The following is a 72,089-nucleotide window of genomic DNA, read 5'->3' as shown; positions in this document are numbered from 1 at the left end:
TTGCTCACGCTGTAAAATAATACATTCTCGCGCGCGATCGCCTTACCTGAATCCCTGCGTTCGCCGACAAGTTTTCTTGATCCGGTCGCGTTCTCCATGAGATGTTGTATTGTTTTTAGCCATATGCGCTGTCTCGCGACAGTTCGCGCCCGCAGTGACGTCATGCGTCAAGCGATCACGTCTTTCTTCTCGCGATCATGCACCGCGAGACAACTGAAAACAAGATGGCCGCGCCCGCGAGCAACCACATGGGTAAGTTGGCGAGCCGCAACCATGCAGAAAATCTCGCGAACATGTGGGGAAAAAACTTCTGCATCTTCCCGATATTTCCGCGTGTTTGCGATAATTTTTAACATTTTCGCTATAATTTTCGAAAGTGGATTTCGCAAATTCCGCCCACCCCTAGTCTACTGCACAACAAGGTTACACCACAAAAACAACACAGCACACCAACTCACTCTCAAACACCGTCTCCACCTACGCACGCAAACCCATCAAAATGCCTTCTTAGCCTGCTGCATGAGGAACACATTCCAGAACAGCTACACGATTGCTATCCTAATACAGATAATACCAGCACTAAAAACACACTGCTACTAACCCTCACAATACTGAACACTCTTCTACAAAACTAAGTCTCACTGTCACCAAGGCACATTCTTTAAACTGTCTAATAATAAATGCTCGATCCCTCTCTAAAAACAAACATCACATCTACGACCTTCTCACCGATGAAAAACCAGACATACTATTCATAACTGAATCAATGTTGGGTGATGATATGGCTCCAGTCCTGCATGAAGCCATTACACTAGGCTATCAAACAATCACCCAAAATCGTATAGGGAAAAAGGGAGGTCGTCTAGCTGTTGTGTTCAGGCAAACATTACATATCACTAAAGTTGACGACATCTTCATAAAGAATTGTGAGGCGCTTCTCACAAGATGCAATCCTACACTGTCTTCCTACTGTAACTTCCTGCTCCTTTACAAACCTCCACCTAGCAAGGCGACATTCCCAGACACACTTCTCGACACAGTTTCAAACCTGATAATAATACACTCCAACCTATGCGTTCTGGGTGACCTCAACATTTGGTTTGACAAACCCAATATGACCCATCCAAAAACAATATTCAATGGCCTAGATGCATTGAACCTGCATCAGATTGTCCACAAACCCACACATCGCTGGACATATCCTGGATGTCATTTTTGCTAATACCAAACTAGTTACCTTTTAAACTACAACTCCAGTCACATGGTCAGACCACCATTTGCTCGCTTTGCAACATAAAACAATACTAAGCGACTCACCTAAAACCACCTTACGTTCATCCACCTATCGACCCTGGAACAAACTCAATTTGGAACACTTAGAAACACAACTAACATCTTGTACAGATCTGGAAATAATAAATTCTGTTCAAAAACTATATGAGTGGCTACTAGAAGCTTTTAATATCCTGATACCACTCACAACCACACAACAGAACAAAAGAAAACAAGCACCTTGGAGAAATACAGAGATAAAAGACATAAAACTACAAATTAGAAAGCTGCAACGTGCCTGGCTCAAAACAAAAAACAAACAAGACAATCTTCACCTACAGAAAATTAACAGATTATACAAGTCAGCTATCAAAAAAGCAAAGAAAAGGTACTATTCAGACAGATTTCAAAATGCTAAATGTCCAAATAAAGAATTCTATAAAATATTCAATGACTCGTAAACCAATTTGCCTAGAAGGAACTCATCCCATTACTCAAGATTTCACAGACAAACTAGCAATTCATTACACGGACAAAGCAGACACGGACTCGTACTTAAAACAGAGACAAAGCACCAGCACTCACCCTTTTACAAAACAACAATCCAAGAATACTCTAACTCAGCCTCTCTGTTCCTTCCAACACATTTCACACAATGAATTTATGGACCTGGTCAAAGCAAGCAGGCCTGCCGGCAGCCCTTCTGACCCGTGTCCACCACAAACTTTCAAGACAATTCTTCTAACAACCTCTGCTGCCAATCCAGTAAGAAGAATCATCAATGATTTCTTAACTACCGGAATATTTCCAGAAGAACTCAAAAATTCATACATACGTCCTTTACTGAAGAAAACAAACTTGGACCCGCTGAACCCTGACAACTACAGACCCATTACAAATGGACCTTTCCTGGGCAAACTGATAGAAAGAGCAGCGTTCGCCCAGATGTCACAATTCAATGAAGACAATACCATACTTTCAGACTTCCAAACGTGATTCCGTCCAGGAAGAGGCACAGAATCTGCCCTCTTTGCCATCTGGGATGACCTGAAGAACACAGTTAACCGCAACAGGGTTGCTGCGCTACTCCTCTTGGAACTCTCGGCTGCCTTTAACACGGTTGACCATGACACTATGGTACAAAGACTCTACAAAGCCGGCATAGAGGGGACTGCTTTAGACTGGATCCCGTCCTACATTTGAAACAGAACTAATGCCATCCATACCCCACCTTTCTCGTCCAAACCGTACTCCACAAAAGCTGGGATCCCTCAAGGCTCTATCATCTCGCCCATGCTTTTCAACATCTACATGAAGTTCTTACTGGTACTGATCAATCAATTTCACCTCACATGCTATAACTATGCAGATCAAACGCAAATACTCCTTTAACTGTAATGCCCCAAAGACATTGGAAACTCGCCAATTTTCAGTTGTCTCAGAGGCGTGGATCAATGGATGACGTGGAGCCATCTCAAATTGAGTGCTTCCAAAATGGAAATACTCACATGTGGCGATTGAAAACATTATGACCCACTTGCTGACTGGCCTTATGAACTGGGATCACCGTCTAAAGTATCAAAGGAAGTAAGAAACCTCGGAATGACCATTGACTCCAAGCTGTCGATGAATGCCCAAGTGGACAAACTTGCAAGATCAAGCTTTGTTATTATACAAAACTCTGCAACAAATCTTCCCCCATTTGGGATTTCCACACAAGGACCAAGCTACCATCTCCCTTGTTCTGTCCAAACTCGATTACACCAATAGCCTCTACCAGGGATCACCTTTAACGACTATGAAAAGACTACAACAGATTCTGAACTTGGCTGGCAGACTACTCTTACATATCAAACCACAAGACCACATCTTCCCTGCCTTGAAAGCCCTGAATTGGTTGCCGGTTACCAGAAGGTCCACGTTCAAGCTGCTTTGTATCACCCACAAAGCGATACATGGAATGGGACTGCTCTTTGCCAGGAATAAAATCACTGAACACATTCATAATAGGAACCTCTGCTCTAGAGTGGCACCTCGCCTCAAAATCCCAAGATACAAGGAAAAAAACATGGGTGGCACATCCTTCTCGGTTCCAGGAGCCAAAATATGGAACTCTTTACCCCCAACATAAGATCCACCGACAACCACCTTATCTCCAGAAAACTACTCAATAATTGTCTCTTCCCCACATAAGCACCATACGCAAACAGAAATACACAGCATATCCCTCTGTATATAAGTATTTATTTGTGCTATAGATATGTACCTATACATGTGTATTGCGTGGTATAAACATGTCGAATAATTATGTTTAAAAATACATTTTCAAGTACAACACTTGAAAACCAGAGGTTATTGAATGCATCTTTAATCTACTTATACTTCCTTTTTTTATGCATCTATATACCTTCCATGTACTTGGATCTATGTATTTATTACTTTCCTAAAAAAAAAAAGCACTACCCTATTTCTCACCCTATACCTTTATCAATATCTTTAATCTACATATACTTACTTCCTTCATGCATCTATAAACTTTCCATGTACTTATGGAACTATATATTTATTACTTTCTTCTAATTCAGCATATCCAATGCATTACCCTATATCTCACCCTATACCTAGGCTGTCCGAAATTAGGTTTAAACTGACTCTGACCGACAGTACCCTACCGGATGAAAATCAGCTGACCCGGTTTAAACCGAGTGTCACTGATTTTCATAGTTGACGGGGGAGAGGAGCTGTTGTGGTCTGCCGTCTGTCTGACTGCGGCCGCACCAGAGTACTTCACAGGCCACACAAAGACAGTAGAGCTGTTCATGTTGTGTTTTGTGATGTGCTTCGGTAAAGGCGGGAGCCGGCTCCGCTGCGCAGCGCTCTACGTTCACATCCATGTGTGGTCTCCTTTCAGAGCCGGCTGCTTGTGTGAGCTGCAGCTCGGCTGTTTATGCTGATTTGCGCGGTGGTGCTGCCGTGTTCCTTTGCTAAGCGGAATAATTAGTTATTTTGTGGCACACCTGTGACATTCTTCCACACTAGCTGACTGGTAAGACGCCCAGCTGGGACTCTATTTCCGGACGGCTAATGGCGCTCTGCTGCGGAGTCAACTCTCCTGAAATGAAGGGATGTGAAGCGCAGCGATGCTTACGTTTCAGTGTGGAGGGAAAGGCTAGTAATCAGGAAATGTTTGAAATCAAGCGGAATGTCTTTTTTTTTGTTTCACTCCATTGTGGGCATACAGTCACTCTCACGTAATATGCACAGCACACGGCAGGATAGTCAATTTAAAAATTGGTTATAAAAGAGGCTTTGTAATTCTAACCGCATAAACAGTGTGAGAAGGGTGCCATCGCAGTCAAGCACTAAGGGTGCGTAGGCCAGAGGCGCAACTAGAGTCAAATTTCGGGGGGGGGGGGGGGCTAAGAAGATAAGAAAACATTTTGGGGGGCTGATTCTTCAAGCAAAAGGCAGACTGGAGCTGCAGGGGCTCTAAGCAGGGGTGACAACCACCAAAGCCTCATTAACATGCAAATGGTCTTTTAAAGACCTGTGAAGTGCTCGGGTGTGGCTGTGTGTGTGATCGGGAAGCTGTCTCATCCCGGGCAGCCAAACACAACGGGGGGGGGGGCTGAAGCCCTTTGAGTCCAATGGGCATTGCGCGCCTGGCGTAGGCCACCTTGGTGGCTAGTAAAAGCCAGGCATACGTTGTATGCAGGACCCCTTCAGCTTGGCTCGGCCCTGGTGCCAGTGCACCCTATACACTAATGAAGCTAGGTCCCCTGTAGACATTGTTGGGTAATCTTGGCATATTAAGTTCACAAGGGTAATATGGTGAACAATCTTTGGCAACGCAAATTGGGTAATATCAAAAAGAATATATATATATATATTTTTTTTTTATGGCCCTCTGGGTAGAGAGCCATCCGCTCTCGTGGGCCTGCAACAATGCACATCCTGGGGCGAGGTGCCAAGCCTCCTCCCCCAGGATGGGCAGGGGAAGCTTCAAAGGCATGCCGCCTTTGTGAGCCTCCCCAGACCACTTGCTGTACTCAGCAACTGGTGCCCACCGGTTCTGACCCCCACTCTGGCGGGAAGACTGGCGGGAAAACCCAAGGGATGAAAGGGGGTATGCCAGCCTCTGCCAACCCCACCCCTCAGGTGGGGGAGGCGAGGTGAAGCACGACTCCGGGCTCTCGCCATCTTGAGGATGGGGAGCCCCACCCAATCAGGACTAGGCTCCTGCCCCCCTCCTACTGGAGAGTGGCAGGACAGGGCGTGTACTCACCCCAGGAAAGGGACCCATTGGCCCCTGACCTTTCACTACATGTAACACCCCTAAATTTAGTATTTTTGGGCACCCTGAACCTTCCTTCCTTAGATCCCGATTCCGAAAGAAGAACAAGAAGAAAAAAGACCTGCCATGCAGCTGCTACCAAGAGGACAACACCAACTGACTTGGCCCCAGCCCTACAGGCCTGTCGTCCCTCGAACCTGCTTCTGCTAAATCCCGGCATCTCCTGTGGTCAGCAACCTCGAAAACTCCAGAGGACCTGAGTGCCTTGCTCAGCTAAAGACTGGGACTCCCATGAGCAGTGGTTCTGCTCAAACAGCAACAACCCCTGGTGCCAGCCAGGAACCGCGAATCCAGCACACTCTGCACCCGCCGAGCCTGGCCTGTGCCTGGCCTGTGCCTGTGTGAACAAAGACCACAAGCACATCCCCCTGGCAAGTGTGACCCCGAATCCAGCACCCAAGGACCCTCCTCGAGGCTCCTGACGAAGCCTGCAGCCTCAACTCCAGGGACCCCCCCCAACCGCGACCAGCAGAGGGCAAGATTTCCCGACGCCAAAAGACACCCCTGCACCCGGCGCCCTGCGGCCCCCTGTGCCCAGCTCCTGGGTGCCTACCTAATCTACAGCTTCCCAACTTACCTCTCGGAGTGGTGGTCGCACCTGAAGAATCTCCATCCCCGAGCTTGCAGCCTTTGTTCGTCACACAGCTTTCCCATTGAAATCCATTGGACGCCCGACGGCACAAAAGCACCCTGCACCCAGCCACCTGAGGGCCCCTGGAAGTGCAGCATCTGTTCTATTCTACTTCCCCACCTGCCCTGTGTAAGTGACCAGGAGCTCCGCTCCCACAGCCGCGTGGTCTGCCTGCTAGCAGCCACCAACCAAAGGCCCCCTGCCGGCCATAGGCTAACATTGGGCCTACTCTCTCTGCACCCGGCTGCCCCTGTGCCGCTGAGGGTGTAACAACTGTACCTACCTGACCCTGGGAGACCCCTGAGTCTTACCCCAGAACCTTAACTCTGCCAGTCGAGTACTTACCTGAAAGCCGATAACCTACATTTTCTCCATAGGGTAACATTGACTGGTTTTCACCTGGAAATTCTTCTGTGTCGAGTTTTGAAACTTTAAAATATTCACTAAAACTCACCCGATCAACGAAAACGAAATTGCTCACCTGTTACCAGGAGAGATCCCAGTGCTGGATCTTTGTGCCCAGCACGGACCCTAAAATGCAATTACAACTGTGATTTTCCGATAACCAAACTTTCCTTCATAAGATAACATTGCCTGGCTCTTGCCAGAAATTGTTGATTGTTGAAACATACAAATATTCCTTAAAAATCGCCTGTGTAACAAAAACTATTTCTTTCAACTGTTTACAGGAGATGCACCAGGGCTGAATCCAGGATCCAGCCCTGAGTAAGAAAAACCTATGTAAAGTCATTGATATTGCATTTACTTAAAGATTCCCATTGAGCTCAATGTTATAATTGTGTTTAACTTGTGCTGGAAGCACGCCGAACTCAGCGCCCTCCTGAAGAAACCATCGGCAGACCCCACCGACCTCAAGAACTACCGCCCCCTCTCGCTGCTCCCGTTTCCTGCCGAAGTCATCGAGAAGACCGTCAACAGACAGCTGGCCGCCTTCCCCAAGACGAACGGATCCCTCGACCACTCACAGTCCGGCTTCAGAGCCAATCACAGCACCGAGACCGCCCTCATCGCAGCCACGGACGACATCCGAACCCTGCTAGACAACGGGGAAACAGCGGCCCTCATCTTCCTGGACCTCTCCGCAGCGTTCGATACTGTCTGCCACCGCACCCTGGTTCATCGCCTCAGCAAAGTCGGAATCCAAGAAAAGGCACTAGAGTGGATCATCTCGTCCTCGCCGGAAGAACCCAGAGAGTCCGCCTCCCCCCGTTCAGATCGGAGGCCACCGAAGTCATCTGCGGTGTATCACAAGGTTCATCACTCAGCCCCACCCTCTTCAACGTGTACATGAGCCCCCTCGCAGCCATCGCACGCCAACACAGCTTCAACATCATCTCCTACGCCGACGACATCCAGCTGATCCTCTCCCTCACCAACGACCCCGCCACCACCAGAACTAGCCTTCACGAAGGGATGAAAGAAGTAGCCGAGTGGATGAAGAACAGCCGCCTGAAACTGAACTCAGACAAGATGGAAGTCCTCATCCTTGGATTAACACCATCAGCCTGGGACGACTCCTGGTGGCGCCCGGCCCTAGGCAGCGCACCCAAACCAACGGACCACGCGCGCAACCTGGGCTTCATCCTGGACTCCTCCCTGTCGATGACCAGACAAGTCAACGCCGTCTCGTCTTCATGCTTCAACATCCTACGCATGCTCCGAAAGATCTTCAGATGGATCCCCACCGAAACCAGGAAGACGGTCACCCAGGCACTCGTCACCAGCCGACTAGACTACGGAAACACCCTCTACACCGGAACCACAGCCAAACTGCAGAAAAGACTCCAACGCATCCAGAACGCCTCCGCACGACTCATCCTGGACACCCCCCGCCACAGCCACATCTCCGGACACCTGAGAGACCTGCACTGGCTCCCCATCAGCAAAAGAATCACGTTCCGCCTCCTCACCACGCACACAAAGCCCTCCATGACCTAGGCCCCAGGTACCTCAACAACAGCCTGACCTTCTACACTCCCACCCGCCAACTACGATCGACCAACCACGCCCTCGCCGCCGTTCCACGCATCCCGAGAGCCACCATGGGAGGAAGATCCTTCTCCTACCTGGCAGCCAAGACCTGGAATTCCCTCCCCATCCACCTCCGACTCACCCAAGACCACCTCTCCTTCAGGAAGCAACTCAAGACCTGGCTGTTCGAGCAGTAGCGGACCCCCCTCCCCCCACCCCCCCAGCGCCTTGAGACCCTCCGGGTGAGTAGCGCGCTATACAAATTTCTTGATTGATTGATTGATTGATTGCAACAACTGTAACTATTGCCTTTAAAAGTCTATTGCTATTTGAAAGTATTCAACTAGAGCATCTCATTCTGAGAAAGTATTTTTTATACCTACTTGTGGTTCTAAAATAAAACAACAATATATTTTTTATATACAAAACAATTGGTCTAGAGTTCAGTTCTTGAGTGTGTGAGACCATTTGCTGACTGATTGTGTACAACAAATGCTTTACACTGTCCTCTGATGCTGCCTTACTGCTCGACCAAGCTACCACTTTAAAGAGTAAGGTTATATCTGACTTTAACCTCTGCCAAACCTCTGGGGACTGTGGACTCTGTGCACACTGTATCTTACTTTGGTGCAGTGTATACAGAGCCTCTTTCTTACACTTATGGGTTCTGGAGTAGCATGCTACTCACCAAGAAAGTGCTTCAACACCCCATTAGGAGTAACGAGTGCCATATAAATGCAACCTTTTTTTCCTCTTGTATCCCTCCGCTATCCTTCCCTTGACCACTTAGGGCAAATATTGCAAATACAACAAGATAATGGACAGAGAGCTGAAACTTTTCAAATACTCACCCCCACTCAAGAGATCTGGGTTACATCCATTGATCTTTTGCTCATCATACCATCCCAGTTTGGCAAGCTATATGCAAATCAGTCTTGACACTGCTCCCCATGGTAACAGTCCAGCCCGAACTGCCAGGCTAGGCCAGGTCCTCCCTGGACTGGAAACAAGTATCCTAGGACCGGCAGTTCCAGCTGGACTGTTCCCATGGGGAGCAGGGTCAAGACAGATTTGGGGTGAGTGTCCATCATCTTGTTGTGTTTGCTACTCACTCTGTAGCATCTGTGGGAGGGCAGGAGCTCAGCTAGTGTTACGCGCAAGAGAAACAAAGCCATGGACCCCACCTCCTCCACTGTGACACCCCAGGTCATGATTTTAAATCCCAGGGCTCTTGGTGCAAACGTGCTCCTTTAGAAGTGGAACTGCAGTATTTGTTATCAAGCAAAGTTGTTCCAAAAGCCGTGAAGTTTACTTGTTCCCTCGCTAAGCAGATCTAAATGTCCTTAGCTTCTCTGGTTGTCGGGCGCAAAGGAAGAAACACGAGTGGGAGACAGCAACATAAAATGTGGGGGGCAGAAGCAATATGGAGGGGGGGGAATTTTTGAGGATGAGGGTGTTAGATGCAACATGAGAGCAGGAAGAAGCAACATGGGGGGAGTGGGTTGGGGGAACTGTCACAGAGGGTGCGTGGAGGGGTGCAAACTAATGGAGAGAGAGAGCAATGGAGAGCATGGGGAAGAAAGGTAAACAGGTGAGAAAGCAGAGGAAGAGCTTGGGGAGAAGCCGACAGAGAAGAGAGATCACAACATGGAGCGTGGAGGGGGGAAGAGAAGCACACTATGCAGATGGATGAAAAACATGCATGCTGGTGTGTTGCTTAAAAAAAGAAAAAGGAGCGCCTGAAAAATGAGCAGTAGAAGGACACAAGTAATGCGTTTATGCTCCAGGGAAGGGAAAAACACAAGAAGAGGAAGGAAGGTCCACACATCATGAATAAAAAGCCGGAAATGAGAGTGACAATGAAGCAAACCAATGGTAAGCAATGGTCGGACTCTGAGCCCACTGTAAGCTGACAATATGTCTTGCAAAAGACAGTGCATGCACTATCTACTAGGCAAGACCTAACAAGGTTATGGATAGTAGGAAGCATAGCAATTTTGGTGAACTACTTCAGTTTCAAAACAAGAATCTATTATAATATGAAATATAGTAATAAATGTGCAGAAAGTGGCAGGTCACTCACAAGGACTGGGGCACCAACAGCTGGTCTAGGTGCCACCAGTACCCATAGACCACTAGTTCATTTTAAACAATGCTTCCATTGGTGATAGCTCTAAAATAATGGTTAAAATTGTTCCAAAATGAAGTTGATCTGCCCCAGCCCGTAGAACTGTCTTTCTTCAGGTCACTCTGGAACTGAAGCAAGGTGAATAGGGAACCCCATCCGAAAGTGGGTAGGCCAGTGATGATTCACACTCAACCGTCTCGAACTACGGAGGCAGTGGAGCAGCTTCTTAGCCCAGATGTCTTTCCTGCTTAACCTAGGCAGCTGGGCACTGGTGCCCTTATGCTACCTGAGCAGTCTCAACATGTCGAGCTGTTATTTAGCAGGTCCTTTCATTCAGCTGGGCCTTGAGCCAACCTTTCAGGAAATCAGGTCACTCCTTCTGGCAGGCACAGCCCAGCTACTTGAAAGGCTAAGTGCCCGTCTCTTTCCAGGTCACAGCAAGCAAGGCTGCTCTGCAGGCTTTCTCAGAATTAGACAGAGATTCTGCTCTACGTCCCTAAGTTTTCTCGCCTTAGTGGGTGTAGAGGCCTCCTCAGTGTTAAATTGACAATGGTGAACACATTACTTGCTGAGGCGTCCAGTACTTAATGCTCGTTTACTGTTTTTCCGTCCAGTCAGAACAACCAGAGGCAGACTTGTGAACCCTGAAAATATTTTTACTTTGTGAGAAGAAGGGGTCTTTGAAAGGTCATGATCTCAAGGGGTACGGGGCTTTGAGCCCAGTATCACCCAGCCAACCACAGAGAGGTAGGGCCATGGAGAAGGGATGGGGCTTAAAACCCGGCACTTACCAAGCAAGCCCCCACCGAAGAAAGATATTAAAAAAGGGTTCCAAGGCTGCTGCTGATGTTCTGTAAAACCCCGGATGACGTCAGTTGGTCAGAGAGCTTTATAAACAAGCTGTAAACCTACTTTCTGCAGGGATTTCCAGCTCAAATTGCGTACTTTGTGTGATATTGGCTCCTCACTGGGAGGCTGTTAAGAAGCCTGAAGCCTGCCACACAGACCGGATTTCAAAAGGGGCAGGGTATGGAGATCAACCTTCTGTGCATGTTGATCCTGATCAAGAATTCGACTAAAAGAGGGATGCGTCAGCTTTATAGCGCATTTATTGATTTATCAACAGCCTTCGACAAAGTAGATAGACTACGGTAGTGGGCTAAATTGGATGCATAGGGCATCTAACCACGTCTACTTGATGCAATTAGGAGCCTCCACACCAATACTTGGGTCAAAGTGCGAATGACAAGCAAATGGGCCGACTCAGCCAAGATTTTCACCAATCGAGCCTTGAGCAAGGCTACAATCTGACGACTTTACTTTTTAATATGTAGCTCTCAGATTTGAATGACCAGCTCAGTAGAGCTAACTGCGTCCCACCAAAACTCCAAGGGAAAAAGGTGCAGATGTTACAATATGCCGATGACACAATACTTATGGATTAAACTGCAATTGGTCCTCATAGGGTCTTATCATCTCTGGCCGAGTACTGTGAGAGAAATAAACTCAGCATTAACACACTGAAAACTAAGATTGTAGTCTTCGGGAATAAAAAAAAGGTCTTGGTTTATAAATGCCCGGAAGATTGAAAGAGCACCTAGCATCAAGCACCTAGGGGTCTGAATGAATGAAAGCAGCCTTCCTACCCAGCACATTGAGGCTCTAGCAACATCAGCCAAGACCATGAATTTCTTTTTTTACAGCGACTACTTGGAAACCTCCCTGGCCCGGAATTGACAGCAATCTGCAAAGTCATTGAAAGCAAATTAATCCCTAAATTGACTTATGGAGTGTTTGTTCATCAAAATCATCTTACAAGCTGGCTAGACCGGGCTCAGTGCCAATGTTTCGGGGGCTTATTCAAGCTACTGGCATGCTTTGCACAAGCTTAGGTCCGTATGAAGTTTAACCTGGTTCAACAAAACTATGCACTGTTTGCAAGCTTTTTATCTATATGCTACAAGCTTGCATTAGCTGCACAGGGGTCGTTAACAAATTTCTGTAGGACATTAAAACTACTCAAGAATTGGCTCTTCCCCACATATAACCACCATACGAAAACAGACAGAAATATACAGCATATCTCTCTGTATATATGCATTTATTTGTAATATAGATATGGACCTATATATGTGTATTGCTTTGTATAAACGTGTAGAGTACTTATGTTTACATTTTTTTATTATATATTCGTTAGTTCCGCTTAACAAATGTACATTTTACTTATAGTTACATTATTCTATGTTTTTAACATGTATATAAGTGACTGCATAAATAAGTAAATCTTTTTATCATAACTATCTACAATTGCTTCACTACTGATCTACAAAAATATATATATAGGGAAGAGGTGTGGTGCAGCGGCCAGGGCACCTGCCTCCGGACCATAGGGTTCACGGTTTAATCCTCGGTGCCGGCAGCAGGTTAGTCCAGCACCATGTGACTCTGGGAAATAGCTCGCTTAATCTTCCCAACGGCCAATACACATGAAAAGGGGGATGCTGAGATTCACCAGGCAGGTGAAACCTACATTTGGGACGGAAGAAATGGGCTGCAGATTCCGAAACATACAACAGGCATCCTTCATATATGCCTCAGACATTAGGATGACAAATAGCTTCAGTTATGGGGTTTGAAAATAACTTTTACCTGTGAGAGTTGGTACGCAGTCTCCCACTAGGTGTACAGCAGTAAAAACGACTAGAATCTTGATGTCATCCCCGTCAGTCTGGGTTGAGCTGTAGTAGCCATCATCACTCAGAAAGAGTGCCCTTAACATCCATGTCCAGCACAAATGCTGACAAAAACCTCAAACAAGTGGAGCACCATTGGCCTTTCATGACATTCACGATCACAAGGACAAAAAAACACAGGACTGCCCCATAAGCATACAAGAGCAGCGTGGCACAGCTTCTAACAGACATGCAGAGAACTTTCATTCCACTTGGTGCAAATGAACCGGAAAACGAGTGTGTCTGTGGATGAGAGGGAAGTAGGCCTGGGTGTGAAATTACCTTCTGCTGGCAGAGTTTGCAGCATTTCCCACTCTGCGCAGTGTGCAGGGTTCTGAAAAACTCAACTGCGCTGAGCGGAGTTTTTTTCCTTGCTTGACAACTTTATGTTGGTGAGCGAGGAAAATCTTACTCCAGACCACCTCCCGGCAAGATTTTTCAATGCGGGCAGTCGCGGATGGCCGCTACTGCTCGCGTTGAGAAACATTCTGTTCACGTTGAGGATCCTGCCACTCGAGTAGACCATCTGATTGAGTGGCAGAAAGAAACAACGCCCTATTGTGCTGCACATGGTGCCATTCGCCCTGATCTTTCAGCATGGGACAAACACCTGGTGATAAAATCAGCAAGAACGGCGCAACATAATGCACTCTGCCGCTTGCAAGACGCCGCATAGCACGGAGGAGTTTTTTGGTCACGCGGAACTCCATGACCTCCGGCTTGTCCTAGTGGGAAGTCTACGGGAATGTGCAGAAAGACTGTAAGCAGGCAGGGATCTGAATTAGCAAGTGGTCTGCAGGGAGTCTGTGAATACACACTGCAAGGAGTTTTTAGGTATCGCCTGGTGTTGCAGAGCAAAGCGGTGCTCACTGGGCGAGAGATTTTTGTAGGAGAGTAGATTTGAGAAGGGGACTTGAAGCCCCGCCACTCATTTTCATTGGCTGGCATCACCGTTTATGCTAAACGGTGGCCTACCATTGGAAATGAGGGTTTTTTGGTGACGCCCTTTCGTCCGGCCGATCCAGACTGGCTTGTCTGCTTTGCGGCTGTCGCAAAGCACTTTCTTATCTTTATGGGGCCATGTGTTTCTAATTAGCGTGGAGGAGCGCACTGCCCCGACCTCTCAAAGGAAAAAAATCTTGGTTTCGTCAAGATTTTTTTCCTTTGAGAGGTCGGGGGCAGTGCGCGCCTCCATGCTAATTAGAAACACATGGCCCCATAAAGATAAGAGATTGATGCTTTTTGACAGGGCTGCTGCTGTTTTTGGAGCTGCGCTGGAAGCACTGACATGGGCAGGGCGCAGACAGGCTCCTGCCTGGGAAAGGGCTGGCGTGCCAGGCGTCAGAAGGGCCCCGCTGAGGAGTGACTCTGTCCTTGCTGGACGCCTGGACCGCGTCCAGCACCAGACCCCCGTGACCGCCACGACGCCTGACGCCGCCACGGTGACAGCACCCTCCACGAACTCAACGCCGCCCGATCATCCACCTGCTTCCAGGTCACCCCGAAGCTCACCCACAGACCCTTCTCCTGCCGGAGCTGCAGCTTCACCAGCATCCAAGCCACCGCCCCGCCCACTGGGGCAGGACCCAACCATCTCAGATGCATACTACTCAACACCCACTCCATACACAAGCACGCCATCGAACTCTGCGACCTACTCGACTCATCCTCCCCGAACGTCGCTTTCCTGATGGAGACCTGGATGTACCCCTCCTCGGTGCCCGACCGCCTTAGTCATCACAGACGGCTACAAGATCACCCGCAGGGACCGCACCAACAGACCAGGAGGAGGAATCGACATCGTCCACAGGAATACCCTCAGAATCTCAACCAGCACCGAAGACACCCTCGGCGCTACCAAACACCTGCACTTCCAGATCCACATCGATCCCAACACCACCCTCAGGGGAACCCTCGTCTACAGACCCCCCCGGACCCCGGCCACAGTTCAGCAACTCCATCACCGACTTCGTCAGCACGCACGCCCTTGTGTCCACGGACTACATCCTCCTCTGAGACCTGAACATCCACCTCGAGAACGCCAACGACAGCAACTCCACCACCCTGCTCGACAACCTCGCCAACCTTGGACTCAAACAGCTCGTTGCGACTCCCACCCACTCCACCGGACACACGCTCAACCCCATCTTCTCCGTCAGCAGCCGCGTCACCTTCACCCATACCACCAAACTCCACTGGTCCGACCACCGCTGCATCCACTTCACCTTCGAGAAACCCACCACCACCCACAATGGATCCCCCGCAGCAGCTGGAACAATGTCACCGAAGACCAGCTAATCACCACCCTCGCCCGTGAACCACCACCCGACACCACCGACACTGCCGCCCGCAACCTCAGGCAATGGATGGACGACTGCGCCAACACCCTCGCCCCAATCAAGAAACCCTCAAACAGACGCACCAACAGAAAAGCCATCTGGTTCACCACCGACCTCCAGGCTTCCAAGCAGACTTGCCGAAGACACGAGAAAAAGTGGAGCCAAGAACAGACACCAGACAACCACGCAGCCCTCAAGAATGCCATCCACAGGCACCACCAACTCATCCGAACTGCCAAAAGGACCTCTTTCAAGGAACGCATCGACAACAACGCACACAACAGCAAACAGCTCTTCAACATCGTGAAGGAACTCTCCAACCCCAGGTCCAACTCTAACGATATTCTGCTGTCGCAAGACCTCTGCGACTCCCTAGCCACCTTCTTTCACCGCAAGATTGCAGACATCCACGACAGCTTCAACAACCAGACCCCCCTGACAGCCACCGACTCCTCAGACTCACCGCCCCCAGCCACACCGGTGTGGCTGGGCCTGCTCTCCTGGACCCATGTCAATGACGACGACATCATCAAAATCATGAACACCATCCACTCCGGCTCACCATCCGACCCCTGCCCCCACCACAACTTCAACAAAGCGAGCTCCATCATCGCACCCTATCTCCGGAAGATCTTCAACAACTCCTTTGAGACCGCCACCCTCCCGGAGAGCTGGAAGCATGCCGAGATGAATGAATGAATGAATGAATTCGGATTTCTAAAGCGCGGGTAGCTGCCCTGAGGCGTCCAAGCGCTAAGCATATCTCTGAAGTTTGAGTAAGGAGGAAGGCAGATTCAGTACCATGGTTATGTGGTGAACAGGAGCGTTTTCAGCTGTTTGCGAAAAGAGAGAATGTCGGGGTTTGATCTGAGATGCTGGGGTAGGGCGTTCCACTTTTTAGCCACATTGAAGGAGAAAGAGCGGCCTCCGGATCTTGATTTCTTTGTTTGCGGTACAATGGCTAGATTTGCAGAAGTGGAGCGCAACTGTCTGGTGGGTATATAGGGTGTGATGAGAGGGAGGTTGATGGTCGGGCCTTGCGACCAGAAAGTCTGGTGTGCGATGCAGAGTGATTTGAAGTCTACTCTTTCCTTTACAGGGAGCCAGTGCAGTTTCCTCAGTCCGAACTTAACTGAGGATCTGCGAGGGATTTGTAAGAGTGTTCTGGCTGCGCAGTTCTGTATTAATTGTAGTTTGCGCAAGGTGAAGTCGGGAGCTCCGAGATATAATGCGTTTCCATAGTCCAGCCGCGATTGGATCAGGCCCAGGACTACGGTTTTTCTTGCTTCAAAGGGGAGTAGAGGCAAAATCTTCCTAATGACTCTCAGGATACCAAAACAGGTGGCAGAAAGTTTTGTAGCCTGTTGGTCAAAGGACAGGGACCTGTCGAGCCAGACACCAAGGCTCTTAATGGCGTCTTTGGGTGTTGGGGCCGGACCTAGGCTGGTGGGCCAGAGATTGTCTATGGTCGATGGTAGAATGTGACCCAGGAGCATGAGCTCTGTCTTGTCTCCATTAAGTTTGAGACAAGACTTGGTCATCCAGCATTTGACCGTATCCAGGCAGCCTGCAAGATCTACATTTGCCGACGTACCGCCCGCCTGTGCCAGGGAGACCACCAGCTGGGTATCGTCCGCGTAGGTAATGATCTTGATACCGAACGGACGGACGATCTCAGCCAGTGGCCTCATGTAGACGTTAAATAACGTCGGGCTCAATGAAGATCCCTGTGGGACCCCACATCCCAGAGGCTTGCTGGAGGAAGTGACATTGCCCTCAAACACCTGGAAGGATCTTTCACTCAGGTAGGACTTGAGCCACTCCAGAGCTCTGTCAGATATTCCGGTGTCCAGGAGACGCCGCAGAAGGATACCGTGGTTAACGGTATCAAATGCGGCGCTCAGATTGAGGAGGATGATTGCCACCGATCCTCCCCGATCTAAGATTCTCCTGGACTCCTCTGTGACTGCCAGCAGTGCCGTCTCGGTCCCATGCTTGGGGCGGAAGCCAGTCTGGGATGGGTCGAGAAGTTGGTGTTGTTCGAGAAAAGTTGTTATTATGCTATTTATATGTTTCTCCAGGATCTTGGCTGCCCAAGGCAGCAAGGAGATCGGGCGGTAATTGTTGAGGTTCTTGGTGTCAAGATTTGGTTTTTTAATCAGGGCCCTCACCATAGCCTGCTTCCATGCTGCTGGTACTATGCTGGTGGTAATCGAGGTGTTGAGTACTTCAAGCAGTGTGGGGAGGATGGTTTGAAACGCCGAGACTAGAACATATGGGGGTGCTGGGTCTCTAGGGGAACCCGACTTCACCTGGCGCATGAGGAAAGTGAGGTGATCTGCCTGCAACTGGGGGAATTCCGCCAGCACCGGGGGGTGATTGGGTGGGTAATCTGCCTGCAACTGGGGGGATTCCGCCAACACCGGAGGGTGATTGTGTGAGTGGATTTGAGGGGGACAAGGGGCTGCTTTAATCAGAGCAGTCTGGTCTGTAGAAGGGAAGGATGAGTATATAAGGTTAATTTTCTGAGAGAAGAAATTAGCCAGGTCTTCACAGCGGAGCTCTGGGTTCTCCGTTATAGACGGGGGTGTGGGGAGGGTGATGAGGCTTTTTACTATTTTGTATATCTCTTTTGAGCTGGAGCTAGCCTCTGCAATCTGGTTGGAGTAGTATGAGGATTGCGCACTTTTTATGTCTTTTTTGTATGACCTGATGGCGTCTCTGTAGATAGTTTTATCTATTTCCGCGTAACCTAGTCGCCATTTACGTTCCAGTCTCTTGCAAAAACGCTTTTTCTCCCTTAGTTCGGTGGAGTACCAGGGAGCTGAAGTTCTGGATCTTTTAAAAACTGTTTTCTTCAGGGGGAGCGTGGCGTTTAGGGAACTCAGAATCCATTCATTGAATGTTTCATTGGCCTGTGAGGGAGTCTGACCGATTGAAGGAATGGATTTTTGTAATTCTTGGGTCCACTGGGCCAGCGGTATTTTAGACCAAATTCGAGTTTCTTGGACAGTGGGTGTAGGGGGTATAAGTTTCTCTGTTGTCCAGAGCAACGGGACTAAGGCATGGTCTGTCCAGGGAAGTGCTATGGGGGGACGAGCCTTCAAATGTGTGCAGTTGCTGAAAACTGGATCCAGCAAGTGGCCTTTCGTATGCGTAGGAGATGAGACCAGCTGGAGCAGCTGCAAAGCAGAGAGGTCCCTACTTAGTTTGTTGGCGATGGAATTATTGGGGTCGTCAAAGTGTATATTGAGATCACCCAATAACGTGTAGTTGGAGGGCGATAGGGCCAGATCGGCGACTAGTGGTGGCAAAGTTTCATAAAACTGTTTGGGAGTGCCTGGTGGACGGTATATAAGAGTCCCGGAAAAGCTCAAATTGGGAGAGAAATCCAAAGTAAAGGACATACTTTCACATTCCGGAAAGGGGTTGGGAGTGCAGCGACAGGTAAAACAATCTTTAAAAATGATGGCTAGTCCGCCCCCTCTGTCAAGTTCCCGGTCCAGTCTTACAATTTGATATTCCTGCCCCAGGATTTGGACCAACTCGGGGTCAGAGTGAGGGGTTAGCCAAGTCTCCGTTAGAAAGAGAGCGTCTGGTTTTTCCTCTTCGATTAATAGGGAAATCTCTGTGCAGTGTCTAGGAAGAGACCTGCAGTTCAGCAGGAATAGTCGAAAAAGTTGTTGGTTTGGTGTAGAGGGTTTAGGTTTGAGGTGAGTTTTGCAAACCTTGCATTGGGACGGTAGGTCTAGCGGGCCATATTTATGAGCGCAGGGCAGGATTCCCTGAGAGCTGATGGTTCTGAGTTCCTCGGAGGCATAATACCGAGTTTGCGTGACGAGAGAAGTAGGGGTTATGGCCCCTGGTCCCGGCCCGTCGCGGACGGGCGCAGACGGGCTTGCCTTAGGCGCGCCTTCGGCGCGCAAACGGCGTGCCCGCTGCGCTCGTCCGCTGCGCTTCCTAGAGTGCCTTACTCAAGAAACCCAAGGCGGACCCTAAGGACCTCAAGAACTTCCAACCCATCTCCCTGCTACCGTTCCCGGCGAAAGTCATCGAGAAGATTGTCAACAGGCAACTGACCTGCTTCTTTGAGAACAACGCTCTGGACTCGTCCAAATCTGGATTCTGCAGCAACCACAGCACCGAAACCGCCCTCATTGCCGCCACCGACGACATCAGGACCCTGTTGGACAACGGAAAAACCGCGGCCCTCATCCTCCTGGACCTTTCGGCCGCCATCGGCACTAACTGCCACCGCACTCTACACACACGCCTCCACGACCCAGGGATCCACGACAAAGCCCTGGACTGGATCACCTCCTTCCTCACCGGCAGAACCCAGAGAGTCCGACTCCCTCCATTCCGTTCGGGAGCCACCAAGATCATCTACAGCACACCCCAAGGATCATCTCTCAGCCCGACCCATTTCAACGTCTATATGGCACCGCTCACCAACATCGTCCGATCGCACTACCTCAACATCGTCTCATACGCCGACGACACCCAGCTGATCCTCTCCCTCACCAAGGACCCCACCACTGCCAAAACCAACCTCCAAGAAGGAAAGAAGGCCATCGCAGATTGGATGAAGAACAGCCACCTGAAACTGAGCTCGGACAAGATGGAGGTCTTCATCCTCGGCTCCACATCCTCTGCCTGGGACGACTCCTGGTGGCCGGCCACACTGAGAGCTGCACCGGCACTCACCAACCACGCACGCAACCTGGGGTTCACCCTAGACTCATCGCTATCAATGACCCAGCAAGTCAACGCCGTCTCCTCCTCCTGCTTCAACACCCTCCGCATGCTTCGCAAGATCTACAGATGGATCCCCACCGAAACCAGGACGACGGTCACCCATGCCCTTGTCAGCCGCAGACTGGAGTGAGTAGTGTGCTTTACAAATAATTGATTGATTGATATGTGTCTGGCCTGGCTTTGCCAAGCTCCGCACCAGTGCTTTCAGCCTGCAAGAAGGTGAAGCGAGTTAAACGCTCGCGGCTGACATCTTCAGTGAGTCTAAGTTTTGATTTGGCGCCTTGAAAAAGCAAACTCATCTTTTCTTCATCCCAAGATGCTGTAAATTGAGGATCATAATATTGGAAAATAGAAACATCTGCTATTTAAATCACGAATGTCCTCGCTACGAGTGGCCCGGTGTTTGAGGCGTTAATAATTGTATCCATAAATTCCAATACCGAGATGTTTTCAGTTTATTAGATTCCAGAACTAACGCCCATTACAAGTTTTGCCACGAAATGTAACAGAATGTCGGTGACTCTTTCCGCACCAAAATGTAAAGAGGAGGACACATTTATCGCAGCAGCGAGTTTGTAACCGGCACGAAAAGAAAGAGGAAACTCATAATTCCGACGTGTGAGAACGGGATTTACCACGTCTGTAGCGTCTGTGGCTATTATCCACTCATAGTAAGTGCCTAAGAAACGGCAAAAGTGCGGTATGAAGCTCTATTTGAAAACAGGGTATCTTTAGGCGCACCAGCCTGGCACGGCCCTGCAGGACAAAGAGCATTCGGATATCTGAAGCTTCAAAGCGCATGCCTGGCTCCCAGCTCTCCCTCTCACACCCCATATTATCCTAGAAAACAAATATTTCTCCTCACAGAATATAGGGGCATATTATCAAGCAGGGTGTTAAAATTATCGCCGCATTAGCGGCAGAAACTGCCACTAAAGCGGCGATAATGGGCTTGATAATATACCGCAGAGAATTCACATAGAAGCCCAGACACCAGAACATGGACTTCTATGGGAATTCTCTGCGCCGCTTTTAGCGGCATTAATGTTAACGCCGTTTCTTGATAATATGCCCCTCAATCTGTTTAATTTACGCTTGCCCTTCTCTCCCCACCTTACCCCCCCCCCCCCCCCCCCTTCACCGGTCTGCTTCGCTCCTTTACCACGCTCTGCAAAATGTTAACTTTAATTGCGTGCGCCCGGGATCGCAGCCCTTCATTTGAAATTTCTAAGCTTCGAAAAACGTGGCTGCGCTTAAGTAAGATTAAACATCTCTTCGAGAACGTTGTGAATTGGATCAGAAACGGCTGAACGGGTCGGGGAGGGGCCTGTAGGATGGGGGAGCGGACCATCTCTGCAGTGTTGTGCGCAGATCAGGGAAAGTGTCGAGAGGTGGGGGGGGGGGGGGGGGGCGCCAGGACTTTGCAAGGCACGAATGAATTTCTAACCCATCCGTGAAGTTGGAGCCCCTACAATGAACACCTGCTATTCATTTAAATAATTATTTTCGAACTTGGCATTTCTGCCAGAAATGGTGTACATAAAAACATGTTGGTGCTGCTGAAAGGTGACACAGGTATGGGGTGGTAGGTGATTGCTAGTACCAGGGCCACTGGAATTATGTGGTTATGCGATGCTTGCTTTTGGGCATAATTACAGATTGGCCGCATCTGCCACTTAATTTATTATTTTCTTTATAATCTGAAGTTTAAAAAAAATGGTTTCCAGCTCAAACGGAGGAAAAGTTACTACAAACGCAGCGACGGGTGTTGCCGCGCAGTGGGAGGCCCTTTGCAAAGGTTGACGGCTCACCTTTCTGTTGCTTATTGCTGTCGTGCGGTGTTAAACTGGTACTCGTGAGGTGAAACCTTTATCCGGATTGTGTTAATATGTGTAACAAGAATTGGCATAGCCAACAGGTCTCGCCTTTGGGAGACCTATTGGCTATGCAAATGCTTGTTGTAAGGGAGACCGTGAATTATCAAAGAGTGTGTGTGTGAAGTCTAATGTTTCAAGAAGTCTGCAGGTAAGCTGTCAGCGAACCATGACTGTGACAAAAGAACCTACGGCTTCCGTCCATAATTGGATGGTGTTCCCGGACGCTGGGTGAGGCGGGGTGGGTGGGGCCCAGGGTGGGTAGGGTAGGCCCAGCCCTCTCGCTACTTCCTTCTATTTTTTTCTGTCAGTGCAGCTTGTGTGGGGTGAGATGAGGCGAAACAGTTAAAGCCTGCTCGCCCCCTCCGGCACTATGTAACGCGATACCAGCCTCCCACAACAGGTTTGTTCGGTTTTCTGAGTCTCCTGTGCACACAACACACCTTTGCAGCCGCCTTGCCCTCGCTCCGCACACCTGGGGATGCGCAGGCCATGGCTCCGGCCGCTCTCGGACGGTGCCGGATGGCTCTCATGTTCGCTGTTCTGATGGACCTGGTGGGGGTGGCCTCCCTCCTGGTGGGCATCTTCGCCCAGCTGCAGATCAACGGGAGAGACTTTGGTGACTTGCTGATATACACCGGCGCCATTCTGGTTTTCCTGAGCCTCATTGGTTGGATCTTCTGGTACACGGGCAATATCGAGATTTCCCTGGAGGAGCTGGAGCGAGATTATGTCGTCAAAGGGGGCACACTCGCCCACCTGGCCCGCAAGATCTCCCGCCGCCTCTCTCGCCGCAGTGGCAAGCCAGGGGGAGGTGGAAGGAAGAAGGGAGGGCCTCACAGGGGTATCGGAGGCGCGGGCGCGACGGGGGAGGACAGCCTGCAGCTTCCCCGCATCAAGGAGCCGCCTACAGAAGACGAGGCGTCCCCGAGGGGGTCCCCGGCGTGACCTGTTGGGGGTAAGTCGAAGGCTTAGCCCCGGCGTTCATGGCTTCGGTCTACTGCTGGCGACAACACAGTTTATTCTGATGGGTAGGAGTCAGTCCGATAACCACCTGCCCAGGTTTTCCGATAGCCATGGTAGGAGGCTTAAGGTCAGGCCCCTTGCAATAACTCCTGCCCGGTAGGGAGATAATGTTAGAACCTACAGTGAGTTTGTACAATTTGGGCTCACACTTGGCCAGGTTATTTATGCTCTAAATGTACACAAGCCCTGTGTGGCTTCAGACGTTATTTACCCTAACATACCCATTTATGTAATCCAAGTGTTTCAAGTCACATTAATGAAGACTCGAATTCCCAGAACGCATTAGGTTGTACATAAATGAATGGGTGGTAAAGAAGGTGCTTCCTGTGACCTGGAGTCCTGGCTAACGACTCACGAGACTAGGGTGCGCCCCACCGCCTGTGGAGTTGGTCGAAAGTCGCGGGTGTTGACTCTTTCGGCCAATACACACTGCATGCGTGCAATGCCTCCTCCTTTCTGCTGCAACAGGCTGGGATCAGGAGGGGGGGGGGGAAGTCACACCTCGGCTCAACCGCCGATGCTTGGTGTGATCCTAGCAGCGTCAGATGCTTCCCAGGCAGAGGCGCAACTAGAGCCAAATTTCAGAGGGAGGAGGGGGGGGGGGGGGGTTGCTAAGAAACATTTGGGGGGGGGGGGGGCTGAATCTTTTAAGCCATAGGCAGAGTGGAGCTGCAGGGGCTCTTAGAAGGGGTGAAGCAACAGCGAGGCCTCATTGACATGTAAATGGTCTTTTAAAGACCTGTGAAGTGCTCGGGTGCGGCTGTGTGTCCGCCGGGAAGCTGTCCGGGCTGCCACACACGAGGGGGGGGGGGGGGGGGGGGCTGAAGCCCTGTGAGTCCAATGGGTGTTGCGCGCCTGTTCCCAGGTATACCTTCAATAGCAAGAAATGAGAGCAGCATGGACTCCACACACTGACAGTTGCTCAAAAATATCCTTAAACTGCAATGTAACATAACCGACGCTGTGAGCCCCTTTATCCATTGGACTTTATTGTTGTTTTTGGGGGGATTATTTTTGCTGGGTTTGGATCTTCTGTGTAGTGTTCAGTTTCCATTTAAATAGACGCAGAAAAGAGAAATTTCTAACTCGGGATTTTTCAACTAAAAAGTAACGTAGGCAAACGAGCGCCGTCTGCGCCCCCTCCCCATTTAAGGGGTACTAGAAATATAACAACGTTGTATTTTCCCAAAAATGAATACAAAGAAAGGGTTTTGTGAAAATATTCTACAATTATCGGTGAATCACCACCAGTAGTATATATGTCTGGTTCGCGCGGGGCGTGGAGGGGTGCTGGGGGAAGTAGGCCCTGGCACGCCGGGCACAGCTCTGGAAGATTCCCCTTCCGTGCCAGTCGGGTTTCTTGGAGTCTCCACTTGAGGATATTGAAAAGTTCTGGGGGCCTCAGATGCAGCACCGAGCTCATTTCTGAATACACATTCCAAATAGCAGTGGTTAGTAATGTCCCTGGCAGTGTCTGGGTCCGGGCACTCACTTTGGAGGCCCGTGTAGTGAACACGGCAGGACAGCGGGTATACCAGCCATGTCTTGTCCTTAAATGTAGCGGTGAGATGAGATTCAGTGCCCAGGGGACCCTTCATCTTCTGGCGCTTGATCAGCCCCAGGGAGACATCATAGCCCTCAAAAGCTTTCAAATAAACGAATTGAATAGCCTACGTATAGCGTCCAAACCTTGCTTTTCTTCAAAGAAGCTGTCGCAATAGTTGAAACCGAGTTCACCATTGCAGTTTGTTTCCCCAAGCATATGGCCCATTCTAGGCTTCAGTACTGTTGGTGGCGGTTTGGATTCAACAGGTAATCTTTTAAAATTAAAACATAACTTTAAGCAAGCAATGGCTGATCCAAACAAGACAGTAGTTGAAGCGGTCTTTCCCGAAGTCTGGATGTTTGGTTTTGATGACTCCCTTTGGGCAACACCTAAAACTTTCTGTAGCCAGACCTAAAATGAAGTAGTCATGAAAGTAAAGACATGTAAGGTTGCGTGCCAAAAATACGTAGGAAAAAGCAAACCAATCCTTCATTAACATATAAAAAGTAAACGGGGGTGAGTCCAAGGTCTGGCCGAGCAGCTCTGAGGTCTGATACTCGCCCCATGCCAGGCATGGGAAGCTTATTTCGTTTTTTTTCTCAGTATTCTTATTTATTTATTTATTTTGAGAATTTGTGTAAAGCGCGGCTGTCACCATTGCAGGCCTCCTGGCGCTGAAAGATCAGAGGAGACGGAAGTGAAAAAAACACAGGGAGTGAGAGTTTACAGGCAGACTAACAGGGGAATAACCAAGTTTTAATCCTTCTTCTGAACGGGAGGAGTGCGTTGAGGTGCCTAATCTCGATAGGAAGAGTGTTCCATAGTCTGGCAGCTGCCACCTCGAAGGATCTACCTCCGGCTCTGACTTTCCTGAATCTGGGTACGACTACCAGTTTGGCGTCAGAGGATCGAAGCTGTCTGGTTGGAGTGTACCAGACAAATTTGGATTGTAAGGGGGCTGGGCCAGTGCCATGGAGAGCTCTAAAGACTATACAAAGGGCCTTAAATTGAATCCTCTGTCTTATAGGAAGCCAGTGCAATTTTGCCAGGGCGGACGGTCCATGAGATCTTCTCGGAAGCCCCAGAGCCAGCTTAGCAGCTGCTGATTGGACCCTCTGGAGCCTGTCCAGCAGGAACTCAGGGGACCCAAGCAGGAGGGCATTACAATAGTCCAACCTGCTAAGGATGGTACATCTAACCACTTGGGCGCGGGCATGGGTAGGTAAGAGGGGCAGAACTTTCCTTAGGGAACGGAGGATGGCACACACACCAGCAGATCTCCCAGTCTCCATGGCCACTGACCCCTGGCAGCACACACCAGCAGATCTCCCAGTCTCCATGGCCACTGACCCCTGGCAGCTCACACCAGCAGATCTCCCAGTCTCCATGGCCACTGACCCCTGGCAGCTCACACCAGCAGATCTCCCAGTCTCCATGGCCACTGACCCCTGGCAGCACACACCAGCAGATCTCCCAGTCTCCATGGCCACTGACCCCTGGCAGCTCACACCAGCAGATCTCCCAGTCTCCATGGCCACTGACCCCTGGCAGCACACACCAGCAGATCTCCCAGTCTCCATGGCCACTGACCCCTGGCAGCACACACCAGCAGATCTCCCAGTCTCCATGGCCACTGACCCCTGGCAGCACACACCAGCAGATCTCCCAGTCTCCATGGCCACTGACCCCTGGCAGCACACACCAGCAGATCTCCCAGTCTCCATGGCCACTGACCCCTGGCAGCACACACCAGCAGATCTCCCAGTCTCCATGGCCACTGACCCCTGGCAGCACACACCAGCAGATCTCCCAGTCTCCATGGCCACTGACCCCTGGCAGCTCACACCAGCAGATCTCCCAGTCTCCATGGCCACTGACCCCTGGCAGCACACACCAGCAGATCTCCCAGTCTCCATGGCCACTGACCCCTGGCAGCACACACCAGCAGATCTCCCAGTCTCCATGGCCACTGACCCCTGGCAGCACACACCAGCAGATCTCCCAGTCTCCATGGCCACTGACCCCTGGCAGCACACACCAGCAGATCTCCCAGTCTCCATGGCCACTGACCCCTGGCAGCACACACCAGCAGATCTCCCAGTCTCCATGGCCACTGACCCCTGGCAGCTCACACCAGCAGATCTCCCAGTCTCCATGGCCACTGACCCCTGGCAGCTCACACCAGCAGATCTCCCAGTCTCCATGGCCACTGACCCCTGGCAGCTCACACCAGCAGATCTCCCAGTCTCCATGGCCACTGACCCCTGGCAGCTCACACCAGCAGATCTCCCAGTCTCCATGGCCACTGACCCCTGGCAGCACACACCAGCAGATCTCCCAGTCTCCATGGCCACTGACCCCTGGCAGCACACACCAGCAGATCTCCCAGTCTCCATGGCCACTGACCCCTGGCAGCTCACACCAGCAGATCTCCCAGTCTCCATGGCCACTGACCCCTGGCAGCTCACACCAGCAGATCTCCCAGTCTCCATGGCCACTGACCCATGTCCATGTCACAAGAAATGGGCCCTCTAAAAGCACAGGCACCAGATCAGCCATATGGAAGATCAGTGTTCCCATGAGTTCATTTAATGTAGTAAAATGTGATCATTCTGTAATTAAACCTACCACGTTTCTTTTTCATAAAAAGCTGTGCCTGCATACAGAGAACAAGCAGTTTCCCTGCAGCGAAGTGGCCTTCAGAGCCCTGTAAAGCTAAGCTGGAATCTGTACAATAGTAGGTCGTTCGATTGTCCAATAGCCTGGTGTGTGACCGACTCCGCCCGGCACTACCAACATCAGAGATACCGGGCGTATCTCCTGTTTGGTTTCTAAAATAGCCGTACAAGTATATACCTGAGATAACTGACTCAGTCCCATTCCGAACAGCCTGACATATGAACCGGTCCTCAGAGTAAATCTCACCAACCCTTTATAGACGTGTTTCTGACTCTGCTCTGGTGCTACAATTTTGGAGACACAGGTTATGTCCCCAGGCCAACCAGCCTTACAGCGGGTTGGGTCTGACCAGTATGGCATTGCTTCAGACCTACCAGGGTTCCAGAGGTGCAAAGCTTGAGACAGACGACCTGCTCTGATTTATCTTATCTTTCGGCCTAGACTTCAGCCGCCCTGTGCCTGAGAGAGCGCACACCTTCGTGTCTTCCGGAGGTCTCACGTGACACTTCATAGATTTACCGACCTGACTTTTGAGTGGCAGCCTTTCAGAGACTCCGGCTTCTGCCAGCCTTTCACATGTTCTGACTTCAGAGACAGTAACTTTTCCTAGAGACTGGGCTGACAAAGCGACTGCTTGTCTACAGTCTTACAAGTGCCTGACATCTGACCCAGCCCTATCAGCCTTAGAAAGGTCATCCTGCCTGTTTGAAGGCCTCTGCTTTTAAACTGACATTTGTGCAGTGCTTCCTCCCAGAGCCCAGGTGTTGGCAGGTAGGATTTTACTCCCCTACAAACATTCACATCTCATCTGAGCTCCTGTTCCCTGTCATTACATTTGCAAGATCTATTTGTTCTGGTTCAAGCTTGTTTGGCTAGTTTCTCTGCCACCCCAATCCTCCTCGGGAGGGGAGCTGAAGGCAGGCGATAGACTCTCACTATGGAGAGGAAAGGCTCACAGCCCAAGATTCCCTTCACATGGAGATGCCGGAAATATGTCCCTATCACCCTCTTTCATTTTTTCAGGTTTTCACGTCTGTTCCGCTCACAGGAACTTGAAATACTTGCTGGGCAAAATAAAATCCCCGAAAACTAACTCACTCACTCATTTTATAGCTACTTTTATTGCACACAAGTAGCAATACATAAACACCTCCTTTCAAAGTCCTCCTTTAAATCCCTTGGGTTATTAATGATTTGGCTAGTGCAGGTGAGTTAACCCAGACTCAAATCGGATTTTTTGGATGCTACCTTAAAAACAAGGTGGTTTTGCAACCCTTTGGCACCTGCTTAATTATCTCTGCAACAAGGCCGAGTCTGCGCAATACTGCCCCCTCCCCACCTTTAATGGCCCAGGGGACAGTATCCCCCAGGGCAGGCTCACTTGCTGTGTCCTGTGAAGCCCACCCTCAGGACACAGTAATTTCCCTGTCCGCCCTACCACGGGCAGGAAAACGTGTGCTTGCTCCCCTCTGGCAGGAACATTTTTAAATCTCCCCCTAAATAGGAGCAAACACTAAGTTTGCTCCCAGCTGGCGGGAGATAAAAAAATGCCCCTGCTGGCTGGGAGCAGGCTTGTGTTCTGTTTCCTTGTTTGCATCAACATAACACATATTGCTCCCACCCAGAGGGAGCATGCCAAAAGCAGCTGCTCCCTGGGGCCAATTAAGGCTTGGGGAAGGGCGATGGCCGCCGTTTAATATACATGTTTGGCCTTAGAGGGTGTCTCCGGGGCCCGAAGACCCACCCTACATCGGTCATGCTAAAGGCTGTGCACGGCATGGGGTTGGCAGCCTGCTGAGGGTTGGGCCACAGGGCCTGGTGGCCGGCCAAGTCCTGTGGCAAACCGCCCGCTGCACAGTTCGGAAGCTGTACGCGGCATGGGGTTCCTAGCCTGCTTAGCAGAGCTAACTATAACTTACGCTCCAGCCATGCACTCCTTATGACCTCACATATTGCATCACTCATGACATGTTCTATGACCTCATTTATGACTTTTCTACCTAATTTTGTACATCCTGTATCCAGCTAACGGGTGTAAGGGTGCTCCTAATGCTTCATAGGTGTGTAGAGGTATTGAACAGGTTATAAATCTTTGTCTTGAAGAGTAACTCTGTGTGTACGTGACAGTTGACTACTTGTGTTCAGCATGTCCCACACAAGTTATTTGGCTCAGCAGAAAAAGTTTCCAACAGGGCAAAGGTTCGATGTACTACATACTAAGTATGGTAAGCAGCCTTGATTTATTAGTCAGAACTGTCTCAGCATGACAACTTCTATATAACATGGAAGACCGTGTGCACCCGGTACTAAACCTATGTACATGAACTTGTTTTGCTTCAGAAGATGTTTTTTTCTGTAAAGTTTTCACCACAGTTTGAAGGCTACAGATAGTATGATCTTTAGCACGTTTGGACCTTGGTCATTTTAAGTGAATAGACTCTCTTTGGACAAGTTTTGCACAGGTCATAAACTGTTCAAAGTAGATACTTTTGAATACTCTGTGGTGTATTTCTCTTGAGCATTTCACTGTGTACAAACAGTGTGGTACAGGGTAAACTATCTCCATAGATTAAACACTGCTTACTGTACCCATGTTTCTACTCGTATTCACTGCTTTTTTCAATGTAGGTTCAATGACTTTGAGGGGATTGATATAGGCAAAGACTGTCCTTTGTAGGGCATTAGTTATGTAACAGGCCTTGAGTATCTGGAGGAACTAGGTTTTCCATGAATATTTGTATACAGATTTAACGCTGTATGCAGTTCAGACAACCCTCTTATCTGTGGTTGCTAGTCAGCATGAACCCAGCTACCCATGAAGTGTATGGTATAGGGTAAATGTTACACATAACACAAGCTTGCTTCACCTATAGGGATTGTATGTATGATAGCAGTAATAATGCTTCACATTATTCTGAGCTATTTTGCACTTACTTTTCATAGCTCTATCGCCATACCAGTTCATAGAGCAATGTGTGCAAAAGAGGCAATGATGATGTAATGAACAATGTAATTTGAGATGTCATCAGTGATATTATATATATTATAGAACATGTCATGAGTGATTAAAAAAAAAAAAATACATCTTTATTGACATTTTGAAACGGACATTACAGAAACAATATGCATAGTCTCAGGGTCATACAATTAGGATCATCAAATCTTGCATGCACAAGGTTGAGTTGTGCATATGCATGAACCCAACTAGTACAAGCTTTGTCCCCTCATCATGAATTCCTCCATTTCCGGTCTTCATCCCCAAGGGGTTTTATACCTTGGTCTAGAACTCTGAGACTTTGAAAACAAACCTATATAAAAAAAATCCCAACTTCCAACCCCCCCACACCCACAACTAAAACATACCCTCCCTACCATATCTGGTGTACGTCTCTATAGTGTTATCCCCTGTCCCTACCCTCATAATCCACTTTGGTACGCTGTCTACTATATCTTGATTAACTGTCTTCCCCTAGTTATCCTCTGGTCCATTACCCATCAGTGTGCTCCCCGCGACCTCCTCTCGCGTTCCAGTATCTACCCATCTTTTGTCAAATTTCCCAACATCGCTCTCCATGCCTGTAGGTCATCCTCTAACTTTTCATCATGCCTGGTTTGTTGTTGTCCTTGTCCTTGTTCTTCCTCTTCCCGCAGACCTGCCGCTAGGGGTGCCGTGGCAAAAAGAAGCAGCGACAACAGGCATCCTTGTCTGGTGCCGCGCTGCAACGAAAGGCCCATGATACTATCCTCCCCACTCTGATCCTAGCACTGGGCTCCGAGTATAATAACTGCACCCATTTCAGGAATTGTGTCCCCACACCCATTGCATCCAGGACCTCTCAAAGATACACCCACCCAACTGAGTCGAATGCTTGGTCGATATCTAACAGCACCAGGGCACAGTCCTCCTGTTTTAGCAAGGATGAGTGCCACACGTGGGCCAGCCACCTTAAATTGTGGGCCATACTGCGTTTGTGGATGAACCCCACTTGAATTAGATGTTGCATATGCGGTTGCAGTCGAGTTGCCATGATTCCGCTAAGTGCTTTCATGTCGATGTTCAACAAGGAGATGGGTCTGTATGACCCCCGGAGTTGAGTGTCCCTATTCAGATCATAACCACCATGGTTCATTCATGGATGGTGGGAGCGTTCAGGTTTGGAATGCCTCATTGTATACTTCAAGAAGGCGGGCTGCTAGGATGGGTGCAAACTTCTTGTAAAACTCGGCCGGTAAGCCATCACTCCCCGGGCTCTTCGCAGATTTCAGGGACTTAATGCTCGCTAGGATTTCTTATTTCAAGATCGGGTCATCCAGCAATTGGCTGGTCTCACTATCTAATATCTAAACATGGCAAATTCAGTGCAGGAAGGATCCCTGTCAGTTTGTCCAGATCCGGGGTATGGTGTGGCATGTATACTTCAGCCAAGAGATCTGCCAGAGTATCCAAGATTTTTTGCTGGCTGTACACTGTGCAGCCTTCAGCCGTCTTTATCTGCACAATAGGGGACACCGGTGTCTCATTACAAATCAATCTGGCAAGTAGTGCCCCAGAACGATCACCCTCCGCGTGCAGTCACTGTCGGTACGCAATGTAATAGAACTCTTCAAGTCGGCATAGCACCGCCAGCAATTCCTCCAGTGATTCCCGCCACTCATTCAAGCGGTGGAGAGCAGTGGGTAACACCGCTTCCAACTCGGCTAACCTCCTCTCTAGGACCTTAATGTCCCTCTCGAGCTGCTGTCGGACCCCGTAGGTCAACTGAGGCAGAACCCACAAACCACCACCTTCATTGCCTCCCACTCCATACCCCTTGAGGACGCCGAGCCCCACTTTGTCACAAAGTAATTAGAGATCTCTTCTTCCAGCTTCCTGGCAAAAGGTGGATCAGTGAGTGCCTCAGTCGGAAGCCGCCACGTGGGGATTGCCGCCCTGGGCCAAGCAGTACCCCAGGTCAAGAGCATTGGAAAATGATCTGAGATATGCCTCTGGAGGTACACCACCTCCTCGACCCTGGGCATCCGAGTCTGACAAGAGGAATTGGTCTAGCCTCCTAAACTAATTGATCATGAGGGTGTGGCAGGAGAACGTCCTAGTGTCCGGGTGCCTCACCCGCCATGCATCCACGAGTCCCAGTTCTCTCATTGTCCATCAATGCCCCAGTCATACCAGGCTTGGTATTAGCCAGAAGGGGCTCACGGTCCAACATCCTGTCCAACACACAGTTAACATCCTCCAAAAGGACAATATCCCCACCCAGGAAGGGGGTTGCTGCCGTCAATACTTCGTAGATAAAGTTGTGGGCGTCTGACATATCTCTTGTCCATCAATCCTACCGTGTAAGATCACGTAACGCCCCCTCAGGGTCAAGCATGTGGTGCATATGTTGGAAGGGAGTCCCCAGGGCCACCCAGATCAACAACTCGCGTGCAAATCCGTAAAATGAAGTAGCATAAAGCTTCGCTCGCCATCTATGCCGGATGGATGGCAAAGTGGCACCCCAGACATGTCTCCTGCAAGCCCACTATGGCAATTTTGTACCACCGTAAAGTAGGAGTGCACTCATCTACGCTTTTCAAGCATTGCCACCCCCTTATATTCCAGTTAAGGAACTTCGTCAGGGAGGGGGCCATAGGATCATGCAGGTGACGTCAGACTTGCGTTCCCATCCCACCATTTCAATGTTGGACTGAGCATACTGTGAGGATTAACCCAGATATGGATCCCCGAAACTACCCTGAAAACATTTAAAACAGAGTGAACCCCCCATAGACCCCCCCCCCCACTGGGCAGTGCATCAGAACCATCCCTCCCGACATGGTAGAGAGTGAACGGTTCCATCCTCCGCCCTAAACCGTCCTCCAAGAAAACAGAAAAACAAACGCAAAAAACATGAAAATGGGGCAGGGTAGAAACACCCTGACCCCCTTGGCCTGCTCAGGGGGTCCCATCAGGCCCAAAAAAGCATTAAAAAAAAAGGCCGAATTCGCGCCGGCGCGTCGTTGTATTGAAGCCCCCGGGTGGGCCAGGTCTCGGGGGCAGTGAAAAAAAGTGTGGGGGGCCCCAATCCCCCCCCAACACTGCCCTGGGAACCGCCACCTCGCCAGGGCTTCATTAATGAGTTGCGGGGGGCATGCAGTCGCCCCGGGGACTGCCACCCACCGGGGCTAATTTGTAAATGCGTGGGGGGGGCCTCAAAGGCTGCCCCCCCCCCCAAGCCCTGGGGACCGCCACCTGGCTTGTTTCTTGTATAAAAAATATACCTGTGGGGGGGCACGAGCCCCCCACACGTCCCAGGGACCGCACCTCCCCGGGGCACTAAAATGCTAATTTGGGGATCCGTTATGGACCCCCGAACCCCAGGGACCACCACCTCCACAGGGCTTTGCAATTGAAGAGAGGGGGGCCGCGCGCCCCCCCCCAGAACCGGCTCCTGCAGTGTCCCGCGGTGCCCACCCCCGGGACACTGCTGTTTGCAATGACAGGGTGGGAGCCGCATGGCTCCCGCCCTGTCATTGCAAACTGCTTTGCTTCATTGAAGCAAGAGCAGGGAAACCTGCTCTCGCTTCAATGAAGCAAAGTAGATTGCTTTTCCACAAGTGGAGCCGCATTTTAGCAGCTTCCACTGGGTATGACGGAGGGCATCAGCCGACCCCGCTAGACATCTGGGCCTTACCTGCTCCCGCCAGGCGGGGTGTCACTCTGTGGGGCTGCTTGGTGTGAGGGGGAGCAATCCGAGGTGGACGGTGCCTGGCTCTCCCTCGGCAATTAAGGCATGGGGCGCAATTGGCGACGTGTGGTCCAGCTGGGTCCTTCTATCCCTAGCTTCGTGGCCCTGCTGTGGGTCCCCTGTCTGCAACGACGTGCTGCATGATTCCACTGGGCACTTACCTGTACGGCACAGGAGAAGACCAGCGTAGCAGATAATCGCACCAAAGCAGCGGACATATCGAAGAGTCTGCACCACAGACACTGGTTGCTAGCTGCGCAAACCGGAGGTGCAGCGCTGCCGGCGCTACCAATTGTGGTGTCCTGGGCCCATTGTATTCGCATCCCCGCTGACTTGTTTGCCATAGTGGGATCGTGCTGAGGTCATCTGTAACGGCACAGTTTTACACATAGAAACCTTCACTTCTTGGTAGGGGGCGATTGATATCCTACACACCTCAGAGCATTTGCGCCTTTGTATCTGGCTCCTGGGTGCCTGCCTTGAGCTGAGGCTGCGATAGTGTATGGAACTGCAGTCTGGTGCGGTGGCACGTAGTGATCAGGAGGGCCCCACCATTTAAGACCATACTTTATTCAGAATAATGGGCAAGGCAGACCCCAAGGAACACCAGATCCTGTTCGAGAGTAAGCGTCAAACGTGCACAATGGACACCACAACAAAGACGGGTGCTGCCCAGGGCCCAGTCAACGTCCCAGATAACCCAGAGGTGGACATGCGGTCCATTTTGCTGGAGGTACGCTCCAACCTCAAATCCATTGACTGTAAGATAGATGCACTCACGTCCAGTCTGGACGCTGTAAAGAAAAAAGTGGACACCCATGAAACCCGTCTTGATGTTCTCGAAAACAGGCTCTCTGACACGCAGGATTCTCAGGCTGAATCGAGGTCACAGATTTTAGTATGGAAAAGGTGCTGGAGGTGATAAGGGCAAAGAATGAAGATTTGGAGGCGCGCTACTGACAGAACAACTTGCGAATTATTGGCCTTCCAGAGCCAACAGCTACCTCGAAAATTGGAGCCCTTCATTGAGACTCTCCTGCCTGAGAATTGGCGCACCGTTCGCTTGGTCCCCGACCGGTGCCGGGAGCACCGCCGCGCCCGATAATTGCACGCCGCCTCAACTATGCTGATAGGGATGCTTCCTTAGAGAGGCGAGAGCTAAGAGCCCCATCCATCATCTGGGTAACACTTTGTCCTTCTTCCTGGACTATACCCCAGCTGTGCAAGCTGCTCGCAGAGACTTTGTGCCAGTAAAGAAAATTCTGCAGTCTTCTTCCATCCAACTCTACCCTGCCAAACTAAAAACTAAGTAGGTGTTTGCCGCTGTCCCCCCCGCCCCCCCTAGGGGAGATCCCCAATGTGTTTGAATGTTGCAAATGGGTATGGGGCTAGACTAGGGAGGGTGGGTGGTGTACTTTCTCGACCTAATTGGGAGGTTGTAGTGGGAGGGGGTGGACAATGGGATTCACTGCATGTATTAAAGATAATTGTTTTGTTGTTATAACTAAGAGGTTTGTTTATTGTGGTTGTATCGACGTTGGGTGTGGAAAGCACATTTCTACCGGGTTGTATTCCAAATATCCACTGACTGTTCCCTCTGTGATGAACAGCACTACAGGGGGCCATGGGTGATGGCTACGGGTGCTTGACATGGAACATTAGAGGGCTGAATTCCCCTAAGAAAATCCGCCAAACGTTTGCATATCTTAACAGACATGGCATTCAAATCACCTTTCTACAGGAAACCCACCCGACCAAGATCAGGGAGGCGAAAATTGCACACAAGTGGGCTGGGCTCAAAATAGCCTTCTCATATTCCTCCTATGCTCGGGAAGTTCTTATACTAGTTAAAAAGGGCGTCCCCTTCACACCACATAAAACAGATGACAAGGGTCGCTGCGCTATGGTTCAGGGTAAACTTGGGAATTCCATGATCACATTCATAAACATGTTTGGTCCCCTAGCAGATGAGCCAGAAGTATTTAATAGAATGTACTGCACACTGATAAAGTGGCCAGAGATGGCGATCATGTGGGGAGGGGATCTCAATACCTATCTGTACCCTAAACTAGATAAATTCAGCCCTCAAAGCATTTGCACACCTAAAGTGGCCCAAAGTATTAACACTGCTATGTTAGAATTTGGATTTGTAGACATCTGGAGGCTTCGCAATAGTGAGGTGAGGGAGGGAACACACGCCACACCTCCACATAACAGCTGGTCAAGATTATATTACTGGCAACGGATTGAGTAATGAGCGTCGCCACGCTTCCACGCACACTTTGACCATAACCCGGTGCAGCTGATACTTAATATTCCAAACATGATTCCCCGGCCATTTACATGGCAATTCCAGTCGTGTGCCCTACTAAATCACACTTACAGTGACCCCATTCGCAAAGCAATAATACACTACTTTGAGGTCAATAGGGGCACAGTGAACAGCGCGGCGACACTATGGGAGGCATTTAAGGTAACGATCCCGGGGGTCTGCATTGGTACTACAGCTGGCATCCTGAAAGACCTTAGAAATCAACTTACTAGGGTGAAAAATACTGTTGGGTCTCACACTATAGTCACGTCCTGCAAAGTCCATGAAGAAGCAGGGTTGGCTACTATCACGAGTACTAAATCTTTTCTAGAAAGCCTTGAGGAAGTCACTGGATGTGACGAAACACGTGTCGGCTGTTCTCGCGCATCTTGATCAGGACTGTAAGCATAGAATTCTTTGTATAATATCTCCCCATTTGTCTGTTTTTTGAAACAGGGGTTTTTACAGTCCTGACTGAAATTGTTATGTTTCAAGATATCTGCATAAATAAAAGAAAAGAAAGTATTTTGTACAAACTCCTCTCTGTTGTTTGAATGTGACATATTGGTGATATATTTTTGTGAAGTCAACCTATTAAGGTTCCACATTAGAAGGAATGTAACTTTTAGAGTGAAGGGGTATAACTATGTTGCATTGTTTCGCACAGTGACTGTTGGCAGTATCTGTGTATTTGTGCCCCCAAGGTAGTAGGGTACACGTCTTACCCTCAGTGGCACCGTAACTAATTGTTCCATTGCTTAGAGTTTTGAGAAGAGTTAACCACATTCGCGATTGCCTAGTCTAATTGCATACTTTTCTGAGGTGCGACCCCTTAGACACTACTACCGCCTTTTGTATTGGAACTAAACAAATTACCTCTATGCGCCCCAGCAATGCCTTTGATGCACCACACTGCTACCTCGGTGACACAAGAGGATGGCCCCCTGAGATTACTCAACGAGGCAGGCATAACCACAATCCAGGATCTATACCTGAGCGGCACTTTTCTTGACGCAGACGATCTCCAGTATATTACTAACCCCACTCTACTTTTTCAATTCACTGTGCACAGGTTGAGACTGGCAATGAAATCCCATTACATTACATATCTACTCGAACCTCCTTCTCTACAATCTCTACAGCTGCTCCTGACTACACCTACGAGGAGAAAGCTAATTACAAAACTATACCGGGCAATCAGAGCAGAGAGGACTACTGGGCTACTGGGCTAGATAAGAGTCTTGCTAGATGGAATTACACTGACCCCCCTCATGACACTCGCGGAGTGGGAACATGTTTGCAATCTTACCAGTAAGCTTACACCAAATGGGAACCTCCGAATCATACATTTCAAATATTTACATACGACATATCATACACCTTATCGTCTACACAAATATGGTCTGCGAGATTCCAGTAGCTGTCAGCGATGTGGCCATCTGGAGGCTGACTGTATTCATCTTGCTTGGGACTGTGAGAGGATGGCACGATTTTGGAGGCAAGTGGTACAACGAATAAGGGACATGTCTGGATCGGAATTGCAATGTACACCACTGGTATGTCTATTGAGTTACGTTCCTCATGTGAAAGGGGCAATGAGAAAATTCATACGTATTGCGTTACTAATGGCCAAACGTCGAGTAGCTATTAAGTGAAGAGCAGTACAGGCACCAAGAATTGAACATTGGCTTAAAGATCTGATATATTGCAAAGGAAATACGGAACTCTATGCAGAAGAACTCCCAACGTCGTCTAAGCCCAGAGACATTTGGGAGCCCCTGCGTCCATTTTTGCAACAACAAGCTGTGGCTGACACTCCGTCTGAAGCAGATTAGTTCATTAAACGGGCACTTTTTATTAGTTCTGATGTATAATGGAGCCCTTGATCAGATAAATGTTGCTAATGTCCCCCTGCGCTACTCAATCGCAGGTGATGCTATGTTGGCACTGTTTCTCCATGGGAACGTTTCAGCTGTCAAGATGTACAACGGAGACTTTGAACTGATATGTACTGCCAATGGCCCCCGGTGTTGATCAATCGCATGTTTTGTGTTGACAGGTTTTCTACATAACCCACCTTGCATGGTGGCGATGCTGCTTAACCTTGCTTGAAAATCAATAATATATATATATATATATATATATATATATATATATATATATATATATATATATATACACAGTCCTGTAATGGTCCTGTGGAAGGCAACTCACAGAAACGCATAGACTGTCCTTTGTTGCACGAGTGTTGGAATGAAATAAAATTCATCTGGAATATTACTCCCAGAGTGTTGCCTCAGTTCCCTTCAATCACAAGAAGAATGTTGTGGAAAAAATAAATATGTATGTGTGTGTGTATATATATATATAATCTACTGGCGGTCGCCAGTAGATAGTTATAGTTACAACCTAGTTTCCATAGGAAATCTCAAAATTCTATTTTGAATAACTTTGGCGCCGGTTGACGAATCTTCACGAAATTTTCAAAACTAATGGGGCGCTCCTACCCTGAAAATCTCGGGGTGATTCGTCAAGTGGGGGCAGAGAAAAAAGGGGGGGTCCCAAAACGAGTTTTCCCCATGCATTTTTCCATAGGACCTTTAGACACAGCTACAGCCCGAACGGCTGAACAGAATTACTTGAAATTTGGCAGAGAGGTAGCCATAAGGTCAAAGAAATGCCTTTTGCAGGTCTGGTGTAAATCTGTTCAGTATTTCCTGAGAAAATAGCATTTAAAAGCATATCCAGATCTATACGCGCGCACAGTGCGCGCACCCTGCCGTGCGCGAGCGCAATTCTGATTGGTTGTTAGATGTCGGTAAACATTCGAATCGGTCGAAACCAGGAAGTGTCGGCCGCCATTTTGTCTCTCGCAGTCTGAGGGGGTGAAAAAAAAAGGTGGAGAATGTGAAAAGGGGGCAGAGTGGACAGTTCCTGACCCCCTAGCCTTGGTCAGGGGGTCACAGAATGACCCCCAAGGGAGAAAAAAACTTTTTTTTTTTAAATCGCGAGGTGCGCGCACCCTGCGCACCGTGGGTGCTCGGTGCGCGAAGCACACCGAGCGCCCACAGAGCGCCCACGGTGCGCGAAGTGCACCGTGCGCGCAGGGTGCGCGCACCTCGCGATTTAAAAAAAAAAAATAAAAAAAAATCACGGTGCGTGCACGGTGAAAAACCTGAAAAAAAAAAATTATAAACACATAACTTAGCATTTAAAAAACCGTACAAATTCACTGAAAAAACCATAGGTTTCACACACGTTATAGTAACGAATTAGCATTTAAAAAACCTTGCAAATTCACCTAAAAAACCATAGGTTTCACACATGTTATAGTTAGCTGGACATTTCACTCGTAAAAAACCAATGAAATTCCCCTGTTATAGTTAGTGCAGGCAACTATAACTCATGCGACCGCAATCCTCTGCTGATGACGTCCGATATTACATCACTGATGACATATGTGTCTTTCTGAAAAATAAATATATGTAATATATGTATAGCAAAAGATTAATGGAAGAAGACCTGGGTAAATAAGTGTCTAAATACGGTGATGTAATATCTGACGTCATCAGCAGAGAATTGCGGTCGCGTGAGTTATAGTTGCCTGCACTAACTATAACGGGGGAATTTCATTGGTTTTTTACGAGTGAAATGTCCAGCTAACTATAACATGTGTGAAACCTATGGTTTTTTGTGAATATATATATATATATATGTGTGTGTGTGTTTTATATATATATGTATATACGGATCCCTTTAGAATGCACAAAAACCCCCCGCTTGCTTTTACATCGCCATTGTGTTTCACGGAATAACCCCCAACAGTAATACACTATCCTACATTACACACACTCCACTACAGTACCCTACAGTACAAAACAATACACTACCCTAAAACCTAAATCCCAAACCCTTAATCACTACCCTACAGTACAACCCTTGACACAACCCTAAACCCTAAAACAGTACCTACACTACGACCTCGACACTACGCTAAGCCCTAAACCCTAAAACACTAAAACACTACCAGACACTACAACCCCCTGACACTACCCTCAACCCTAAGCCCTAAAACCTAAAACACTACGACCCCCTGACACCTCCCTCTCCTCGTGGTTCCTCTCTCCCGGTTCCAGCGTCTCTTCCACGTCTCTGTCCCGGCGCACATCCATCCCGGAGCCAGTCCATTACAGCACATGCGTTTTAAAAGCGCATGCGATGTAATGGGATGTGTCGTATTGTGTACGCATCGTAATGTCGCTTGCGTTGTAACGCATGCGACGTAACGGCATGCGGTGTAACAGCCGCGATGTGATGACTGTTCGCCGGATATACCAGCAATCGCATTTAAAAGATCTTGCTCAATGAGCAATGGACTTGTCTGCAGTAGCCCAGGATATCGGAGGCCTGTAATTGGCTCTCCAGCTGGAAAGGTTTCTTCAAGTGCAATGCATGCAGGGCATGCCGTTTTGGTGTCAGTATGACACAACCCCATACTTCGTTCCACGAAAAACCAGTCAAAATTGATAAATTCCTCTCTTGCAAAACTGATTTTGGGGTATACATACTTGAATGTACTTGCCAATTGCACTACAGAGGGAGTACCAACCTGCAGGTGCATAAATGCATTCTGCAACATAATCGAGCAATAACTAATATGGATCCCCTATATCCAGTAGCACGCCATTTTAAGGAAATACATAAAAACTATTTGAGTCACCTAAAATATTTTGGAATTGACACAGTACCACAGGCGGCAATTGAGATGCATCATTGCGTAAACTGGAAACCAGATATATTTTAGACTTGGATACAAAAAATCCCAATGGGCTAAATGCCAGTGAGGATTTTTATACATTCCTGTAGACACTGAGCTTTGAATAATCTTTCCGGCTAAGTCATATTTCAGTGATGTTTCTGATACAAATTAATGACTTTGTCAAGTAAAGAGGTTCTGCATACAGATTGGAAGACATTAGATCATTTATATTTAGCTAATTTAACATCTAAAGAAGAAATTGATATGATATAGAACATGTAAAGAGCAGCATACACATTTAAACAAAGGTTATTGTGTTCAAGTATAAGCATGGTGTTGGCACTTTTAGAGCGCTTAGACACTTTTTAAGAGGGCCAAAAACCTTTGGCTGGGATTCTCTGCCCATATGGGCAATTGTTTGATGCAAGCATTAGGTTGCATAGAAGATGTCCATTATAGGAGTTAAAGGGTACTCCCAATACTGCACCAGTAGATACAATGATTGTTTATTGTCTATCGAAGGAAGTACAAAAAAGTTACAGTATTTAGTGGAGAAATTACCTTGCAACACATGTTAACAATGAATTAGCAAATGGCATGTTAGACAGTATGCACTTTGTTGCGGAATGTTGCACAAGAGATTTTATTAGGCGATTTGAACTGCAAGAAAGCTTGACGATTTGCCTTCTTTTAGAATGTTTTATTTAACCCTGGGCGTAGTTTGCATAGTAGTGCTACGCGTAGCTACGCGAAGTGCACTTCGCACAAACGCGATACGCGTAGCACTACACGAACTGCGTAGTGCGCTGTTTGGGATGATTGCACAGTGCCGGATGCTTGTCCGCACTGTGCAATCATTAAAAATGTCATCTCGCACAGTGCGAGCTGTTGTTTTCTGCTGCTCGAGTAGATTTTTACTCGAGCGGCAGCTTTCTCAACGCGGATTGGTAGTTTCTCATCGCGAGCGGTATCGAGCATACGCGACCACTCGTAATGAGAAACCTGGCCTCCCTGTGTTGAGAATCTCACGGGGAAGTTTATTTTCCACGCTCGCGATCACCAACTTGAAGTTACTGATCGCGAACGAGGAAAAAGTCTCGCCGGGATGTCTTTTTGCTCGCTCGCGGTCGCCATCTCGACATTGAGGACCACGAGCGAGCAAAAAATGCCCGCTATGCTACGCGTTTTTGCACTGTGCTACGTGCAAATCGTGTAGCGCGAAGTAGCACAAACTACGCTAGCGTAGTTGGACGCCCAGGGTTAGTTTTATTTGCCTATGTTTCTGTAATTATCTATGTTCTGCATAGAAGTGATTTTTAGCATCTCAATATCGGTACCCAATAATAGATGCCATATTGTAATATTGAGTTATAGCAGAAGAAAATGTCAACAGTTCTCTTCAACATGAACTACAGTTATCTCATGTACACACGTCTTATTTATGGCTAAACTGCACTGCACCTTTCGGCTATAAAGCAAATCAAATATAAAACAAATCAATAATAGTTTTGTGATCTCATGGACAGCACACCGAACATGATAGCCAAAAATAATGTCCGAACATCGTTCAGGGTGAAACATGTAGTCTTTTCTTTATATCTATGGAAACAACTTGCACTATGTCACTTTAAGTAGGTGTACACTTCGCAATATGTCATGTGATCAAGGCCTTTCAGGCCAAAACGCTTCAAGTTGGATGTGCGGAAAATAAAATAATTTGCACCAGAAACCTGGGTCTGTGTCCCGGCGCCTCCTTCGTGGATTCATGCAACGGGTATTCAAAGATATATAATATTGCTTTTTATAAAGTGAAAATTGATACCCTGTAGGGTTTCCTGGCGCCAAACAAAACTAAGCCTGTGTGAACTTTAAATTACCCTGGCTTAATTCACCTAATTTTGGGGATTTCGCATACATAGTTATGCCATTTCGTGTAATTTTGCGCCATTCGCTGTAAAAAATGCATCACAAATGGTGCAATTAATGTTAATTTGCAGTAAACAATGACCACAAATACAGAGGAACAGCTGTTGTTCACTTTGCTCTTGTTTGAATGCATCACTTGTCAAAAATTGACACTGATGCATGTCATGCTATAATATACCACTGTTGGAACTTGCACGTTCTGGTTGGCTGAGGCGAGGCCCTAGCTAGGCAGAACCAATCACTCCCATCAGGGGTGGGTGATTGGCCCTGAGCAGTTAGGCTTATTACAGAGGCAATGTGTAAAGCATTGGCACAGCACTGTCAGACCATAAATACACCGAGTGTCACAAAAAGACTTTCCACATGGTGTATGTAAATAAAGTTTGCATTTAACACATACATTAACTAACACAATATGAACATAATATGTTTCTGGGCATAAAACACATTTGGAAATATCACTATTAGTACAAGGCCCAACCGTCTTAAAATTACATCAGTAATATGCACACTTGGGAAAGATCCTACTTTACCCTCTAGCACCCTTATGTGGTGAAAAACGTCCGAACGAGGCCCACCCTGGCAATTATTTTAATTCAATACCACACAGTTATAGGGTACCCCAGATCACAACAATATCAAAAATGTGTACACGTAGATAATTACAACACTTTTAAATAGACCAATGTGCCAAGGCCACATGGGTAAAAACCAATGTCAAAACGTAACATTATTTTGGCAAGGAATCAATGTGTAAGGCAACACCACAGTGTAGTTTAATCGCAGGAAGTCACTCTTGCACACTCAGCACCAATACGTGGTGCCACAAATATCAGGCTGGCCAGAATGGAGCGCACTCGCACACAGCACTCTAATGTGGTACAACTGAGATCCAGTAGGCCAGCTGATAATGCACATGCAGATCCTTGGCCCAAGCCCTCCTCCACCATTCACCTAACCCCGACTACACTACACCCATGGGCTGAAGATAAAGAAAACCTTACCCCTTATACTAAGCCAATCGCGGGTGGAGTCATACTTAAACAGGGTCCAGGGAAAGAAGGTGTGGGTTAGTAACTGCGCTAATTAGGCGGCAGTCGACAAATGGAGGTTTGGACTCCTATCGGGAATTTCACCCAGGGTATGTGGAGCAGAAGCAGGCTGAGAATAATAAACGTTCTGGTCTCCTTTGTCCAGCGTATGGAGAGAGTCCTTCCCCACTGGGGCCTCTACCACCATAAAATACCTCCCCAGCTCTCTTCGGGGACCCTGTTTACCTATAAAGCCACCTCATAGGCTACCAACAATTTGTCAGTCATCCTTCACCTGGTAATCCTGTTCTATATTCTGTGGGATTCAACCTCTACTCTCGGTGTTAGACAGTGCAGGGGCACTGCCACCATTACTCTTATTGGACCCTATTTGTAGGGCTCTAATGTCCAACTCTCTGAGGCTAAACTCATGGGTAAGGTTCCCTGTTTTCCATTTTTACTGATTTTTACAGATTAATACAGACGGAAAACCATTTATTTTCCTCTCTGTATTTATTTTTAAATGTGGGTAAAAATGGAAATATGGGTTGCTTTTGAGTGATTCTAAATGCTGTCAATCATGACCACCAGGCCAATAGCTGTGCTGATTGACAGGCAAGGGTATTAAAAAATAGAGATTATAGTGAAGAGTCTTAAACAGCAGTATATTTGCACAGCGTTGATACTAAAATTTACATATTTTCTTACAAGTGCATATTTTACCATCTGAGTGTGTCTATATCATTAAAACCTGTGAGGTGTTGAGGCACAAGTGCTCATTAACTGGTTAAATAAATGCAGACATATACACATTTCAGCTTAATTTTATCACAAAGCCTAAAATAAATATAGATAAATGCAGGTAAAATTAGCAAAAAATAAATATGGATAAATGCAGACGGAAATGACAAATATAAATACCATACTCATGGGCCATGTCTTTCTCTTCCATGGTAGTCTTTTTTTTTTTTTAGGTCTTGCCTGAGACAGCGCTTTAGCGCTGCTCTGGCGAGACTTGTAGTAAGCGAGTTTTGGAAGTGCAAACAGTGGCTTTTCAGGCCTCCAAATACAGTGCATGTGCGTCGGCCGGGCGCGCGTACCATTTGGAGGCCTGAAAGCACTCGTTTGCTTTCACTTTCGTGGGCCGCACGGCCGCTTTGATGTGATCGTGATTACTTTCACACACGCACATACCCTACCACGGTCAGTCATTCCCTCGTGAGTTTAGCAGAGTGCACTTCAACCAGCTTGCTACTGCATTTGCTCTTGCAGCTTTAAACCAGCATTTGCAATGCAATAGGTCTCGCAGTTACACGAGATAAAGCTATTGGCATTGTAAATGACAATGCCAATAGGCATTGTTATTTGCAATGTCAATAGCTCAAACTCGCGTAAATGCGAGACCTAATGCATTGCAAATGCTTGTCATCCAGAGCTTTCTCTTTGTCCAGTTTTGCCAGAACTTGCTCCTTTTCTAATTTAGCAAGGGCTAGGGCCTGCTCCCTGGCAGTCATGGCAAGATCCAACTTTAACTACCTTTTGGACATGTTGGCGAACTAGTGGAAGTAGAAATGGAGATCTATAAGAAACACAAAATAAATCACCACTTCCCAGCTATCTCTGTCCCTTTTAGAGACACCTTAGGAAACAAAGGAACACTTTGTCTACATGAAGTCGTGACGCACATTTGGTTACTGTGTGATGCTCTGCAAATGCAAGTCCTATCCACACTTCTGAAACTGGCACATTCTGTTTGGCTGAGGCAAGGCCCTAGCCAGGCAGAACCAACCACTCCTGTCAGGGGTGGTTGATTACACTGACTGTATAACCTGCACTCACCCTTTGGTAGGTTGCCACTGAGCAGTCAGGCTTATTAGAGGTAATGTGTAAAGCAAAGTCCCAGCACTCTCGCACAATAAATAAACTGAGCGTCAAAAAAGAGACTTCACATGTGGTGCATGTAAATAAAGTTTGTATTCAACACACACATTAACTAACGCAACATGAACATCATGTAATTTTGGGCATAAATCACATTCAGAAATATCACTAGCAGTACTAGGCCCAACCCTGTTAAAATGACATCAGTAATATGCCCAGTTTGGAAAGATCCTACTTTACCCCCATGCACAAATGTCAAACCTAATGTCAAAGGTAATATTCTTTTGGCAAGGACTCGACGTGTAAGGCAACACAGCTGTGCGGTGTAATTCATCAAAGGCAGTCACTCTCACACACTCACTCAGCACCGATACGTGGTGCGACGGATATCAGGCAGGTCCGTATGGAGCACACTTGCACACACATGCACACAGCACCCTAATGTGGTGCAACTGATAACCCGCAGGTCAGTTTATAATGCACATACAGACCCCGTGGATCAACCCTCCTCCACCTTTCAGCTAACCCCGATTACCCTACACCCCTGGGCTGGAGATAAAGAAAACCTTCCCCTGATACTAGGCCTATTGAGGCCGGAATCACACTTAGTCAGGGTCTCGGGCAAGAAGGTGGGGGTAGGTAACAAAGCTAATTAGGTGACAGCCGACAAATGGAGGCTTGGCCACTTCTTGGGAAGTTCACTCACGATATGCGGAGCAGAAGCAGGATGAGGGCAGTAGTCATTCAATCAAAGGATTCCACACTGTGCCTTCAGGCACCAGCTCAGTTCTGCGAAGCATGGAGGGGAGGGTCACAAAGTTTCTTGACCCGCTTCCGATCACTCTCAGAGTTCTTTAGCCCAGTCAATTACTCTCAACACACAGGCCCAATCTGGGCAATACCACCTAGCAACATGAAGGCGTCGGGCCAGGTTAGGAGAGGGCAGTTGATCGGCCAATCGATGAATGGGGGATGAAGCAGGGGAGCCTCTCAGAAGAAGGAGGCCCCCCCTTAGGACACACGCCAATCAAAGTAGTGCCCAGGTAATCCAGGCACTCTGGAAAACGAATCCCATCCCCCGAGTCACCTTGCAAATGAGGCACAACGTCTTGTGGACGTCGGTACTTGTCCCATTAGACCGTTTCAGTCACACACAATGCAGAGTTGCAGACTCAGCACCTCCCTGTGAATGAGGCACAACGTCTTCTCCACGTATAGTTGAGTCACACCAGACAATTCCAGTCAAAACGCAAGTTCAGCTGTGCCACAGGAGATAGAATGAGGCACTGCTACGGGTACACCCCCCACCTCCTAGAGTTTCAGCCTGTGAATCACACACCGCACGCAATGACGATGTAGTCAGCAGGTCCCCTTAGAGAGATGCGGCACGATAAATAAAGTGGGCCGCATGGGGTCTTGCAACAATTGAATCTGCTCCCACTAACAAGACGATTAATGCAGGGGTCAGACTCCTGAGATGTGACCAGGGTTTTTGGGGCTCCGCACCAGGCAATCCGGTCTCCAGGTACAATAGTTAGTTCCACACTCACACCGCGCTACCAGTGGGAATCCAGCAGATGATGTGGTCACTTAAGAGGGCGCCGCTCTCCAAGTGTCACAGGTAGATGATGTGGGTCCCTCTGGAAAAGTCTTTGATGTCCCTGAGAGAGAACAGGGGGCAAGCCAAGAAGCCCTTGGAGTGCACACGCCAGGGTGCCACACAGCAGCAGGTAGTCAGCCGAGGCCAGCCACTATACAGGAAGGGTGCATAGTCCCTTCCAATGGCAGCAGTCCTCCTTGCACACAACAGATTCCACTGGCAGTGTGCACCATGCAGTTCCAGTATCTCTGGTCCCGCTTCCCCACAAGTGTATCTCCACCCTGCTGAAGTATGGCACTAGTTGTTATACTGCAGGGTGCCTTTGAAGTTGGGGGTGGTTCAGAGGGTTTCCCCTTGAACCATATATGTCTCTCTTAAATTTCAGTCCTGTCTGCCATGGGGCCATGGAATGCAGATCTTAATCTTTAGTGGAGCCATGATCTGGCTTCCCAGAGGCCAAGTATCAAAACCTCTTCCTCCAATCTATCCAGCCAGGCCCTCAAATGGCAGGAACCATGTGTAGAGAAGCCCCAACCACTTATAGTGTCGAAAAATACGGCTACCTCAGTGGCAGGCAATCATTCAGTCGGACTGGCGAGTGGACAGACAAGGAAATCTTAGTCAGACCCAGAGTGCCCTGCGCATGCCAAATGTATAGGTGTGAATGAAGTTATCGGGCAAAGTAATACCAGAGCAGGTGAACTCTGAGCGTGACTGCTTGCAACAGTGTATCAATGACAAATGCACGGACTGTGTATTAAACCAATGGTGAATGCAATCAGTCTTGCATTTGGGAGAGTTTGTGCTATTGGTGTAAATGACAATGTCGACTCCCGCCACCCTCTCACAATTACAGGAGGCAGGCAACCTGCAAAGAGGAGCAACTTAGCCTGCTTGCTTCTTACTCCCAGCGAATCAGGGAGAGTTTGTCATTTAAACCACACCTACCACGCATGCTGGCTGACTAATAATAAAAAAAAAAGCAAGGGTGTGATACTGGAATGTTTGCTATTGGTCTTGCATTTGTGAAAGTTAGAGCTCTTGGCTTCGAAAATGACAATGTTTTATTTACTTTTGTCTTTTTATTTGCAGTGAGTGATTATATTTAATGTGATGAACCACTGCTATTCCAGCAGTCTCAAATCATGGATTCACGCCAAAATAGGATGACAAGAGCTCCATTAAACAAGTGGGAGGGGGAAGTTCACAGCGCCTGCATCTGTTGAGATGCAAATGCCATGTGTGCCAATGAAGAAGGGAGAACTGCATGAAACAGACCCCCTCGGAAGCATCTCATGAGTCAGGATTGGGTGGGGGAGTGCGTAACAGTGCCTGCAGTGTAACAAACACAGCTGCTGAATTTGGTCCTGGGGAACCAAGGTCTAGTGTCTGTGTAAACTGTATAAAAAAAATCTCTATGTTAAGAATGTCATTTAAACTTACAATAATATTATTAAAAAATGTTTGAATATGAACAATTATACAATGTTAACAAAGAAAAACAAGCGGGACGGGAAAGTGCACCACAACGTTGGAACGCGTCTGCTCAGATGCAAATGCCATGTGTGCCAATGCAGGCGGGGAAAGTACATGGAACAGGCACCCTCAGAAGCATCAGGGTTGGGGGAAGTGCTTTGACGAAAAAGTGATTAACAAAAGAGTGCATTGAAACTGTAAATAAAACGTACAGAATAATGTTACATGTAACAGGGGCAGTCATTAGGGAGGTTACAAAAGTAGAAAAGGAGGGAGTACTAATAAAATTAACCAAAGAAAAACCAGCATTTCCAAAAGACAGTCAAAGGAGCCAATGATAAACATAGGCATAGCTTAATGCCCATATCCTGAATACGTAATCAGCGCATGAAGTTACATAAGTGCAGCGAGCAAAGGAAGTCTTAGACCCTGCACGTTTACGCTTACACCACAGCTTTACAAGCCACGGGCTCACGTAGAAACAACTTTGGAGTCCCGTCTTTTTAACACTTAGATTAAGCAAGTGTTGGTCCTGATGAGAATCCCTACATACAAAGGGATTCGAAACGCGTAGACCTTTCTGCTTTTGGCCAATCCTTTGTAATTAACAGAGTGTAGTGTTTCAAAACTATGTTTAGTCTTGTCAATTGATGGCCTGTATGTTCATTTACTGCATATTACCGTTTTGTTATGTATGTTGTCTATTGAGGATGTTTGAGCAGTATATTTGAGAATTACATGTGGTTGATTGTTGTTTGGATGTAGTGGTGTTGCATAATTGTTCAAAGTCAGTACAAAAATGTCGATGTTGATGTCGTAATGTTGGTTGTCTTTCCTGATTTGTTATGACTATGTTTTGAAAACAGTGAATCAATTTAATGTAATATGAGAAACATTTTTTGGATTAAATCCAACTGAAAAAGTGGTTGTTAGTGGTACTGCTTCATTCAGTTCACCGTATAAATTGCAGTTGAGGTAAGTGCAGCATTGGCTCCCGTTTTGTTGTTTTGATGATATCAGGCTTGGCCTTGCTGCCATTGAGCCAAAACCCAACTTTGTTCTTTGGGCATATCCTGAATACAGCATGTCTCGAAGAGACACTGCAAATGCTGCCTAGGTGTGACCTAAAAAAACTACTGGTTTGTCTCCCTCTGACAGTTTCCTGCTCCAGGAAAAGCAGAGCCCGATACTTTTTTCCCTAGACATAAAACTTGCTAAAAGCATGCAAAAGTTGCAGGTGAAAAATGCCCAGAAAATGAGGAATATCAAGCTGGCTTGATGGGTGAAACACAGATGCCCAATGCTATTACTCATTTCTGAGAGACTATGTTGGAATGCACCTATATTACTGAACCCCTGTGGTATTGGTGTTTCCAAGAGAGGGAAAATGATGCCAAAAGCCTGGCTCTCGTCATTAGTTGTCCTTAGTCTGGCTTAGAAGGTTCAAATTCCGTAAACTGTATAATAAAAATGATTCCAGTTACCATTAACTACGTGTTAGAAACTCATTTCAGTGTGTGATTGTTTTCTAAGGACACCTGAGAACACCTCTAAAATACAATGAGCAATGTTGTGAATTCTATCATCCTGCCAAGGCCACCATTACAAATAGTGCAGAATAGTATTTTCATACATTTCAGTGATAAAAAGACTCCTCATGACAAAGTGTTATCAGGGCTCTCATTACAAGTAGTGCTCAGAGGTATTGCTGCATGGTGTCCAGTGACGATACCTTTTGGCACCATTCCAAATGTTACCAAGTGTGGTAGTACTGGGTGGTACTACTGGCAATAACATACTCTGCATTATCAACTTCTTTACCAGCCACAAATCCTACCTGCTGACATCAGGTAAAGTGTGTAAGAGGAAAAAGGCCAGAAAATGGGGGGGGGGTGTCTGCAGGAGCCTAAAAGGAGGTTTGGGTCCTTCATTCATATGTTAGTGTTCCCAGAAAGCAGTTTCTACTTCTGGGAACGATTGACTTGGGCTTGGAAATGCACTTTTGTTTGGAAAATACAGATTTTCATGCCAACATTTCAGAGCTCTATGGATGGCGATCTGTAAGTTCTAGCCGCAGTTCTGCATTATTTTACTGTACGTTCTCAGAACCCTAATGAAATACTAGCATTCGAGAAGAAACGTGATTACTTGTGTTTGGAAATTTTTACTGGAATTCATCTATAGGTGATGTTTTACAAAAATATATGCATTTTCAGAACTCTCTCTGTGTGTGTATTTGTGCGGTTTTGCTGCAACCAGAGCTTTATGTGGGCCGGGTCTGTCCGGGTCTGAGCACCGGCAGTTATTTACAGAGGGCCTCAAAACGGGCCTCTATTGGGCTCTATTTTCGGGCCTCGCAGAGGTAGTCAGTCTTTTTTCTTGCAGCAAACTGATTTTGCTCTAGCTGTAATTGCCAGGCTAGATCCTGAAGCCGCTGACCTTTTGTGTACGCTGAAGATCAGGTGCGCAGCACCCATTGGACTGAAAGGGCTGCCCTCTCCCCCACCCCCGTCGTGTCAGCCCGGGTTGAGACAGCTTCCCGGGCGTGCGCACACACACACAGCTGCACCCGAGTACTTCACAGGTCTTTAAAAGACCATTTATATGTTAACGAGGCTTTGTTGTTTGTTTTTGAAGTCTTGCTTTTCTTGGCATTTTGAGGATTAGTCTGTCCTTGTTTCCTGTGTATTGTTTCACACCCATGAGGTACAGTTTTTCTTTCAAGAAGGAGGATAAACTATGCTCCTTTTTTGAGCTCTAGTTCTTACTTTTACATATAAAAGTTCCATACAACAGCGCTGTTTCTTTAAGGTGCTTATAATGTACCGCTGTTTGTCCTAAAGACAAAGCAATCGCCAATACATGTGCTGCGTAAATCGAAAACTCTGAGAGCCACAGTAGAAAGGGTAATGTGTCAAGGGTTCTATGTTGTGTGTAAAGTTCACATGCATCTCCCCTCCGTAAAAGGCCAATGTTACCAGAGGCAGGACACCCCGCTGGTGACCTCTGGGATTATACAATCTCTTTTTAAATAGACCAGAGTTTTATGGTCTGCTTGATGCCTTGTGTGTGTTGCTGTTTGTCACTGTATTCAAAATACATGTATGAAGGTGTATTTAAAGGTTTGTGTTTGGAAATTGTGGTAAGCAGAGAAGAATAAGCACAGTAGTATTTAAAAGATCATTGTTTCTGTGTTTTCTTAAAATAGTTCTTACAACTAACCTTCACTGCCACCCCATAAAAAGCGTTCATAGCTTCCAAGGTTTCAGATTGCTTATGGGTGACATTTTCATAGTTTCAGTGTACTTGGGAGTGACATTCAATGTCTGAGTGACACTTTCCCGCGTGCAAAATCAAGCAATGAAGTCCATGGAAACAGTTAAATATCAGAAGTTACACCCATTTGAGTAACGAGAAACTAAGATCTTGAAACTGCGGCAAAGGAGTTGAAATGGAAGGGCACAAGGTTTGTTCATTGTAATGTAAAACAATTGTGTAACCATGATATTAAAAAATAAACGTGTCTTTCGGAGGCAGTACTTTATTAACGCTCTTTGCAGATAAATACAAAAAAAGTTATTACTGGATGTAAGAGACTGTCACTTCCATTGTAAAATAAGCAATGTACCATGGTCAGCGCTTTTCTATTTGAAACGTGGCAGCCCTACTGGCAGATTTGCGTGGCCGTGCACTTGTAAGTGTGCACCCGTGCCATCCCAGACCCACTGCACTTTGTGTGAGGTCAGGGCACACTTACTCGAAAGTGGTTGACACATTACAGTGTCAACAACCTAATGAATAAATCACCGTTGGGCTCACAAATGGTAAATGTCTGGGATGAGGAGTTTCTGGGGCCCAGGAGCAAGTGCAGCGCCCACCCAAAAGCATCTGTGGCGTGCCACTAAGGATAATAAAAAAACTTGTAATTTTATAGATTTAGCGCCTTATTTTTGGTAAGCGTAAGATTGCGATCCTGCAACCAGCCTCCAAACACACACAGCAGCACCGAGTACTTCACAGGTCTTTAAAAGACAATTTACTTGTTAATGAGGCCTTGTTGTTTTTCACCCCCTTGTAGTGCCCATGCAGATCCACTCTGCCTATTGCTTGAAGAATTAGCCCCCCCCCGAAATGTTTTCTTAGCCCCCCCCCACCCTGAAATTTGGCTATACTTGCGCCTCTGGGGAGGGTGTATGCCGTTATCCATACAGATCTATATTTAGACCACTCCCCTACTTGGATAGGCCACACCCCTTTAAGAGGTTTGCCCTCCCCCTTTTAGAGCACCCCCAGTTTTTTCCCCCCCACTTAAAGCCCTGGCTGCAACCCACTTCAGAACTTTTTATAAAACTTATGGTACCTTGTGATCTACACAAAACCACAACAATTTGAATAAAAAAAGTAGTGTACACTCTGACAAAATGGTGCTTTTATGGCAGAAAACTCACCCCCCCACCCCCCAATCTACTTTTGTGGGAGAGTTCTCTTTCAAAAATTAGTTTTGTTGGCTATTTGACATGCTGGCAGAGTTGCACAACTCCTGCATACTTCACAAAAACGTTGCTGGGGAAATGTAAACTGTTCACACACAGCCTGTGGCAGTTGTAGTTGACTGGTCAACAGTTTGCTAACTTCAGTTTTCTTTTTCTTCCCTTGTTGTCATTTCAGGACTTTTACTTTTTTAACACGGTGAAGAATAGGGTGATGGCAGGTGCTGATGGATCACCCACACTGCCTCTGCTCCGAGTGTTTCTTCTATTAGGAACTAACTGTTTTTGACAACTTCCTTGAGATGGATACAATTGGACCTTCTTGGCTACTAAGACTTGAGATGGTTTGGTTAGTCCACTGTTCTGCAGACCACAAGCGTGTCCTGGTAGAATGAGATGTGGTGAGACAAAATGTATGGTAGTAACCCCTCCCTACCCCCGGGATCATGTTGCCCATATTTGCACCATGATATGCTTCCTCTGTGGATGGCGCCAACTTCAACAATTAATCTTAACTTGATCCCTGGAGAGGATTTGTTGGGACACTTCATCAGTGCTGGAGGTTCATGGTGAAAGTCACACTGTCCATCTTGCAGACCGTGGACCCGAAGCCCTGCCACGCATCAACTGAGACGCTGCCGCAAGCTCCCTGTAGAGCCCCACATTGGCAAGGCCAACAACTTACACCAGGACCTTCTGCAAACCTTTAACTACACGGACCTCTGCAGCCAAAGCTGCCTTGCACCGTAGACATCATTCCTCGATCTCTGCACTCTGGGTTGCTTCATCTTCCTTGTGTATTTTACTGTAGAAACATGAGATGGAGGAAGCAGACTTTTAAATAAGTGGATTCATTGTTGCTCTTTTTAGGAGACTGTATTTTTTATTTGTTTTGCTTTCCTATTTTTCTCCATTTCATTTCTGTGCTCAGACACTGCCCAATAATCGGTGGAGATTGCATTTTTCGCTATCACAAGCAAGGTCATTCCCTTTCAGGTCTGAACGGGGCATACATTTGAGCAAGTGATCGAGTGTCTTTGTGGCAGAAATGGGCACGATGTAATTTGCATCATATATTCATCCATAGTCTCATCTGTCCCAATGCCGAATCAAAAAAGCATATATAATATTTTTCTCTGTCTATAACAATTGTGTGCGTTTCCTGAGATGATATGGCATTTGTGACAATTGTGGGTTAGGTAGGCAGGCGTGGAGTAGGTAGTCGTGTTTATTTTTGGGATTAGTAACAGGAAGAGGGCTAGGCAATCTGGCAGGCCTCCCATGTTTAGTGCCCACCTCTCATGTTTACAGATACTTTTAAAAGGTTTCATCTCATCCACCCCCTTGCTTCCCATCTTCATAACTGTAAACTGGCCCAGATAACGAGAGGGATTTTCAGGCAGCCACTTGCTTCTGCCGGCACTTAAACAGCGGGTACATTTTGGGGGGGCAAAGGTGAGTGCATGTACCAGCTGCTTAATGCAACAGGCAGAACAAACTGGGATACAAGAAAGGCACCCTTCTCGCATGGGGCAGTAGGAACCTGTGCATTTCATGTCCGTGTGCTTTCTTACTGCCAACGGTTCTCACTTCTTTTTTTAAACAAATAAATCCAATTTCTTACTTTACGAGTCAGCGAATTGAGTGTCTTTTAAAAAAACTTTGTCAGAGCAAAAGAACTACTCTAAAACCATTTAATTGAGACGTAAATAAAACGAGTTTTGTGAGTGGAGAAACATAACACACGGAGTAGACATTGCCTCTCTGATCGGTGTGTAGTAATCGAAGTGTAGCGGTATAACAGGATGGTGTCTTTCGTGCAAAAACCACTCCACGCTGTTGTTAAGCCTAAAAGGCCATTTATTAGGACCAGGCTGCACAACACAAAATACATAACCAATAAATATCAATTAACCATAACAATCCCCAACATCAACCTTTTCATCCACTCACTCCCTTCACGTAGCTCCCAACTCTCCGCTCATGTCACTCCATGAACCTTTAAGTTCTTCATCCACTTCTTCACTTCTCTTCAAGCATCCTCCCCTGTATCACCTGCAATTGCACTCATGCATCCGGCCCCCCCCATCATTCACTCTTCATCCCCCCCCCCCGAGGGATGGGTGCGCCAGTCCGTGACTCCCCCACACCTCCAAAGTACCGCCAACCGGGGAACCCCTCCCCCGTGTCATACTGTGCACCCTTCGCCCACCTAATCACACATCCTTCTGACACCAAATAACTTCATTCCACAACTTGCTGATCACATCCAGCATCTCCATCATGTAGTATGCGATTCCCAATCGCGAAAGGTGCACACCGTCATCCCTGAACAGTAGCGGTTCCTCCAGTCATAGTCCTGTATGAGCAATCACTTTAATGTCCTTCTCGCCACAAACAACCCTCATCGCTCTGTTAAGGTTCCTGCGGGCTTTCTCTACTGCCCCATGTTTCACTGCCCCTCTCCAGACTTTCCGGGGAACAAATTCTGCCCATGCAATGCATGTCCCCACCATTCTTTGTTTCATGATCTCCAAGTCTCTTTGCATCAGCTGTAAGAGCGCCAAACCTGACAGCCGAATCTGATCATTTTCCCCCAAATGCAGTATTACCAAGTCCGGACAACCTCTTTGAGAAACCATCTTCGTGAGCCAGGGCAAGAGTGCCCCCCATCGCATCCCTCTTTTCCCCCACCAATGCACCTCATGATGACTTTGAGTCCCAGGTTACGGCCATATACCTGCTGATCAGCGTACTTTGATCCCCAATGTACGAATGAGTGCCCAACGTTCCAGGTGACTGTCTTGGTCCCCGGGCCACACACACAAACTACGGTGAGGAAGAAGCATTAGTACACCACACACCCCCTTCATCCCCATTCCCCACAATCGTCTGTACACCCTCCCCAAATCCCCTTACTTCTGCATATAGCGCTCGCAACACCTAGACCTCCACCTCCCAATCTGCCGAATCCTGTCCAATGACCATCCCAGATGCGCTGCCGCCGTCGACGCCCCAATGCGGAAAGAGTGAGTACCAAAACCAGCCGAATTCATACCCAGTTGCCTCTAAGCCATGCATAAACCTGCCAACAGCTGTGCCGCCATCACCCGTTCCCCAGACGCATGACAGAAAACTTCCCCCGCCAGCACACTAGCCTTCTGCAAAAAAGCTCCGCCATTCTGCCACCGGGCATGCTTCCGCACAGCCACTCTCATTCAGCCAGACCCATTTGCCACGCCCCGCCTGATCCGTCTTTGAATGCCCCAGCCAAATATTCAGGCGGCCCCCATCCAATCTTACCTCCTCATATCTTTCCCCCCCCCACCCTCCTCGTGCCCAGCAACTCAGACACCCTAAAGGCCCCAAAGAACGTCCACACCATACATAAATGAAAAACAGCAACTTCAGAACCGTCGTAACACAAAGGCAAAGCCCCAACCAGCCTGACCAACAATTCAAAAGTAATTGCATCCCTCGGCGCTCCCTTCCTCCCAACGCCCCCATCCCAGCCCCAACTCTTAGGAACTCTGCTAATGATAACATCCTTTGCCGGATCAAAACCCATGAATAAACTGCCATAAAACGATACCCCCGCCAGCTTTCCTGCTATCGTTGTTGAAGACAAACCCTTATCCGTGCAATGTAAAATAAATTGTAACACTCCCTGTTCAACAGTCGGTCGCGATCTGGTTACCGTCTCCCTGCTTTAGCCCATAAAGGATCCCAACTCTGTCCAGGTCACCCTGTAGCTGCGTCACGTGGTGTTGGCTATAGACTTCTCCACCAGGCCTATCACCCTCACTCCCCCTCCCCAGGCCCAGATGCCGTCCAGCAGCTTGGTCTTGCACTACTCCGCTCCAGGTGCCAGTCGCCGGACCCATTGCCACTACGAACGAGACAAAGCATCCGCAATGTCATCATTCACCCCAGAGACGTGTTTTGCCCGAAACACCACATTCAATTGCAAACATTTCAGTATGAAGCTTTGCAAGAGCTGCAGAACCTTCAGATCCCTTGCTTTCTGCCAGTTGACCAGATCGACCACAGTCCTGTTATCCACATGAAACAGCACCGACTGATTCTGAAATTCAGAACCCCACACCTCCAGAGCCACCAACAGAAGAAAAAACTCCAGGAATGCAATAGTCCTCCCTTGCTTCAACCAATGAGCCGGTCAGTCCTCCGCACACCACCTGCAATCCCCCAAAACCCTGGAACCCGCTGCCCCAGCTGCATCTGAGAAAATTTGCACTTGCATGACCATGCCGATCCGCCTGCAGAACGTCCGTCCTGCCCTCACCACCCTGCACGCAAAATTCAGGAAACCCAGAAGTTGTTGCACCGCTCTCAACTCGATCCTCTTCTCCCCGATCGCCCACAACAGGCATGCCTGTATCTCCCATCACCTTAGCGGCAGGTAGTCGTGCCATCCACTGAACTGAGTCTAGTTCAGTTCCCAAAAAGGTCAGCTGACAACTGGGCCCAGCTGTTTTCTCCGGCGCCAAGGGGACCCCGAAGCGGTAGGTCCTCTCCTGAAACTGTGCCAATGCTCGGCCACAGTCCCCTGATTGTGCCCTCCCCAGGAATAGAAAATCATCTAGGTAGTCGGAGACCTCCCGCTGATCTGTGTAGGTCCATTGCAAAAATGTGCTGAACAGCGTGCAGGAAATCGCATAACCCATGGGCAGGAACTTGTCCACAAAAATAGCACCCGCAAACTGCATCCCCAGTAGCGTGAAATCCGCAGGGTGTATAGGCAGTAAGCGGAAGGCTGATTTCACATCACACTTCACCAATTCTGCTCCCCGCCCACACACCCGAACCAGGCGGATCACATCATCCACCGAGGCATACAGCACCCTCGAATCTGCGTCTGCGATGAAATCATTCACAGACATCCGTTCCGGCCACGAGAGGTGATGGATCATTCTGTACTCGCCCGGCTCCTTCTTAGGGACCACCCCCAGTGGTGAAATGATCAAGTCCTCTACCGGCCAGTCGACAAACTGGCGCGCATTCGTCTACCTCCTTCCTCAATTTGGCTGCACCCACCTCTGGCAATTCCTTGGCTGAATTCAGACTGTCCACTCATCTCCTTTCTCTAGGACCCTGATAACCAACCCGAAAGCCCTCCATAAAACCCCACTGAATTTTCAAAGCTAACTTCCTGTCGGGGTACCGAGAGAGCCAAGGACCCAATGCCTCAATCTTAACTGGTGTAGGCGCCCTTCTGCCCAGCCTGCCCCCTCCCTTTTGTAGCCCGTCATTGCTCAGAGGGCGAGGCCAAGGTAAAGCAATGTGTAAGCGCATGTCGGTCCCCACAGGGGACGCGTGCTACGCCAAGGACAAGCCTATTTCAATTATTGGCAAATTCGAAGGTTTTTATGTGTTTTTAACCTGAAGCTAGCAAAGAAAAACAGTTCATCTAAAGCTACTTTTAATATTTTAAAAATTGTTGTTACCCTCCTGATCTCTTCCTGCTAGAAGTTGCCACACTCCCGGTCCACCATGGGTTTTCCCGCTTGAGTGGAGGGAGAACCGACACATATTTCATTTTCCTCACTTCTGGGTCAGAGACCGGAGGAGCCGGAGTCTCGCAGGGTATTTAACCCACATGTCTTTCCCTTCGCGCAGCGGACGCGTGCTTCGCAAGGACAAGCCTATTTCAATTATTGGCAAATTCTAAGGTTTTTATGTGCCACACTCCGGACACCTGTCGAAGTATGTACCTGTTAAACTGTAGATCACTCTCTAAGCATTCCACCGAAACTGCCCTGCTCCTAGAAAGATTTTAACCGGATGCTCTTTTCTTGACAGAGACATGGCTCAGCGCGGAGTCAAAGCCAGACCTCATTCAAACCATCCCTCACGGTTATCTTGTACAGCGAGAGGACCGCAAAGAGGGTAGAGGAGGACGTCTAGCGATTATTTTTAAGGACCTTTATAATTGCCGCAGACACCCTGGCCTGGTACCTGACTGTGAGACTGTCTTTCGCTATCTACTTCTCCCCCGCAAGTACCTTCTCAGGGTTACTTATCTATCGCCCACCCGGGGCCCTTGGGCAATTCCTCAATGCCCTCCCCTCTACTATAGCGAATCTAGCATGCTTGCCATCTAATTTTACGTTACTGGGTGATCTCAATACTCACCTAGACAATACTAATGACCACACCACCAAAGAACTGACCATGAGCCTCTTGGCACTACAACTCAAACAGTTCTCATTCAAACCCACTCATATTAACGGCCATCTACTTGACCCTGTCTTCAGCAATTGCGCAGAACTCGCAACGGGAGTTCCATCCCCGCTCCCTTGGTCGGATCACTTCTTCATCCCTCTGTCCTTTCTGGGCTACCCCCGATTTCTCCTATTCTCTACCCCCCCCCCCCCCCATTAACATGTTCTCTCGTAGAGAACGTAATTGGTCCAAGCTTCCCATGGAACCTTGGATTGCAGCCCTTGAGGCCTCAAGACCAGCTAGTAATTCCAACCCCATTGTAGCCAACAAGGAATTCAATCACTGGATCCATAGCTCCTTAGTTGTGGTGCTTCCCACAAAATGCTCTCTTACAAAATTGTAGCAGCACAACCTCTCCTTGGTATTCCCCCAAACTGCAGGAACTTAAACGACACTGCAAAAAGCTAGAGCGGAAATGGCGACTAGACTATTCTTCCACTAGCAAATCTACCTATAGGGAGGCAATTGGAACCTATTAAGATGAAATCAAAGCCTCTCAGGCTGCTTTCTACAAAGAAAAAATTAAGGCAGCTACCTTCTCCCCCAAGGAAATCTATCGGATTGTTAAAACTCTCCTTAAACTTCCACAGAAACAACCCAATCCGATTGACGCTCAAACCCGCTGTAACAATTTGGCTGATTTTCTTTTTCCAAAAAAATACAAAAAATGTACACCTCCCCCCCCCCCCCCCCCCCCCCCCCCCTCTCAGCCTGATCTAGCCCTGGCCACCATCACTAGTCCAGAACGTGAACCCCCAGCCACTCTGGATATCCTTCCCCTTCTTGATCTCACTACATTTAGACTCTATTATGCACAGGGTGAAATCTGGTACCCCACTTGAACCTGCTTCCCCCACGCGCTCTGATGCCGGTTATAGACCACATCCTTTCTACCACCCTCAACCTGCTTAATGCTTCCATCTCCTCTGGCACTGTTCCCCCTCCCTGGAAACGTGCCATGGTCAGGGCTCTCTTGAAGAAGCCCAACCTTGACCAAGATAGCCCTAGCAACTACCGGCCAATATCCCTGCTACCATAGCTGAGTAAGATCCTGGAAAAACATATCAACTCAGCACTGGTAGAGTTCCTGGAAAGTAACCACCTACTTGATCTCTCTCGGACAGGTTTCCGCCCCCAGAACGGAACCGAAACTGCCCTCCTCACAGTAACCGAGGAGGCCAGGAAAATTCTCGACCAAGGAGGCGCCGTGGTAATTATCCTCCTCGACTTAAGTGCCGCATTCGACACTGTAAACCTTGACATACTAATCCATAGACTTATGAACTTAGGAGTCTCGGGAAATGTGAGCACCTGGTTTAGATCCTTTTCAGTTGACCGCTCCTTCCAGGTCTTTGAAGGCGACACTGTTTCCACCAGCCGGCCGCTCAGCTGTGGGGTTCCTCAGGGCTCCTCCCTGAGCCCCACACTGTTTAACATTTACATGAGCCCCCTAGCTGAGATTGTCCGCCCTTTCGGCATAAAAATCATCACCTATGCCGATGACACTCAGCTAGTGGTGGCTCTAAACCAGCCGGACAACACACAAAGCAATCTAAGCAGCTGCCAAGAGGAGGTTGCCAATTGGATGACAACTTCCTGTTTAAAGCTAAATGGAGAAAAAACTGAGCTCATGCTCCTAGGAAAGACCGCCTCCTTCAATACAAATTTACTGTGGCCTACTTGCCTCAGCCCTGCCCCAGCCCCCAAACACACAATCAAAAGCTTGGGCATCTGGCTGGATCACTCCCTCAATTTTAACCACCAAGCAGTAAATCTCTCATCTCAGTGCTATAGACTACTCAGGCTGCTTCGAAAAATCCTTCCCCTGCTCCCATTTCAGGCAAGACAGATCATGGTCCAGGGCCTTATTCTGTCACGCCTGGATTACGGGAATGCCCTTTATTTAGGGGCCCCTCAATCCACAACCCGCAAACTTCAGATTATTCAAAATTGTGCGGCCCGCACACTCCTTCAGATCCCCCGCCGGCATTCCATCAACCTAGGATTGAAGAGCCTATACTGGCTTCCGGTCAGGGAAAGAATCAAATTTAAGGAGAGGTGTGGCTCACTGGTTAGAGGCGGCAGACCCGTAAGCAGAGAATTGGCCAGGGACCAGGGTTCAATTCCCGACGCGGCAGGGTTGTGGACCAGGGTCAAAACGGACTCGATAATTCTCGCCTCGGTACCTACTCTAACCATGAACACACTCGGCAACTCTGGGCATTAAGCTTGCCTCATCTCTACAACGGCCCCCCACAGATGCTGGGGATGCCTGGTTTCACCTTGGAGATACCCAGAAAGGGACCATCTCACAGGGATAGCCAGGACGGGTTCCCCAGCAGTCTATAGCGCCGGGACACCTCCTCGTGAGGTAGCTGTTCGCGCTTTACAAATATCAGTATTATTATTATTATGCATTGCTCACAGGGCCTTCTGGAAAACTGGCCCAGCCATCAGCCAATCTCTGATCACTCCCTATCAACCTAATAGGCAGCTCCGATCGATATCTTCTTTACTCGCCCTAGGTTCCCAAAATCAAGAGAGCAAGATGTGGTGGCCACTCCTTTTCCTACAATTCGGCCAAATTATTGAACACTCTTCCTCCCCACCTGCGGGCAGAGCCCAACCTGCTCCCCTTCCGTAAACACCTAAAACGTTGCTTTTTAACAGTCCCCAATAAGCCTGGCAACCTCCTTGCCTGCATTTGTCTGTAGGGCTAGGACGCCTCAGGGTAGCTATCGCGCTCTACAAATATTCTTTTCATTTCATTTCACAGTTGGAGCATTCATGTTTAAACATACAGGGGTATTGCGAGCAATAGCCCCTGTTGTAGCTCCAACAGGCTCTAGTATTGTTTCCCCCCGGCTTGGACGGTGCCCCCGTGCCCCCAGAACTGGGATTACTCCCCCCCCCCCCCCCCTGCCCCAACATGGGCGGGACACGACGGAAAGGACCGGTATGTGACTGGCAAACCACTGGCTGTGTGTGTGGACGCTGAGAATTGCGTGGACGACATCGACTGCATCCACAGTTCCTGGTCAGCTTCTCCCCCCCCCCCCCCCCCCCCCCCAGGTTTATCTGGGTTCACACTAATCCTTGCCCCAAACGCCTCATTGGAACTCAACCACGCAAATCCCCCAAAATGCATCTGGGCCTTCCTGATAATATCCATATATTTCAACAGATGCTTCTCACAATAGATGCTGGCATAAATGAGAGAGGCCGACGTCCAACTCTCCATATTCGTGGGGACCCTAGGCCGCCGCGTGAGCTCCGATTCCGCCTCTTTAGAACCCTCCTTCACTTGTATCCCTCTGTGCAGGAGTTTAAACACGTCCACATATTCGTGTTTCCAAATTATATTCCTCGTCTTGTCCGACAAATGCGACCCCAGCGGCATGGCCAGGACCATGTAAGGCAATTTCTTGTGATGCTTGTCATCCCCTTTGTCACCCTTCTCCTCCGTCCCGTCATTCTTGTCAGTCTGTACGCCCGCCACCTTCATCTGCTTGCCCTCCTCCACCTTAGTCCCACCTGCTGCCGTGCCCTGCGGTGGTGCTATGGCGTCCCTCACTGACCCATCTCCCACACCTACCAACCGGTAGGCCTTCTTCCTCCCGTCTTTCGGCCCGCCGTCCCAAGCCGCCCACTATGCCCCCTCACCTGTCAAGTCTGTCTGCGTCTCTCCGGTCCGTCCTCTGACGGTGTTCATCTTGGGGTTGTCCGCCTTCGCCTTGCCTCTCGTCGTCTTTCCTGTCTGAAAAACACCAAGTCTGCTGTTGCTCTTCTCCCCAGCCCCCCCCGTCCTCTCGTCCCATCATCCCGCACCTCCCCTTCTTCCAACTCATTGCTCTCCGCCCCATAATCCAAACCCACCGCAGGCTCCAACTCCACAGGCGTCCACAGCACCTCCCGCACCGCTCTCTTCACACCTTTTCTTTTCTTCACATGCACCCCACTTCCACCTGCCACACACGCTGCCATTGCCCGCTCCCGCGATGGAAGGAAGGCCTCCACGGACCCCCCTGCTGCTTCCAGACGGTGTCCTGGGCCATCTTGCACCCCGCCAGGCCCCCCGGCACTCTGCCGACCTCTGCCGGCTTGGATCCCCCCGCCCCCCAGGTCGCTCCAACCTAGGCGGGCCCTGGCACCTTCGGGCCTCAGAGCCGTCCCTACCTCTGACTGGTGTCGCCTGTCCTCCTCCACCCACACCCACTTGCCCTTGGACTCCCTCTCCTCCCGCTCAGCCCACCTTTCTTCCTCGGATGTGGGTGTAGGGGGCCCCTCCACCCCATCCTCCCAGCCCTCCTTGCCACTGGCCTCACACTGAGCCACCCACCGCATCGCCGACTCTTGGATAATGCGGCGTTGATCCCTGATCTCCTCTTCAAGGGACATGCCCTCCCATCTGGGGAGAACAGGGGAAAGGCAGCGCCCATCCCCTGCCCCCCGCCCTGGCTCCCCTTGTGCTGCCACCTGCAAATTGCCTGACTGCCCCTTCCCCGGACTTCCTCTGTGCCTGATGAGGCCCATCCGAGGTCCACTGGAGAGGTCAATGGGAGCTTCCACCCATTGGCCCTCCTCGCTGCTTTGCTCCATTCCCCCTGTGGCCTTAGACTGCACCTGCTGCGCTTACACGCCCACAGGGCCTGCCCTCCAGCTCCAGCACGCCCGGCCTCACGTCCTGCCCGCCACCCACCGGCAAGGGGTTCCCAGTCCCCCCGCCCCTCCGCCTCCAAACCGGCAGCATCTAAACCCTGTCTGAGCCCCTGGAGGCCGCCAGGCCTGCCACACCTTCTCCCAAGCGCGGAGGCAGGCTCCGACTGCCGCGCTGCGCTGCCTCCTTCACCCCGCTCCCTCCCAGACGTACCTTTGCTGACTGGTGATGGCTCGTCCATGCAAGCCACCACTGCCGCCGCCACACCGGCAGACGCCACACGCGGGGCCCTGGAGCCCTACACACACGCCTCCTCTAACGGGCCGGACTGAAGCCGGTCCTCTCAGCCGGCGCAGCCCAACACGGGCAGGGCCTCCCTCACTGCCTCTGCCGACACCTCCGACATTGCGTCACAACCCGCCTCCGCAGAAATAGCAGCACGCCCTCACTCAGTGCCAGCGGAACCCACAGGCCTGTAGCTCCGCAGTCTGTCGCTGATGAAACCCACAAGCCTAATTAAACCTTCCTAATGCTCCTTCATTAACTCCTTATCCCTCCCGATGGTGCCGGAATACAGGAAGAGGAAGTTTCCTTCCTCCCCTGTATTCTTATACCCCTCCCTAACCCCAGCCTAGTCCTGCGCGAAAGACCCCGGGGGAAGACTAGTCTGCGACTTCGCTTCCCCTGGGGCCCACCAGTGTGCTCAGAGGGCCAGAAACAGAAAATTCAATGTATGCATATATGTTACTACTTTATGTAATTAAATCGAAATGTACAGATTTTTTTTTAGATATTGAACAGGAAACCGTCACCAAGGCGATACAAACCTTACCAAAGGCTCTAAGCATCCTCCTTGGAAAGCACAAGCTCGGTCTGGATACCAACCCATATGAATGCAGCAGCCCTCGACAGCTTTGTGTGTGAAAGTAATGATATTTGGACAGCCTGCTTTTAAGCTGGTCTGCCTGCAAACAGCGGACCTCTTCGATTTCCCTGCATAACTGTAGTTAAGGTCTCACGCCTGCAGATGGTGCCATCTCATTTAAAATAAGCGACTGGACATGTATTTGAAGTGTGCTTCCTTCACATTGTCTTGAATTTAATGCTTGGCATCTGGCTCTAGTGAAACCATTACGAAGACCTGGTTAGGCGACGGAGATCGGGATTGAGGCATGAATGTACATGCAACAAATTGCCAGGGGCAACAAAAGTGACATCGTGCAAGCTTTCACCCTGAATGACAACACAGGATTGAAAATCGCTTGTTCCACCTTTCCCCCCCCAATACTTCCTATATGAAGGATGAAAGCATGGGAGAAGCTAGAAAACTAAAATACCCCTCACTTTTAACCAAATCTCTAAAGACAGAAAATGAGAGAAACAGTAAGCCTAACAGTTCCCATATTAGTTCTCTTTACCTGTACATCCTTCAATCCATTTATCCTCCCACCCTTCTATCCATCTATTCCTCGATCCTTTGCCCCATCTTTTAATTTATTGGCATTTCCTCCATCCATCAATCCATTCATTTATTCATCCATTATTTCACTCATCCCTCCTTTTAATCATCTATCCATCAGTCTTTTCATCATTCCATTTATTCATTCCATTTATTCCCATCACATATCGATTATCCAGCCTTTCACTCTTCCGTCCATTTATGCTAGCAGCCGTTAGTCCAACTTTCCATCCACCTACTCCTCTAATTAACTTTTACCCTTCCTTCCAGCCTTTTGTTAATTGATCTTTTCACCCCTTGATTCAAGCTTTCATCCTTCCAACCGTTCATCCGTGCACCCTTTCTTAGTTGTTTTCACCCTTTCTTTCTTTCACTTCTCCATTCACCTTGCCCTCCTTACTTTTATATTTCCTTCCTTGTTTCCTTCCCTTTTATTTCTATTTCTTAGCTACCAAAATATTTCTTTTTTTCCAAACTGTTTTATGAATCTTGTTACAACCCCTTTCCTCACATCCCCCCCAGCTCACTCTGCTTTCTGGTAATTGTTTTGTTTTTAGAATTATATTTTCATAATTTCTTGTTCTCTCTCCTTTCCAGAACTTGACTCCCCTAGCAGTTCTTGACCTCCAACTCAGCCCTTCCCATAGATTGTTTTATGAGTCTTTGTCTGCAGGCATAAGAGGCCCACTATAAAAAGAATCAATATTTAGTTGGACGCAAATTAGAAGGTCAAGAGGTGCATTGTCTACCCCTGCTCAAGCGGGGTTCACTACACCACTGGATGAAAGTAACATGATCTACCTTTTGACCCTGTGCTGGCACTCTGAGCCTCTTCTCAGCAGCCCCCTCTTTACTGCTGAGCGGAGTGATCTTTGGGGTATGTGGAATGTGAGGCAGTGGTTTATGTTATAATAAACTTATACCGCGCACTGGTACTCAAGAGTGTCCTGGTGTGAGAGCTAAAGAAAGTCCGATGTGGAAAGACCATTAACACGCCTCTGAGAATAGAAAAGTTTTCAATTGTTTTTTTGAAAAGTCTAAGATCTTGGATATTCTGTAGCTTCTGCGGCAGTGCGTTCCAGGTGATGGCTGTTTTGACTGATAGAGACTGGCCTCCTAGCCGAACCCTACGAAAGCGTGGGATCGACAACCGACGCAGGGATGTATGTGGGTCCGGTGTTGCGGAGGGTCTTGTGGGCATGAGCGAGAAGCTTGAAGGTGATTCTCTTCTCGATGGGGAGCCAGTGTAGTGGCCGTAGGTGTTGGCTGATGTGGCAGTGGTGCAGTAGGTTGAGGACTAGTCTGGCGGCAACGTTCTGGAAGTACTGCAGTTTCTGGGTGAGGTTCTTGTTGATCCTGGCATAGAGTGCGTTGCTGTAGTCTAGTCTGCTGCTGCTAAGGGTGTGGGTGATGGTTTTCCTGTGTTCAAGGGGAATCCAGTTGAAGGTCTTCCAGAGTAGGCAGAGGGTGTGGTAGCAGGAGGAGTTGACCGTGTTGATGTGGCGGTCCATTTTGAGTTCGGAGTCCAGGATGATTCCGAGATTGCGTGCCTGGGGGATGGAGGGTTCCTGAGGGCCGGGGCACACCAGGTGTCATACCAGGCATCAGGGTGTGGGCTCATGATGAGCACTTCTGTTTCGTCCGTGTTGGGTTGTAGGCAGCTGTTCTTAATCTACCTGATGTCTGCTTCCATTCCTTCTTGAAAGTTGTGTTTGGAGATGTTGGTTCGTTGGATAGGGAGAGGATGAGTTGGGTGTCGTCTGAGTATGATACTATATTGAGTCCGTGTGATCTGATGATTGATGCGAGTGGGGCCATGTAAATGTTGAACAGGATGCGGCTGAAGGAGGATCCTTGGGGGACTTGGTTGTTGTGGGTTCCAAGAGGGAAGGAGGAAGTCTGACCCTCTGCGTTCTGCCGGCGAGGAAAGAGCAGATCACGTCAAGGGCCTTGTTGCGGAATCCTGCGTCATGGAGTCTGCTGGCTAGGGTGTGGTGTGAGACTGTGTCGAAGGAGGCGGGCAGGTCCAGGAGGATGAGGGCCACAGTCGCTCCTCTGTCGAGGAGGGAGGGGATGTCTTCTGTCGCGGCAAGAAGGGCAGTCTCGGTGCTGTGATACTTCCTGAAGCCTGATTGGTAGGGGTCGAGGATGTCGTTTTCTTCTATGAAGGGGGCTAGTTGACTGCTTTTTCCATGACTTTCGCCGGATATGAGAGTAAGGAGACCGGACTGAAGTTCTTGAGGTTGGTGGGGTCCACTGAGGGTTTTTTCAGGAGAGGGTTTATCTCTGTGTGTTTCCAGCCATCGGGGAAGGAGGTGGTCTCAAAGGAGCAGTTGATGATTCGTTGAAGCTTGGGGGCGATGATGTCTGCGGCTCTGTGGTAGATGTGGGGAGGCAGGGGTCTGTGGTGGCCCCGGAGTGGGTTGTCTTCATATTCTTTAGGGTGTCTTCAATGCTGAGGGGGGCCAGCTGTCTAGTGTTGGCTGCTTGATTTGGGGAGCGGTGGGTGTGGGTTCCTCGTGAGGGTTCTTGTCATCAAAGTTGTCATTTATGGTCCTAATTTTGTGATGGAGGAAGGTGCTGAGCCAGTCGCAGAGGTCCTGGGCGGGTGGGATGTCAGTAGTCTCACTGTTGGGCGAACTCTTTATGATGTTGAAGAGTTCTTTGTTGTGTGCGTGGGTGGAGATTCTGTCCTCGGGAGCTTTCTACCTTGAGTCTTTGGTGGACGGTGGTGGCTGCTCTGAAGTTTTCAAGGTCGGCTGGGGTTTTGGAGTTCCTCCATAGCTTTTCGAGGCGTATGGGGGTTCGTCTGGATTCTCGGAGTTCGTGGAGAACCAGCTGGCTTTCTTGGTGAATGGGTTGGATGTTTTCTTGAGGGGAACAATGGTGTTGGCGCATCTGGTGATCCAGTTGTGTAGGGTACGGGCAATGGTGGTTGGGTCGTCTGTGCTGGTTGGAATGGAGCTGCTGAGGGAGGCAGCGAGCTGGTCGTCGGAGATCTTGTTCCAATTCTTGCGCTGGAGCTGGTGTGGGCGTCTGAGGGGTATGTTTGTTTTGAAGGTGAAGTGGACGCAGCGGTGGTCTGTCCATGGGAGTTCAGAGGTGTGGCTGAAGGTGATGGAGTTTCCTGCTGTGAAGGTGGTGTCGGGTGTGTCCTGCTGAGTGCATTGGTGCTGGTACGATCTGTTTGAGTCCAATGTTTTGGAGGTTGTCCAGGAGGGAGGTGGAGTTGGGGTCTTGGCGGTTGTCGAGGTGGAAGTTGAGGGCTCCCAGCAAGGCGTAGTCGGTGGAGGTGTTGACTTGTGGGGGAGATGTCTGTTATGGAGTCGGAGAATGGTGCAAAGGGTCTGGGGGGTTCTTTATATGAGGGTGCCTCGGAGGGTGGTGACCATTTCAATTTTGGTCTTTTACACCCGGCATGATTCTATCTGGTGTCTTCTACTGCTTCTGGCTACCAGTAAATATTCACTGAACCAGGCCTGCGGTAGTGCTCAAGAATGACACTTCTTTAACTACACTTTTGGTCCCGATGAATTGTCACTAGACCCGTTAGGGGCTTAACAGGCATGAAACATGTTGACCCACTACACTCCTTCAGCCCTATAGAACCATTGTATCCAATTAGGGGCCTATTAATTTTAAGTAGGCTAGCGCTACCAAAAGAATAAACACATTAGTTGGATTGCCCTAGACTTATTTTATCCCACTCTCTCACTGCACCACCCAGTCCACAAACCTGCATTCACCCAACAGCTTCATCAAAAGATCTCCACCAAACAGCCCCGTTCGCTGGTGCTTGTCGGGCATTGCAGCGCCGGCCCGACGAGGAGCAGGCCCTATGATGAGGCATGACATCCTCCGGGATGTGTGAGGGCACTTCTAAGAAAGACCTCCCTTTCCCTCCTTACTTAGGAACTGCACACCCTTTGCTATACATAGGCTGTCCGGATTTCGGTTAAAACCGACTCTGCCCGAGATTACCCTACCGATTGCAAATCATCTGACCCAGTTTAAACCGAGTAGCGCTGAATTTTTCAAATTAGATTCACCACTTGGCCGTTTGCACCTTTTGGCCACTTGAGGGAGCCAAAGCAGTACAATCCAGCATCCGAGCAGTGAAGGTTTTGAATGACGTGCTTGTGCTTGGAGCGGTCCAGAACTGGCATGGGGCGGCTGTAACTTTTCTTGGCCAGGACATTGGGGTCTGTGGGGTCCACCGTGATGGCGACAAGATGTGTATCCCGAAGCCAACGACGGCCAGGTAGGAGTAAACGAGCCAGGCGATGAACGGGACGGGGGTGACTTCTCGGCGCCGGGACGTCCCTCCAGAGCCCACACTAGTGTCTTGTGAGCTGCGTTCCTGGCAGCGGATTTAGCAGGGAGATGTAAGTGCCCCCAGCTGCGGCTTCAGTGCAAGCAGCACACCTTCGGCTTCTTGTGGGTTTCTGCTGTATACATACTATGGCAGGTGCTTTCTTCTTCCTCGCTTTCTTTGCAGAATTTCTAATTCCTAAGCACTACTTTTGCAACTAAGGAAACAGCTTCTCACTATTTTTTCCGGTTGCTTACAATCTCCTCGGTCCTAGCGCACACAGTGTTCACAGCACGTGACTGACAGGGCCTCGCCTTAGTGTAAGGTTACCCGATGTACCCATGGCACCGGGGACATTGGTCTCCTCGCTTGGATGTAGTTCAGCAACCTAATGCATTCTGGGACGTGTAGTCCTCGTTCATGTCCGTGGAACTAACGTACCAGAACGCAGGAAAAAGGCCCAGGCCTGGAGCACAGCATTTTTGGTGACCTGGGTCCTTGTGTATAACGCACATTTATCATCCCCACGTTCGACCTTAGGCGAGCGAGGGAATACTCGACAGTAGCTCAGACAAAAGCAGAGTTGTCACAGGACTCCTGCAGCTAAAAATGTTTGAAAAACACGACGTGAATTGTGCTACGTAAAACAACATTTTTGAATGTCTGTATAATTTATTTATGAGGCGATTAAAGAGGAACACGCGTTTTATGTGGCCAGGACGTTGGAGCCTGGGTTTCAAATCCAAGACAGATGATACTAAAATGAAACTACAAGTCCCAGAATGCTATCCGCTGTTTATTAAAAACCAGCACTGTATCTTATATTGAAAACTAGAGTTTACGGTCAGCGGTGCCTGAACAGCTGAAACACAACAACATTGTTTTACATATATTTGAAACACTTCTTCAGACGTGAATAATGCAGTACTGCAAGTTACTACCTGTACATGAAGTTACATGGTCTGCCTTTCAAAGGAGTGCACACCACCTACAGGGCTGCTGAGGAGATTCTTTCTGCTTCAGCTTTGAGGCACACATTTAGAAACCCAGGGGCAGATCTACGAGGAAGTGCCTCAGCGTGGCACCCCAGTCTATCAAACACACAATAGAAACAGCACAGCCATGCACATTCACGGAACGTATACACCTCGCAGTCCCAATAGACCTCACGCTCCATTCACTTCAGCAGCCATGACAGTATTATATAGCGGGAACTCGACCCAAAGGTATTGGAGCTATATGTGAGCTGGGGCACCATATTCAGATATTGGATCCTATGGCACAGATGGCCAATGGTACCCACGCGTAAACAACGCAGAAAATGCAATATATGCGCTGTGAGCCATTAGTTTGAAAGACACCAAATGAAGTACCAAAAAGCGTAGTTTGTACCTATATACACTGCTTGGTCTGGTCAGATGGTGACATTCTGGCATTCATCTCTTCAGCACACATCATGATCGCCCTCTTATCCACTTTAAATGTCATACAGTGTGGTCCTTACCATGGCTGGGGCCTGACGAAGAAAGCAAGCAATAATAACAGCAAAGTGTTCCATAAACACCGGTAAAACACTGTCTCAGTTGTTTTTTATGGCACGAAAATGAGTAACCACTGAAAAGCACTGTTTTTTTGAGGTATTCAAATCACTGGAAAACACTGAAAAAACACCACCAGAATTTACCAAAAATAGAAACTGAAAACAGGAAAGCCTAGCTATACATTATCCCCTTGGAGCTTGTGTGCAGGACCTACCAAAACATAGCTCCTGGTTTCTCTTGTTTACGACTTCTTTGTCCTCATCAGACATTCATTCAGAGCAAGACAGAAAAAACGCATACAAGGGGCGAGAAAGAGGACGAGAAAAAAGTAAAACAGGGATGCA

At 48.6% G+C, this 72,089-nt stretch overlaps 1 protein-coding gene across 2 annotated transcripts; it reads left to right on the top strand.

Moving 5' to 3' along the window:
* The first annotated feature begins 22,410 nt into the window (after positions 1 to 22,410).
* TMEM238 (transmembrane protein 238) lies at positions 22,411 to 55,161 on the top strand. 2 transcript variants are annotated; one of them, XM_085616537.1, is made up of 2 exons: positions 22,411 to 23,038; positions 53,712 to 55,161. In XM_085616537.1, exon 1 carries the CDS (start codon positions 22,573 to 22,575, stop codon positions 23,026 to 23,028), a length of 456 nt encoding a protein of 151 aa, XP_085472663.1. In that variant the 5' UTR covers positions 22,411 to 22,572; the 3' UTR covers positions 23,029 to 23,038; positions 53,712 to 55,161. The 2 variants fall into 2 exon arrangements, with proteins under 2 accessions (XP_085472663.1, XP_085472662.1); XM_085616536.1 differs by lacking the exon at positions 53,712 to 55,161 and adding an exon at positions 48,660 to 49,967 and having other exon boundaries at positions 22,425 to 23,038.
* Positions 55,162 to 72,089: the final 16,928 nt, after the last annotated feature.

This window comes from Triturus cristatus, chromosome 7, assembly GCF_964204655.1.
Source record: "Triturus cristatus chromosome 7, aTriCri1.1, whole genome shotgun sequence".
Lineage (NCBI taxonomy): Eukaryota > Metazoa > Chordata > Amphibia > Caudata > Salamandridae > Triturus > Triturus cristatus.
Note: the sequence above shows the minus strand (reverse complement) of the source record. Positions and strands in the feature narration are given on the sequence as shown.

Excerpts from the sequence above, each read along its gene's own strand:
- TMEM238 (XM_085616537.1), top strand. The coding sequence starts at position 22,573 with ATGGCTCCGGCCGCTCTCGGACGGTGCCGGATGGCTCTCATGTTCGCT.